This window comes from Alosa sapidissima, chromosome 12, assembly GCF_018492685.1.
Source record: "Alosa sapidissima isolate fAloSap1 chromosome 12, fAloSap1.pri, whole genome shotgun sequence".
Lineage (NCBI taxonomy): Eukaryota > Metazoa > Chordata > Actinopteri > Clupeiformes > Clupeidae > Alosa > Alosa sapidissima.
The window spans coordinates 4,401,636-4,472,732 of record NC_055968.1 but is presented as its reverse complement, the minus strand read 5'-3'; the positions used below and the strand labels follow the sequence as shown (position 1 = coordinate 4,472,732).

Sequence of the window (71,097 nt, the reverse complement as noted above, 5' to 3'; positions counted from 1 at the left end):
TGAATGTGAACACATTAATGTACACATTCCCTATATGAAGATATCCATACATGCATATGTGTAGTATAGATGTTTAATGGATCATTTTATACAGTAGCAGAAACAGACTTTTCTTCGTCGCTCATCTGTCCTGCCTACCTCTCCACATATTCTACCTTCTCCACATGGCATAAATACATTAAGGGAAGAAAAAGGCCTGGTTAAGAACATGACTGGACTTGCTGAATGTATATATCCACTGTTAAACCGAGGCCAGTTACAACAGTAAGCATGACATTATAGATGGCAACCCTTAATCTATAAATATCCCTTCAAAATCTATGGGATTAATGTTTAAGATAGGAAAGATAAGACCAGGTCCACAAATGATGTCATTCTCTGTGAGGCCCAACTATTTAAGGGAGGCTGATATTCAACAGGTTTTATTCAACAGAAGCCATCTTGCAACCTGCGTTCTAGTCTGTCTATTCTCATCTCTAGGTTGAACTGCTGACAGAAAGGATGCCATACTCTCAATATTCAGCTACACACTGAATCTCCCAGCTCAGGTGGGCAGTACAACACAAAGTGGAGTGTCATGACCCAGACCAGGAGAGAGAAAGAGAGAGAAAATGAGGAAGAAAAAGACAGGGAGACACAGGGAGAAAGACAGAGAAATGCAAAGAGCGGGAGAATGCTTGTAGAAGCTCCAACGTGTTGGAGATCCATTCCTTTACGCCTTTCTCCTTCCATTCAGAACAGCGTAAGCAAACATGTGAAACCACGCCAGAGCCCAGCTGTCTGTCAGCCCGTGCGGAGGCAGCCAACGGGTGCTCCGTGGCCAAGGAGCTGGGAGAGGCCGGCAGACAGCAGGCCAGGTACAGTAGGCCCCAGACAGGACAGAGGAAAGTGGAAACAGCCGCCACACAGCCAAATCAATTCAGTGAAAAATGGGTGACAGTTTCTCTGGGAGTGTGTGTGTGTGTGTGTGTGAGAGAGAGAGAGAGAGAGTCCTGAAGCTATCCTTGTCAGGCAGTCCAGGGCACATGGAGAACACAGCTATTAGTGTTCCAGTTCCCCTCTACTTCATGTCAGAAGATCCCAAACTACAAAACAGATGTGAGGACTGAGAGATGAATCTACAAATACCCCAAAACTACAAACATCAGTGACAAAAACAATACACCATGATGGCCCAGTGTGTCCAAGACAGCCTAGAAAATAAAACAATTTCCTCACTGATAGATCACATCTAGATTTTCATTGTTTATATGACTCTTTCGGCTGAAAATCCCCATGAAGGTTAGGTATTTATTGGTGCTGAGAGAACATGGCATATGCACAAAGAACCATCTGTGGGCACTAAGAGTTTAATGTGCAGCTTTTCCCCCAAGTTCTTAATGCAATGCAAACAGGCTTTAGGATTTGGCCTGACACATTTACAGCCTGATTTAAAAAGCCATGTTTCATCATGACTTGCGTAAAGGGAAATGTAGCATAGCTGCCGGCCATTTGTGGGGGCCAAACATTACTTGGCAAGGGAAAATGGTTACCTGATAAGGGGTGCTGAAATCCAGATCTGCTTTCGTGTAATGACCACTCATTTCCCATAAGATCCTAGACAGGGCCCAGGGGTCCGATGATACATATCTCTCACAACTCATTTTAAGTGGCTACTCAGACAATCAAAGAATGAGTGTCTGAAATACACCCTTTGGTATCGCGCGGTTGCACTACTAAGCAGCAGTGTTGAAGAGGAAAGAAAAGCTCCCTCAGGGTCTTCACCAACCACCTCAATTCTATGCAGACTTCAATCTCTTCCTCTAATGTACGTTCGTAAGATGATAGGATTGATATAAAAAACTCAGTATGAAAGGTATAGTAATTAATGAGGCAAGTGTAATATTGCAAAACAAACATTTTCAACAGGAGCAGTGTGAGTTAAAAAGGTGTGGTTGAGAGTCTAAAAGGATTTGGATTCAAGCTCCACTCCTGCATGTTTTTATAGATAGTATTTGATCCACGGACAGGCACATTACAATAACAGAGGGTGTCGGAGCGGCTTCTGTGTTGGGTGGATTTTGGTCATGTTTGACTGGACTGAGCTGCAGGTGTGGAGTCAGCTTTCCTTCTTTGGTCACAGTGATTAAAGTCAGGAGGGGGTGAGGAATGCCTCAGTCACTGTAGATCTGCTATAAGCAAAAAAGCCAAGCACCCTGCGGAAGTTGTTATACTGTACGTGCACTCACGACTAGCACTGAATCTAAATACACTATGTCTCATTTGTGAGATTTTCTGGGCATGTTGTACATAACTTACTGTGTTATTGTGTTGTCATATGTGGGGGAAATGGTTATCAGCTGTTAACCATGTTGGACCTTGCAGTCACAACTGAAAGCTCTGGGCCAGATCTGGGCCAGATCTGGGCTGGCTCAGGAGTGGATCTGCTCTAGATAACGGCCTTTTCCACCCCAGAGTCGTTCGGCATCTGGGAGTGGACACGGGGTGCTGAGCTGATCTCACCAGCCTATTGGAAAGTGATATGTTCACTGCATGTCCAGAATCTGCCATTCTGCCCTTATATGGATAACTTTCCCACCTCCAATGAAAAAGCTAGAACTCAAGATCAAGTCAAATTCATGTAAAATTCACACTCAAAAGACACAGAGTTCTACTTAAGTTTAGGCTACCTTAAGTATCTGCTTAACTACACTGACTGTTTATTAAGGAAACGGTGTATGCTGTATCTTTGGGCCTCTGCTTCCACTTACAGAGGAAAACCCTCAACCCTCAACCCACAATCAAAAAAGAGCCACAATAGCCCCAAATAACAGCAGTGATTCTATCTGTAATCTAACGGGGAAGCAGGCTTGGCAAAGGCACTTGTTCCTTTACAGCCCAGCAACACCAGTTTAGCACAGTCAGCCATGCAACTGTAGTTCAGTAATGATAGTCATCAGGAACTACTGCTGCCAGCAGTCTGAAGGTCTAAGCTTGAAAGATTCAGAAGGTACTAAATGCTGTTATCATGCTCATGACTATGGACATATCATAGCAATCTTCCTTTAAACTGCATCTTCTTGTTGAGTAGAATGATAAACACCCATTAATCAAATGTAACTAATAGTTGTTCTTCAAAACAGATCATAAGCTTAGCAACATATTACATGCTGAGAGATTTAGCTGCATTACAATTTGGCAAGAGTCCAAGGTTAACAATAAATGGTGAATGGCTGGAGTAATTACTTATGCCTGACAAGTCTTGTATACACTATTTTAATTCTTTGACAAAGAGCAGGAATCAAGGACTATGATTTATTAACCTGTTACACTGATTTATAAAGTGTGTATTTGTACGCATGATGAGCATGTACAGTGTGTGTGTGTCTGTGTGTGTGTGTGTGTGTGTGTGTGTGTGTGTGTGTGTGTGTGTGTGTGTCTGTGTGTGTGACAGAGAGAGCAAGAGAAAGAGAAAAGAGAAAAAAAGGAAAGGCAGAGAAGATGACCATGAAGTTTACATCTGTTTCACACATACTGTCCATTATAAGTGACTGAGCAAACACTCCTTGGTGTCCACCGAGGCTTTTAAAGATAGAGCACTTGATGCTTGAGTAACTGCGTTATACATTTGGGTGCGGGGGATTGAGACACAGGGCTGAGTCTTCGAGAACAAACCTTCCTAATGGTGCATTTTTTCCCCTGAGGTAAAGTGCATTTAGTGTCAACAGTATGTCTGGTTGAAATCCGCACACAGACAGTTACGCCCCACTGATTTATAGTCCCCCAGCAACTATTATCCATAGATGGGATCACAGCAAAGGGGGCTGGTCCCTGTCCTTCACCTAAGTGATGAGCCCACGATATGACAGAGCAACAAAGGCCATCTCCCCATGCCATCAAAAGACCCAAAAACCAGCGAAACAAACACAATCAATGATGTCTGGAGCTTATGGTTATATAAATAGATTATGTGGAAAGGGAAAATGGGAGTGGTCCACAACTGGTTTTTGGTTATATATAGCACCCTATAGGTCGAGATGTCATGCCATACAGATCCCCCAGCATAAAAATAAGGACAATGTGCAACTGTAAAGTCAAATCACATTTTGCGCATCCAGTGAAAAATGCCTATCCAAAATGAGACCCACCTGGACACCTGTCTCCTGCCCCAGCAAACGTGGAGAGGATGTTTACAGACCGTCACAGGTTAAGTGGAAGTGTGAGAGTGTCTGTTTGGGTTGTCCTGCCAGTGACTAAGGGATGTTTCATCTCACATGTACACGGTTTCTTTCCATCTCTTTGGTCAGAACTTAACTGACAGAGCTATAAGCAGGAAGAATAGTCAGCTTCTCTGTCCACTCTGCATGCGTGTGGCACAGAAGAGCGGATTAGGTAAAGCAACAAGCTCTCAGGGCGTTGAGCTAAGGGCCCTGTGTGATGCTATGACTTTATCACTGGGTTAACACTCACTGTATCAGTCAGACCATACCAGTTATGAGTACCAGCTGTTGAATAAATCACACACACTTCCAAAGACAGATTTCGAAGGTATGTCTATTGGTTGCAGTAAAACAATTTAATTAACACTATGAAAGGGTGAAATGAAAAAAACAGTTAAGTAGTTTTGTCCTTGATTATACATTGATTATTCACGACATAGGCCTATGACACAGACCTAATAACTCAAAGAAGATTAATGCAGAGTCAGCATTTATCATTATTCTTAAAATGCAAACTTGACAAATAATACCCCACGCTGTTAGTTAAAACAGTTGCCGTTGTGGTTAAGTGACTTTGTAAATCACAAGTGTTGTTCTACAGGCCCTAAGTCATGTAAACTTCACTGGTTTTCTTAAGAAAAGAAATAATAGTTCATTCAACAGACCTCCTGCGGCGACGCTGATCCCCCCCGATCAACTCATTTACTGAGCTATTGTCCTCCTACTGAGGTGCAAATCAATCTTTGTTGAGTTTTGATTTCAAACGACCAGCACGGGGTCATATTTCAGATAACACTTTGGAGCGATAGATAAGCACAGTTTACCTTTCTACATTAAAAACAACGTTCACAACAAAAACTGAAAAGATGATAAACTGAAACTAAAAAAAAGACATTGACAAAGACAAATTCTCCAAACTCTCTGCATGTCCTCTTGGAAGTCTCAAAATATGTATCAAGGCAAATAGACCTAAGGAAATAAATGTGGATCTGTATTGTAATCCAACAGCGATGCTGGCAAATGAGCCAGGCGCACAGAACTTGGTCTTAGGTCGTTTTCTTTCTTTAAACCAGAAATTATTTTCATTTCAGAGACGCGGTAGTTAGTGTTTAATAGCTGACATGCTTATAACAATTAAAATGGTAAGTCCTACCCGTTGTAAAAGGCATCCTGAAGACTATTTGCAGCAACGCGATGGCCCATACAAAGTTGAGATGACATCTCTGTGAATGCTGTTTCACTGTTGTCCGCATTTCATACATTCCTCTGATTCTCTTCTGATAACTTTTCGTATCTTCACATCCACTATAAATTCTTTCTCAACCCAAACCTTAAAATCTTCAATGAAAAATCACAGCAGTACTCTAGCAAAGTTCATACGTGCAAACTCTTCGCGCACTCTAGCGTGCCTAATACTTGAAGGCAAGTTCCCTTCGTAAGGCTCACCCTCTTTCTTTCTCACTCTCTTCCAGTTAAGATTTGACTACTTTCTTTCCCCTCGCTCTTGCTGCCTACCCTCCAAACACTACACACACACACACACACACACACACGTTCTAACACACACCCATTCACACTCTTCAACATCTCCGCACTGGAGTCGGACTAGGAGAATCTGATTTAAATGCATACGTGTCGCCACCTGGCGCTGGAAGTTGTATCTTTTGGGCTGAACTCAGAACGCAATAATATCAAACAGGCTGCCTGAGCGGTGACTGTAATTCTTAAAGTTTATCAAGGCCTAGCCTATTATAGTTTACTGCGATTTGTTCAGTTTACAGGAAAATTATAGCAGACGACTCCAAACCGTGAGTAGGATAGACTATCACGTCTACTAAAACAGGTTTAGATTAATTGAACTAGCTAACCTAACAAAGGCGCTGTAGGCTAATGGGTATATCTTACTTTCATGGAAATCATTGTTAGGCTTTGGGTTCCTATATAATTATAGCCTATATTATTTGTAGGCCTACTTCTGTTCTGAAACAATAGGCCTACTATGTAGTTAAATACACACACATACTAAATGAATGTCTAAATGTCTGAGGTGCAATGCAATGTTTTTGTTAATCTTTGAAAATGATTTACAAATATTCAGTATTATAAATCAGGAACTCATCCTCACTTCTCCAGTCTGCTCAAGTTTATGGATGCATTAGCTTTGCTGGTAATGACTAGCATACTTCATATCTGCCCTGCTGTGGTCCATATAGACAAGGAATAGGACAGAGAATGGTAGCAATTTACAAGATCTGAGTCCCGCATCCTGACCTGTTTATGTTCATTTGTGTCAGCCGGGGAGGCTGGGGAGGAAAGCTGAAGCTGCCGCCGTTTGAAGTGACGGGCTGCATTGCCTCACCAGACTCCAGGTTCATCTCTCATTTCCTGTCCACTTGTCGGCATGGTGACACATGCTAATGCTAGATTCCCCGATCAAAGCTGAGAAGGTCCCCAGCATGCTATTCTGATTATTAGGACCAGTTTGTGCTGTGTGTGTGCGTGTGTGTGTGCGTGCGTGCGTGTGTCCGTGCGTGCGTGTCTCTGTAGGGGTACATGTGTGTGAGTTTCTGAGTTTCTGTGTGTCTGTGTCTGTAAACTATTAACACGAATCGCATTTATGTGAAACTTGATTAAGCTTTTGAGAAAGCAAGAATGACTCTGTTCTGTCAATAACATTAGTTCAAGATTAGCTCAACAGATGACACTACTCTGGAGTCTGCATGGTGTCTGCTGTCTGACATGCTTTAGCCAATAAATACACATCACTGCCGAGAAGAGTCAGTTCAGAAACAATAAAAGCCCCAAAACTATTCATCTCCTGACGAAGCAGTTGCTTTGACCTGTTTCTCATTCATGGTCAGTGGCAGTAAGATATACAAGGGTATTTCCATGTTAAACTGGGGGAGGATGAGACTGTCTAAATAGACATCAGCTTTTCCTACAATTAGATAAGATGACAAGACATCTACCTCAGACCTGAACACTAACAATCCCTAAAATCCTATAATAACAGCAAAGTACATCAGAGAGCATTACCAATATTAGCTGATTACCAGGAGGGACAACAAGGAGATAGAAGACTAAAATGAGTCCTGATGAACTAAGATAATCGTTTTGTTTCAAGATCAGATTTTGGCTGTTTGCCTTGGAGGGCTCCCTCCTCAGCATATTCAAAGGGAGGCTCGATGCAGCTCCTACAATGTGATTACATCTAATATCAAACATTTGGAAGCCATTAGCCCAAGAACGGTAGAGAGGGGACCTGAAATATTTGTGACGCGGGCCTATTTTTCTTTCTGATGTCTATCTGCTTTTATTTTCCCAAAGCAAAATGAGATTATTGAAATTGCAACCATGCAGGGTAAAACACATCTAATTGTAATGAGAGGGAGATTGAGGTCTCATGCGACAAATGCTTTGAAGACATACCGTCCCCCCCACAGACCCACCCCCCGTGCAGGAGAATGAACACACTGTTCGGAGGGCCGGCTGAACCAGGGAGGTTATTGCCAGCCAGTAGGCTACGCCGCATGGGGGTGGGGTGGGGGAGCAACATCTGCACAAACAGCTTATTTAATAAGGCCTGCTACTAGCCCTTTAAACCCTCTTCTGGTTGTCTTTGATCAAGCCAGATTATCGGACCTGAGCGTTGCCCATCTCAGGGGGGAAGGTTTCCTTACTGTCTGATTTGCCTTGTCTCCTTACTGTCTGATTTGCTGCGGGTGAGACTGATTGAGATTCAGAAGTGACCTTGACTCCATCCTCAGCCCCACCCCCCGCAGGGGAGTGCAGATGAGGTCAGTTATGAGTGACAGGTTAGCACCGTTTTGTTTACACAGGACAGAGCAGCTCACCAGTGGAGGTGTTTTTCACCACTCTGGGTGTCTGGAGACTGGAAAGCAGAATGTCTGTGTGTGTGTGTGTGTGTGGGGGGGGGGGGGTGTTGGCAAAGAGGGAGGGAGAGGCCGCCTCTGGAGTCTGTGGGTGGTCCTCTCTTCTGTTAGCCAATCTGTCAGCCTTCAATAACAGTTGTGTTAGAATGGGGCGGGTGGGTGATCATGAGAAAGTGCTGTGATATCAGCAGATACCTGTCCCCTGAGCAAAGCTGTGAGCATTTGGAAAATGGTCAGATTCGTTTGAGTGAGTGAGTGTTTGAGTGCTTTCCTGTGTGCATCTGTATACTGTATGTGTGAATTCACTTATATATTTTTGTATACAATGTGACTGTTTATATATCTATTATGTATGGACATGAATTTGTCTGCAAGTCTGTGTATGTGTACCTTATGTAGCCTTGTTTGTGTACCTAAGTGTGTGTGTGTGTGTGTGTGTGTGTGTAGGATGGGGTGATTTGGGATGGCGAAGGAAAACTGGGATCTAGTAGGATCATGTTGCTGTGTTTGTTTTGCCTGGTTTAAATAGTTAGGAATGATAATTTAGATTCAATCACATTAGCCCCTTGCCCACATAACCTGTTGCCCATAGATGGATCTCGGTCCCCCACCGCAAACTAGCTCTTGTTTTTAAAACAAATACATGGATGGCAACATACTGTTGACCTTCCTCTGGAGAAATGAGGCAAATTGCTGGGTTGGTGGGCTAGCCGGTTGCTGCTTCCAGGAATCTGGACTACACATGACATGCACCGAATGTTGGAGCTCTTTATATCACCAATACAGCATGGAGTCTAGAGTAGATTGCCCTCATTTTCACATTTACAGTGTATAAACCTGGGCTTGGAGGGCCAATATTTTGGAAACTGGGCTAATATGCCATGCCCGGTGCAGCAAATAAACGGCAGGCTGTGGTACATTTATTTTCTTTGGGACGGCGGTCTAAAGTGGGAAATGGTGAGAGTTTGGGAAAACAGAGACATTCCTGTCCTTTGCTATGCACCCTGTTCCTCTTGCACTAATGGCTATTTATTTGTGCTGTCCCTGAACCCCTGTTTGAGCACAAGCAGAGGAAATGTGTTATTTCACGTTGAAGTAGCATGACATTGCTGCATCAAACATATAAGTATGACAGAAAAACAAATGGAAGAGACCCAACATAGACAAAGAGTTTTAGAAAGAGAGAGAGCTTCTAGATTTAGTTTTGACTCAAGGTCACTGCAACCTAACACGTTTTAATTTTGTTGTGTTGTTCTGTATGTCTAGATGATGTCTGTGCCCTTTGTGTGCTAAATTACCATTTCAGTACAGCATGTGAGGGCTTCAGGTATATCAAGAGGCCTTGTTGTTCAATACAGCAATGCTGGTCTATTTGCTTGTCGTACAGCTGTGGGCAACAGATGTGGGTAGTATATTAAAAGAGACAGAGCAAACATTTGACTGCTGTTGCTTTGAGGGCATGCACAACCCAAAGTGACTCTGTCTTGAGTCTGGCTGTCTGAGATGTGGAACAAGGTAAAGGAAACTGCACTCCACATTTCCAACAGACTTTCTTCATTACTATAGTAAAAATGTATCACTGAGGCCTTTGGCAGTGTCCAAGCAATCACAGTGATGGATCACCTCCAAACTACTGAACATATTAGAGAATTATGGCTAATATATCAACTTTGCACAACCTGTATACCGTTACTACATCTGGACAGAGGCAAGAGCAAACCACTATGGATTGTGGTCTAAGGAACCACTGTCCATAAACCTCATCGTATGTAACTAAACATCTTGTATTAAATATTGTACTTGATTTGAAAATGACACACAATGTCTTATGATAGTGTGCATCTTGAAGTCTCTCAACCTTTTATTACATGAAACGCTACAATCATGTACGAGGACACCTTTAAATGCCATCAGACATCCTGGCCTGTATCAGTTCATTGTATGTAGTCTTAACTCTTTACCAAAGTATTTTAACAGACTTGAGGAGATGGAGAAAGTAATTTCCCAGACTTTTATTTCATGTACTAATTTTGTATTGTTATGTGAAATTCGAAAGCACTTTATGTCCTGTTTTATGAAATAGTATTACATCATTTTTATTGCCTGTTCAAAAGTGTATTTATTTTCTTCAGGTCTCATTATAAGACTTTTGAAGGTGATTAATTTGTCAGCTGATGGACATGGCATTTCTCAAGGGCTCTGATTCTCTGTGCTGCTGTAAAAATATGGCCAAGCTGCCAAACATCAGGGGGAAAAGCCTTCTTTTAATAGCCCCACGGCTAAATGCATGTGAGTGCTATTACGAATACCTGACGTAATGATGGCCAATCAAAATAAAACCTGCAAACCATTATGGCTTGAACAGGGGAACACATTATGTGTCAGAGCATCAGATGAGAGAGCCCGGGCCATGGTGTATTCAGAGAATGAAAACGTCCCACCCTGTTATTCATTCCCTCATGCACAAAGGGGAACCATTTACAGTGACTGTGACACATCCTGATGCCAAAAGTTGTCCATTTGATAAGTGAGTTGACAGACAGGCCCAGTGCGGGGAGGATGGGGGTTTATTACGATGCAGTCATCATTGACTCAGATGAGTGGAATTGGTGAAGGGTATCTGTAATCCAGAGCATTCTGACAGAGAGCAAAACACAGAGAGAGAGAGAGAGAGAGAGAGAGAGAGAGAGAGAAATGGGGGGGGGCAATCCACAGGCCTACCTGATTTCCAAATCCTTCCACTATTAACTAAATTGCAGGCAATTCAGGTGAAATGGACGACTGGAATGAGAACCATGATGTCAGGCTGTCTGTAGCATTTATGGGACAAAGGAAATTCCTTATTTCTGTTTTTCATTTTATCCTTTTTTACTCTACTGAACTGAAATATTAATTTGCCTTTATTGCAGGTATGAATATTCAAAAATAGTCAAACTAAAGTAGTCATAAGCTTCAGCTTCAAGATCACCTCATAAAACCTTCTTTGATGGACCTCCATAAAGTGAATACATTTTTCTTTTCCCATTTGAGATTAAGGATTTGGTATCTCAACTGAATCTCCAAAACATTCCAATAAAAACAAGAGGGCAAAACTGATATATGTAATCCTGGCTGGCCTCTATAAGCTTGTAATTTAATTTTTGGAAGTCTCAACACTCCATTTTTCTGGATTGCATTCTTGGCCTGGCTTGTATGGAGGCGTTAGGACATCCAACGGCTCTCTGACAGACACTTCCTCATTTATTTCCACAATAAGGCCTGATCTGACTATTAATACTCCACCCAACCTCACTGCCTGACTCGTTTCCAAACGCTGCACTGGTGCTCACCACAGAGGTCTCAAAGCCAGCCAGTCTGGAGGATTGTGGTCAAGGCCTACGGGTTACTCTTTGTAGATGCACTCCTGCTAAGTATTTGTGGCACAGATCTGAGAGCAGAGGGATAGGCCTGATTATGCAGGTCCCCTGGTCTCCACGGCCTGCATAACCACATCCGTGCCCCGATTCTCTGAGCCGCTGGGCCAGGCCCTGCATTCCTGCAGTGATTGATATCTCTTCAGTGCTGTCTGAGACTGAGCTGATGCTCTCCCCACATACTTTAATGAATGATGAAAGGACATACATCCCTCCTCCGGCATGTACTGTAATGCATGTCTGCCATAGTTCCTACATGCACCACCAGGATGACGTGTTCTTTATGTTCATCTTCATCATTTTATGTTCATGTTCATCAAGTTACAGACATGATATTGATATACTATTGACTGATATTTACATTATGGTTGATTTCCTTCCCAAACAAACTACCTGTATTACATGTTTTTAAGTTATTATAATTGGAAAGAGGGTTTTCTTTAAGCCCCATTAAGTACATGGTTAGCAGTCCCTGATTTAATTAATATCTGCAAGAGCTCAATGTTAGTGCTTAGCCACAGTTAGCAGTATAATCAGATTTACTGTATTAAAGTAACAGTGCTTTATCATAGATAAGAGCTACAACTCGAGCACACGACAGAAAACAATTGGATTCCAGGGTGACCACAAACAATAATCCTACAACCTCAGAAATATCGATGTCAACTTCTGGGAGGGGGAACATCTATCTTGGTCCTGTGAGAGATCCAGAGAATGTTATTTGAAGGAAAGCTTAACTGGCTCTGGAAAATAATAAAACGTACCATTCATATCCTTTTGGAAGGTTCTTTTTTTATTTGTGTGTGTTGCATTAGTTTACTATTCTGTTTCGGCAGTGCATGATACTGTATTGATATGAGGCATTGAGTGATTGTGTTTTGGGGAGGAGATGATAGGTGACTGAATGGATGGTTTTCTCGTTGGAGGGGAAGACATAAGGTGTTTATGTGATCACAGTTGGGGCAGTGCGTCCAGTCTTCTCCGCCAGCTTAGAGACCTTCAGAGCAATGTCCACCAGAGGAGCCAGCATCACCTGAGAGAGGACACACACACGTTAAAGACGCAAAAAGCATTCTTTCCAGCCGCAGACCAGCATGACCACATATACTATCTATGGAGAATATTTTGGTACTATTATCTTGGTAACTAACTATATATACCAAAGTTTAAAGGGTATTCTGTACATTTTTAAACTTCCACATTCCAAGCACCAATGTTATAATCACTATTTTCCTGGCGTGAACTCGCATTCAGAGCATCTGCCAGTACTGCTGTTGTGGTCTCTGACATGTGGACCTGACATATTCAAGCACACATGTCAAACGATGGTACAGGAATGTATACAATCTGAGTGTTTTTAATTTAATTTGATTTCTCCTGTTCATATTGGCCCTTATATAAGGGTTTGTGTGTGTGTCTGTGTGTGTTTGCGGGTAAATGGAAGAGGTGGAGATGTTTAGACTGGCAGGGTTTCCGAGCTGCTGGTCTCTCCGGAGCACTTTTGCGAATGATTAGGAGAGACAATGCGGCAAACCTTTCGCTCCATCTGAGCAGAAACATTTACACACACTCACACACCCGCTGTGTGTCCAACACACTCCTGTCACACTCAATCACCGCCTCAGCTACTGGCCAATCCCTAACCTGTGCCTCCTGGTTGATCTTCTGCGGGTCCTTCTCGTAGCTGTCTATGTAGAGCCTGATAGTCGCTCCGGCACTGCCCGTCCCGCTGAGGCGGAAAATGATGCGTGAGCCGTCAGTGAAGATGATCCTCAGACCCTGGAAAAACAGGATGGGAAGAGGAGGAGGATGATGGGTAATCAGTGGACGCACGCTGGCCAAGCGCATGGAGAGGAACAAAAACATAAGGCTGCATGAAAGAGAGCCGACTCCAAAACATCCACTCGCTCACTCACTCACTCTCCCACTCCAACGCCGCGACTATGACCTCTTTCACTTCAGACACAAAAAACACCCCAAACCAAAGAAGCAACAGGGGACTTATTTTGGTAAAAAAAAAAAGAAAAGCACCACTAAATCACAATATCTCTTTCTCTGGCAAACCGGGAGAGTGGAAGTGAATGCAAATTGCATTATTTTGATAAATTATGTATATTTTATTTCTCCTTGTGGGCCACATTGTAAGCACAGCTGTGTTGTGGGTTGGTGTAAGGACAGCTTGTCCTCGGGGTGTGAATCAGGGGAATGAATCCTGCCAGGTCACTGATCTTGGAACACTGTAGTCCTGTTCAACACAGGATCTGGTTCCGCACACAGATCCTATAGCTTAGCCTTCAGTGTCCCGTCCAGCACAGAACTGGAGAGCAGCCGGCCGTATGAAGTGGACACAGACACGGGTCATAATGTGGATCATAAATGTAACAATTGAAACTCTAAATTTTGATTTAGAATGCAGACAACCATGAAAGTGGAATGGAACACACAGGTGTCCAGAGATAGGGGGTCAATATTTTGTATTTCTCATTCACATTTACACTTCAGGAACGTCTGATACCCAAAAGGGCCTCAGTGAGCGTTAACATACTTTGCATGTATACTGTGGAAAGAATTGTCATGATATAATATCTAATGTGAGCTATATATGCTGTAGATGACACTGTATAATATCCAGTTGTTCCTAGAAATGTACATGAATAGTACTCAGTAAAGGCCAACTATATCCATCACTAACCTGGTTCTTTGACACACTTCCATCCACTGGGTCTGTGTACATGAAGTTATCAGCTATCCCGACTTCATAAGTCTTGTCACCCGAGGAGAACTTCTGTCCAACAAAGGACTTTTCTGACATGGCAGCCTCCAGTTCTTTCATCATCTTAGCAGCACCTTCTGACTCCACCTCTTCATAGTCGTACCTGTAATGTCACAGTAGTATATGTAAACATAATGTATTGCGATATAAGAAAAATATTTAAGACTCTCTTCAAAAGACAGATGATAAGATAAGTGACACAAACTGCATCACAAGGGTTCATAAAATAGATCAGCAAAGGCAAACATTCTATGAATTTCTGAAGGATGAAGTAAATATGTATGTGTCATTTTGTAGTGTCTAATCATGCACACACACTTAAGTACATAAAATACAACAAGTAGTATCACATTTGGTCAGTAGGGGGCAGCGATGTTAGATCTTTGTGGAGCATTGACTAAAAACATTTACAGCATGGTGCCATGCTCTTTTGCCATGAAGAAATTAAGCAACAATTGTTCAAATTGGCAAAATAGCAGCCAAAGTCTGCAGTAAGTGATTATGGAGCCAGGGCATCTGTAGCAAACAGAAAACCAACAAGGCCTGCCAAGAATCTACCATATTTGGTTAAATCTTTGGTCTTTGGTCTTCACTTTTGACTTAGCATTCGCTGTCATTGTTTTTTAACAATCATTGGTGTGAAGAAAGAAAAATGCCCTATCATACGCCTCCACTGACACGCCTTTCTACCATTCCTCTGATCTAAAATACAAAGAAACTTTATCTATTCTCAAATCACCTTGTGAAGAAATTGCGCCCAAATTTATGCCAGTGGTCTTTCATGATGTCCTCCACACTCTGTTTGCGTGACGCTAAGATTGACAGCCAGGCAAGGACAGCCCACAGCCCGTCCTTCTCCCTGATATGATCAGAGCCTGTGAGGGAACACAGCAGCAGACTGAAGGCAAGTGCAACCATATCTCTTCCTCCTTCACTCTCTCCCAATCACTTAGCATCTTCTCTTTAGCACCTCTAGTTGTGTGGTGCACGCATTAAAGGAGAAATCCAGCGAGTTTTCACATAGAACTCAGTTTCTTGAGGTCACCAAGTACTGTCGGTACGAAAAAAGCCTAGAGACGAGTTGCTGCAGCGAGGCAGCTACAGTGCTACACTCTAGTGGCATGTCTGTGAGCTCCCATGTACATGCCCCCAGCTGAAGCTGCCTGGCTGCATTAGCAGCTGGCTGTAGTAACTCGAGGTAAAACTGATTTGTTTCGTACCGGTGACCTCGAGACACTGTGTAAAAACTCACCAGATTTCTTCTTTAAGGCTTTATAGGTAAATATTTTAGACATAGCATACTGGTGTAGCTCTTGGCTATTGTTCTCTTTTGACATAAACAAAAGACTGGTAGCTCTGATGAGCATGTGTGTTTTGGTGTGGTGTGGGTTGGAATGACACTGCAGATTAGAGGGGCACTATGTGAAGTGTTGAGTGGGTGTTGGGTCATGGTGGTGCCTGGGATTCTCACCAGTGCCGAAGCTCTCCTCTCCACACAGGGACAGCTTGCCGGCATCCATTAAGTTCCCAAAGAACTTCCAGCCAGTAGGGGTCTCATACAGCTCCATCTTCAGTGCTTTGGCCACACTGACACACACACACACACACACACACACACACACACACACACACACACACACACACACACACACACACACACACACACACACACACACACACACACACACACACACAAAGTAAATACATATAAACGTAAAAAGTAAATACATGTAAAATATCACTACATCGGGATTTATATTTTTCTGAATTACAATGCATGTAAATTCTCAAGCAAAGCAAGCAAGAACAAAAACACAGACAGCCCTCCAAACCTACAGAGGTTAACATGAGTCCAGAACATGTGGAATGGATGTCAGCCTGGGGCCTATCATTGCTATTTACACAGGCTTGTGTCAACATATAGTATGTGAACAGTAAAAAACACAACAGAAACAACATTTTCCTTAAACAAACAGAACTGCCATAATTCTCATAACTAGTGTGGTTCAAGCCAAGGTTCAAGCCATGTTTTCATCTTCTGACATTTTTACTTGAGTAAACATTTAACTGGTCAGAAAACATATGCTAACAAATTCACAGAATTAAGCTACACTAAACACTTGGTTCAGTGTGGTCTGTCCAAGTTCTGTGGTGCTGTTGGAGGTTCAGATCTAGCCTCAGAAACAGAGAGAGATTAGAGAAAGTCAAACTTCTATTGGCTCTGTGAGCCTGTACAAAAATACTTTAGATTTTCGCTACGTTGTGGAACAAAATATGTATTTTCTATAAAAGCAATACCTGCATAACAATTAATCATCAGTAATGACATTTTCTTAGAACTAGCAGTGATTTACAGAATGATCAACATATGATCTTGCAGCCCAAATACTGGGTATAGTCTTGCAGCCCTGACTGATAAGATAATGTATTTTTAACCAGGAATTGTAGTTTAAGAAGTACCAGTCATCTGTCTTTATCCATCTATCCATATATCCTTCTGGCTACTGGTTGTGGCCATGCTTACTTGTCCAGAGCTCCGCTGGTGGGCATGCTACGAGCCAGCCCCTTGACGCCCGTCTTCTTGAAGTAGGGGATGCAGGTGATGTTGGCCGCAATTGCAGCTACAGAATCAGAGGGGTTCACAAAGAAGCCGTGCTTACCCAGTACCATGTTACGGTCCTAAGAGGAAAACATAGCATAAAGTGACAACCAACCAAATACAGTATCTACCTACACAAATGAATAAACTATTACATGCTGTAGATATTTGTTTGGCTCTATATTCTCATTCATTAAAGCACATTTCTTAACTTTGCAATAAACTCTGACATATATTGTATATTTATATATAAAAGGTACCTGGGGCCTTAAACAAGCAGGCACATATAGAGTTTGGCTTGGCAACACTGGTGTCAGTTACACATTTCAATTAAGCATTAAAGGACCTTATGCATTTAGGATCTTATGAATAAACTACAGTGCTCTGAGTGCACTGCCTGCATGTTCCACGTTGGTTTTTATTCTTTCTATTATGCCTGATATAGGGATATTGAGACTTACACCATCACCATCAAAAGCTGCTCCAAAGTCATATTCGCCACCTTTCATGGCCTTGACAAGGTCAGCAGCATAGGTCAAATTGGGGTCAGGATGGTGACCCCCAAAATCTTCAGAGGGAACGCAGTACACAGCAGAGCTGGCAGGAGAGCCAAGCTCCTCACAGACAATTTTCTTCACATAAGGTCCAACCACTGACATTGGGCAAAGGAACGAGAGTGCAAAAGTGTCAGTTCAACAGCAATCATTCAATACATTATATACAACACAAATACCATACCATTTTCAAGGCTTTGTTATTATTTCTTTGGGAATCAAAGAAAAGATCTAAACAATGTTTTTAAACTATCTGAAGAGCAGTGTGAATCATATGTTCCCTCAGCTGTTTCTTTTTTTTTTCACCGTAAACTTCTACAGGAAGAACTCAATAAACTCTGTATTGTGAGGGAAACAATTATTGGGCAATTCATGAGGACATGTTATAACTGAGAAAGGAGCCACCAGCAATGTTATACTAGCCTGAGGCAATTTATTATCTGTAGGAAAAATACTTAACCCTTAAAACTGAGCATTGGTACATTTCCACAGCTTGTCATAGTTTTGTATCTGTTGTTGCATTCTGTGCATTATTTGGTGGATATGAATGGGGAGTGGTTACGTCTCACCTCCATGCATAGCATCCAGACGCACATTGATATGGTTGGATCCGGACAGCAGCTCCTTCAAGGCAGGGAAATCAAAGATCTCCCTCAGCATCTCAGCATAGGACTCCACTGAATCCACTATCTCCACTGTCACAAAACAAAAACAAACAAACCGGATATTATGGCTACAACCAAAATTAACATAACAAATCTGACAAAAAAATGTGTTATTGAAGAAATGCATTTGTGCATATATCAAGCTAAATGCCTTTGAACCTTTCCACTGAATCCACTATCTCCACTGTCACAAAACAAAAACAAACAAACCGGATATTATGGCTACAACCAAAATTAACATAACAAATCTGACAAAAAAATGTGTTATTGAAGAAATGCATTTGTGCATATATCAAGCTAAATGCCTTTGATCACAATCACATACATATCACCCCCAGGACCAGGAGTCACTCTACCTGTAAATGGCTTGAAGGTGTCCACCTCAAAGGTCTGTTTACCAATCTTGGACAGGTCCACTTTAAGTTCGGGACAGATGTGATACTCTGTGATACCTTTGCTGATCTCGTAAATCTTGTTTGTGATGCCTTCTGGAGCAGGCCCTGAAGCAAGAACAAGATGGTTACATGTGGTGTTCCTGACCTCCTGCATTCCACAACATGTCTACAGCAGTCTCATGTTTCCCTACAATGGTAATATATTGAATAGTGCCATTCAATAGCAATGAGTCCTAACAAATGAATCATTTATAGAAATTATTCATTTAGTATAATAGAATACCTTCCTGCAACAAGTAAGCAAACACTCAGTCAAGTACTTGTGTATGAGACTCAGCTAAGATAGTAAGGGTGCTTTGATTACACCACAGCAGGTAGATAAAAAAACAACTTACTCCACTGACTTACCTCCACTGGAAATGTTGTATTTGATACCAAAGTCTCCATTGGGACCACCAGGGTTATGGCTTGCTGTCAGAATGATCCCTCCAACAGCTTTGATCTTGCGGATCACACAGGACACAGCAGGGGTGGACATGATCCCATTCTGGCCAATGACTAGCCGGCCAATCTGCAAGAGGTTTGTAAGAGAGGCAGATCAGGCTACTATAGTACAGTAAAATGTCTATACACTGTAACGACCGGCTGTCAATCTCAGAGTGCCCATGCTATGTTTAACCCCGGGCACGCTGACGGCTGGCAGCCTGGCGAGAGTAGGCAGACCCCCAGAGGATATGCTACCTGCTGAGGACGTTCTTTCTCTTACTGTTCTGGGCCAGACACGGGCCACTGAGTGCTTATGCCTGTTCATTGTGCTTGGCTAATATATGAGATAACGAATCACTGGCATTTTTGTGAGACGTTACTATACGTTACTACGGTAAAATGCATTCCGCGATTAGAGTTCTCTAATAGTCAGAGACCTATCATAACAAGAAAAAAATGCTATTCTATCTTAAATACTGTGATTTCAGTATTTCAACTGGAGGTGGAAGGTACAGTTAATATCAGTCTACTAATGTGACAAAAGCAAATACACTATGCCCACATGAGATCTTTTATAGCACTTTCAATTAGCCTTTTCAAGACTATTTGTCTATGTTAACTTTGAAATGGCACAATACTGACTACAGATCAGGCTTGTGCAAAATTCCAGAATTGGATTGAAACTGGCTCTTAAATTCCAATTCAATTCTTGAATTTCACTTGCATTTCAATTGAGGTAGAAAACAGGAAGCAGAATTGCAATTCGAATTGTGCACAAGCCTGCTACAGATTGCACCAAAACAAGTCAAAACAAGATTTATCACTGCCTTTCAAGGACACATTGGGCTGATATATACTGTATGTAGTTCCTCATTTCATTAGGCCAAATAATGTGGACAAGTATATTCAAAAAGTACACAAGGGTTCTATCAACTTCTATCGAAGTTACAGGTTACTTTCCTTACCTGCCTTTAGGTGTTACAATTGCATGATGAAAATGGAAAGCAATCAGAAAATCGGAGTGAGTCACTTGGAGGAAGTGAACAAAACATTGAATGACATGGTGACTAAATGACTTGTTTCATTAAAAAAAATATTGCTTTGGCAATTGGTCTACCAAGCTAAATCTTATAGAACATTTTGTCTTTATCATCCTGCAGGGATGTGACATGCCCCAGTGTGTCTTGACTGCAACCATAGAGGGCGTATGCTGCAACGTGACAGCTAGCACGCTTCCTACTCTACACACGTCTCCTCGGTCACCGCGGCAACAGGATCTGTGTGCATTAGCTCGGCCATCACTGTTACTGTTGATTATGCAACATGTAGCCACATTGTTTCCCATTGCAAACAGAGACATTGTATCATTTTGACGAGGACGTTTGCAGCAGCGAGACGAAAGTAATAGGGATACAGTGCAACCTGGCTTGGTTGGAGAGGCTAAGCTGCCTTGCCATGCGAACACGAAATGTCAAAGGTACAACACTGAGCAAGGAACCTCTCTAGCATGCCTCATGTAAATATCAAAGAGGTCATCTGGCAGAACCCAATTTGAGACGATGCTTCTTAGGCTAGATAGAGTCTAGATTATGTGGCACAGTATATGGCTGAGATTGTGATCTTGTTACATCACATCATGGGAACATTAATATATTAATTTAGCTTGTTCTCATCCTACGATGCTACTTCATCAAATAAGCTATTTGGTTAAAGTTCTATTTATTTACGTTTTAGAGTAAGCCTCTTGGCCAATAAGACAATGTCAATTCAATAAACACGAAACAACACAGGTAGAGTAACTGGACACATTTTTAATGTGCAAGGGCTAGCCAACTTCCCGCTGACAAATAGCTGAGAGGCTAACTTTACTTTGGCCCACCGCGGAAGCCTCATGAGAGATCTCAAGTCATGGACTTGCAACGTGTCACAACAGAATACTTACCCCATTAGCTGCCGCAATCTGCACGATGAGTTGAATAGCATCTTTCATGAAGAATCTTCCATCTCCACCAACAACTACAGTGCTATCTTGCCTGGATGCAGGCTCGATGACAGATATAATGCTTTGAATGAAATTTTCTGCATAGTTCTGATTCTGTTGGAAGACGGTGACTCTTTTCCGAAGTCCACTGGTTCCGGGCTTCTGGTCGGCGTACGCCTTGGTTTTGACCACAGTGATTTTCACCATTTTCCCCCAAAGCTTGACCTGTGTGATCCTTGTCCACGGAGGGATCTTGACAGTGAAAACTTCCCCACGTACACACTGTAGTTCCCTCCTCTGCAGACACGCCTACGTCAACCCTTAAAGGGGCGGTGTTTTCTTTATCGTCAAAATGGGAATTTGATGATGAAAAAAGAGGAAAAGTATACTGTTTAGAAGTAATTTTTCCCACTCACACTACTGCTTTAAAAATCTAATTCGCAGAAATTATACATAGTTTACAATCTCAAAAGAGGGATTTCTGGTGTAATAGCATTTCACTTGTCAGGGTCTTCAGTCTTAAGTGAAACTCTTCTGAAATGTTGCAAAACATAAACACTTTTTGCATAATTTAAAGCAGAGTATCTAACAGCACTGAAAGGGTTAAGGCTGTAATGTGGTCTCACAGGCGAAGACCAATCATTGCTCCCACAGGGACCAACCATTGCTCCCACCCTATTGAAAAAGACAGGGCACTAGGGCAGCTTTGTTTAAACTCTCAGAAGTAGTGCAGAGTTTACTACCCTTGCTCTTGACCAACGCTTTGTTGTGATGACAAGGCATTTTTTATTGATATCGACATCAAGATAAGAGTTCCTGCATACTAATCTGACGTTACCCCAGTGGGTTTTCTTATTACAAACTAGAAAAACAGATCATGCCAGATGCTGTTGCTTTGCTTTGTATTGTGGGAGAGAAAGCCTGAGTGGGTCAGACAGTGGCTTAAGTACCCTGACTAAGACCATGTGACATTTAGAGGGCTGCTCTACAGTTACAGTAGAGAAGGTCATAGGGTAAAATAATGACCCTCGCGGTATATATAGAAGGTCAGTGCTGTTCCTGTCACTAAAGGCCAAGGGCGAATAAAGTTGAGACCTGTGTGCAACCCAATGGAATGCTTTTGGTTGCCAATGCCACAAACAACCTCAGCAAGAATAAAAGTCTATGCAGATGAGAAGGCTGGAAGCACATGGCTTCCCTGGATGGTAAAATTACCACAAGCAAAAAGCACAACACACTGTACCAGCAAAGACATATTGTATATTACAATGAATTAGACATGGATTCATTTGTTTAATGTGATAAATTACAAATGACAATCAAATCATGATGGGCACAATATAATGTTACATTACATTAGATTTCAAATTAAATCTCAGATGTATTTTTTACAAAGGAAGGAGTTCCTAAAAAAAGTCGAATGCATGGCATTTGAGTTAGATATGTGCACTTTTTGTTCATTATTAAGACAACTACATTGCGTTCCAAACATGTGATGCACACATAGATTATAATACAAACATTTCAAAAGGTTACAGGACAATTACATCAATTAAATGCACAGCAACTACCGGACTATAAGTACAAAAAAGGTATCAACAAATCGAGTGAACCCCTTCCTCTGGTAGAACATTAACTTTGCTGTGTGTGTACCTGATCAAAAGCCGCATCTCCACACATGAAACATCATGAATGATTCTAGTCATCGTTGGAAACCCTTATGATACGATGCTCTCCACACAGCTGTAAATCCACTCCTGTTTCTCGTTTAGAGGCATAACATGCTGGCAAACCTAAGAAAGAAAATGCAGCAACACATGATGCAGCTCACAGTCTCTCGGTGCCAGGGGTAATTTCATCACTTGTGACTGGTACATCTGGTATGGCCACTTTTGATGGCGGATGGTGACAAATTACACCACTGCTAGCGCCGGAACCGCAAGCATTTCCCTCTAAAACCTGCCCTCCACGTCACAACAACGCTCACTGTGTCATTGTCAATCAGAGGACACTGGGTTTTGAAACTCCAAACTCATAACTAATAACAATGAAACAAACTACCATTTACCATTACCATTTAAATTACCACTACATGTACCATTACCATGTAAATGTTTTTACTCCTATTCAAGTCAAAACCCTTCATCTATCTCTTCATATCTCTGTATATTTTCTATACAGTAAGTGGAGAGGACACAATACCATATATTCCATGTGTAATTGAGGTGTGTATGTGAGTGTGTTTGCTGAGACTTACTATTTTGGTTCTGGCAGGCACCTCCACAGCAAACACACTCAGTCCCCTGCTGTTGACACAGTTCCTACTCTGCTCGTTGTTCACTTGCACCACCACTCTCTGGTTGCTCTGGAAGAGAAAACAAGAAGAGTCTTATCTAGATGAAATCCAAATGCAGTATCATATCTTCAGGTTACTTCTGCTGAGTTATAGGTAAGGAAGTCCACAGCAGCAGACCAGCCATGGCCACTGTAAACTTACTTCCCCACAGAGTCAGCAGCAGGGCTAGAGTTGCCATGTGGACATGAACAACAGCAGCATGATAATTAACACCAACACTAAAACACTAACACTAATCACTGTTGGTACATAGATGGTAAGAACAGCTTGGTTTGAAATCCATGCCAAATGACTTCAACCACAAACTCAGCTTTGTTTTACCCACAGGGACTGCATTTCATTCTTGTTTAAAGCAGTATGCATCCTCTTAAAACATAAACAGCAATAACTTCCTGTGCTTAACTCTTGCTTAATCTTACTCTTGCTTAAATTTCAATAGTTCAACAGAATTTGCTCAAGATGTTTTTATTTATAGTTAAATCTCTTTCATGTAGTCAGTCAGAGCTGCTGACCGGCTTGAGCCTGTAAGGAGGTGAGCTGAGGTACCTTGTTAGCGATGACTGAGGAGATCCGGCTCTCCCCTCGGTATGTGTACACAGTGACGCCATCCTGACCCTTGATGGGCCTGGCCTCTCCTCTGTTGATGACTGAGCGCTGCAGCGCCGTGTTGAGTGTCCTGGCGGCTGACTCCAGATTCACTGCCTGCAGGATGGGCTTCACATCCTCACAGTGCACGTCGATTATGAAGGGACAGGCCTGATGGGAGAGGCAATACAACCACACACACAGGAACAACACAGTAACAGATGAGCAATGTACAACAAGAATAGCACTGCTGATGAAGTTGATGAAACAAGACTTGACCTGTTTGCACGGAAGCAGAGGTCCTATGATGCTATTCCACCAACAAGGGCATCTCTTGCTAAGCATGTGAAGTGTGCAACCTATCAAGCGGCCTGTATCTGGGGTCAGGCAAGTATATATCAAATGAATATGGAGAGTCCTGCCAACTGGGGTTGGAGGAAAGAAGGTGACATTTGGCAAGTAGTGTGAATGACACTCCCACCAATTGCTGAGAGCTGTCAACAATTGACTAAATGTGTCAAGATTGAATGCCTGGGAAGATGTAAATGCCACCGCATTAGTCTTGAGTGTACTCCGTTGTGTGCCTGCAAATGCAATGATTAAATTCATTTGTAATGCAGACGTTCTGATATGGCTAGCTACAGAGCAGAGGCATCACTAGACGTTACTGGAGCCCTGTCTATGTTTCCCACACATTTCCTGTTAGTCCTTTTAGTTATATTGAGGTAATATATATATATATATATATATATATATATATATATATATATATATATATATATATATATTTAACAGAGACGAACTGAGCTAGCATGCTAGTTGCACGTGTAAATCCTTACACCCCTAACCTTAAGAACGCTTCTAACCGCTGAGTTGGAAGCCTGGGATTTTAGCTCAGTGGTTAGAGCGTTCGACTCCCATGCCGGTGTGTGTTGAGGTGGCGGGTTCGAGGGTCATGAGCGGCGGACGAATTACGACCTCTGTTACATATATTTAAACAAACACATGCACTACCTTAGCCCTCCTGCCCCTGCTGAAGGTCAGTTTAAACTAGTGATCATTTCCCAATCCAGCCCTGTCTCTCTTTCCTGCTAATTTCCTGTAATATACAGTACATATATATTAAACTGAAAAAAGAACATGCACTTACTTAGCCCCCTGCCCCTGCTGAAGTAACCTAACCAACATATGTTTTATTAACAAAAAACAATTTAATTATGCTAAAATTAGTACTAAAATGTGCTATGTTTCCCATTAATTGCGTCTATCTTCACAATTTAACACATTCTTTGACATTCTATCGTAGAATTGGAAAGTCCAGACCATTTTACCTATATTTAGCTATCAAGATCATCAAAATGTGATTATCCAATCCTAATCCAAGTCAAAAACCAAGTATAATGGCTTTCAATGGTGGCCATCTTGGAAAATGGTGGCCATATTGGATTTTTTGCGTGGCTAATGTGCTTTTTGGATAAAGTGGATCCCAAAGAATATTTGTGCCAAGTTTGATGCTTGTATCACAAAGTGAACGATTATTTCACTAATCTGCCACACTATAACTAAAATACTCTAGCCTAATGAGATCAGGGCCATTCAGATGATCAACAGAGTCACTGGAAAGTTCATGTGTGCTTGAGCAGGATTGAGAAGCACTTGTCAGGGCCAATGTAATTTCCCCCTACTGGTTCTTCCAACTCAAGCCATGAGACACCAACAGGAAAGCAATATATTATATAGCACAATATATATAAAGCAAGACAAGCCGCCGACACAGACCCTGTTGATCATTACCATAGAGTGTGTGCTGTGTGCACCTCAGAGAGTTAGGAACAGTGGGTACCTGGGTTCCACCCTCTACCTTCACTAGACTACAGGTCAAAAATGCCAGAGTATAAGTCCTGTACAAGTCTGTGAGGGGTGTAGTGTGTAATAGGCTCCTCACCTCCACCATGTCCAGGGCCCTGTTGAAGCCCATGGCCTCCAGGGTGATCCACAGGTCCCGGGGGTCTCCTTCACGGTCATTGGCCTCCATCAGGTTGAGCTCCAGAAAGCCCTGCCTGGTCAGCATGTTCTTCTTGGTGTCAAAGTTTTCTGAGGTAAAAGGCGAATGAGGAGAGGAGTGCGGGAGAGAAAGAGGGCCGTGGAGATGAATGATAGAAGGTATGACAGCAAATGTACATTTCTTTATATGCAGTTCAGTACAAACAATGATCTATACAAATATGAACTGAATCTCAGAATGCACAATAACAATATCATGGTCCAATAAAACAGTACCAGGCTGTCAGTGAACAACAGACGGCACACCCAGACGGTTTCACCATCTTCACTGGAGATTTTAACCATGCTGATCTCAAAACTGTACTTCCAAAGCTACACCAGCATGTTGATTTTCCAACAAGAGGAGATAACATCCTGGACCTGGTCTACACTACACACAAAGGAGCATACAAAGCCACCCCCCTCCCCCACATTGGACTTTCAGACCATATCACTGTTATGCTAATGCCCGCATACAGACAAAGGGTAAAAGCGAACAAACCGGTTCGTAAGCAGGTAAAAGTGTGGCCTGAGGGAGCCTCCGATGCTCTTCAAGACTGCTTTGACACAACAGACTGGGAAATGTTTAAGCAGGCAGCCACTTACAACAACCGGACAGACATAGAGGAGTATACAGACTCTGTAACCTCTTACATCACCAAGTGCATCGATGATGTGACCCACACAAAAAACATCATCACTCGGGCTAACTGGAAGCCATGGCTGACAGGGGATGTCCTCAGGCTGCTGAGGGCCAGAGACAAAGCCTACAGAGCTGGGGATGAAGCTGGCATGAGAACAGCGAGAGCCAACCTGTCCCGTGGCATCAAGGAAGCAAAAAAGGAATACACTCACAAGATAACCACCCACTTCAAAGACAGCAGGAACGCACAAAGCCTATGGCAGGGCATTCAGGCCCTCACGGACTACAAGCCCGCGCCACAGAGCTGTGAGAGCAACATCCCTCTGCTCAACAACCTGAACCGCTTCTTTGCTCGCTTTGAAGCAGAAAACAGCACCTGCCCACAGAAGACACATCCCCCTCTACATGAGCAGCCCCTGTGCCTCTCTGCCGTCAGCGTGAAGAGGACACTTGCTGCTATCAACACCCGTAAGGCAACAGGTCCAGACAACATCCCAGGTCGTGCGCTGAAGAACTGCGCAGGGGAACTTAAGGATGTCTTCACAGACATCTTTAACACTTCCCTGAAGCAAGCCATCGTCCCATCATGTTTCAAAGCTGCCACCATCATACCTGTGCCGAAGAAAACTGCTCCGTCCTGCTTCAATGACTACCGCCCTGTGGCACTGACACCCATCATCATGAAGTGCTTCGAGCGGCTTGTCATGTCACATATCAAAGCCATTCTCCCCCCCACCCTGGACCCCTTCCAGTTTGCATACCGAGCCAAGCGGTCTACAGAGGATGCAATCTGCTCTGCCCTCCACCCAGCCCTCACCCACCTGGAAAAAAGAGACTCATATGTGAGATTGCTGTTTATAGACTTCAGTTCTGCATTCAACACCATAATACCACAACAACTCATCTGCAAACTTGACAAACTGGGACTCAGTACCTACCTCTGCAACTGGCTACTGGACTTCCTCTGTCAGAGGCCCCAAGTAGTACGTGTTGGCAACAATACCTCAAGCAGCATCACACTGAGCACAGGGGCCCCCCAAGGCTGCGTGCTCAGTCCGCTGCTCTTCACCCTGCTGACGCATGACTGCACTGCAACCTACAGCAACAATCACATAGTGAAATTTGCTGACGACACAACTCTGGTGGGTCTCATCACTAAGGGCGACGAGACTCAATACAGGTTGGAGGTCGACCATCTGACCACGTGGTGCAGGGACAACAACCTCCTGCTGAACGTCAGCAAGACCAAAGAGATTGTTGTTGACTTCCGGAGAGGTCACACCCAACACCTGCCACTGACCATCGACGGTGCTGTGGTGGAGAGAGCGAGCAGCACCAAATTCCTGGGGGTGCACATCAGCGAAGACCTCTCCTGGACCACCAACACTGCATCACTGGCGAAGAGAGCTCAGCGCCGCCTGTACTTCCTGCGGAAACTCAGGCGAGCAAGTGCTCCACCAGCCATCATGACCACATTCTACCGAGGCACCATTGAGAGCATCCTCTCCAGCTGTATCGCTGTGTGGGGCGGAAGCTGCACTGAATACAACAGGAAAGCCCTGCAGCGCATAGTGAACACAGCTGGAAGGATTATTGGTGCTTCACTCCCCTCCCTGAAGGACATTTACACCACCCACCTCACCCGCAAGGCGACCAAAATTGTGAGTGATGCAAGTCACCCCGCTCACAATCTGTTTGATCTACTGCCCTCTGGGAAGAGGTACAGAAGCCTGCGCTCCCGCACTACCAGACTCACCAACAGCTTCATACACCAAGCTGTAAGGATGCTGAACTCTCTCCCTCCTCTCCCCCCTCCACCCTCAGCTACATAACATCCTGGACATTGGACCCAAAATGGCCGCCTGCACTACTCCACTTGCACACTTGCACACTTGTACACTTTACAACTTGGTGTTGTTGTCCTGAAAACACAACACTTCTGCTGCTCTTACATAACTTGCACCACTATGCCACTTTCTTTCTTACTTAGGTCAAACAGAACTACCCAAGCCTTATTGGCCTGACTTTGCACTAGTATTTTATTGACTGTCTATGCACAATTTCAACCAAATTTTGCTGCTCTTATTTTTTCATTATTATATGTGCCCTCTTATTTACTTATTTACTTACTTTTTTGTTTACTTGAATGTTATGTTTGTCTGTGGACCTAAATTGGCAAAATATGTCTTGTCTCCACCGTGGGATAGTGAGAAACGTAATTTCGATCTCTTTGTATGTCTGGAACATGTGAAGAAATTGACAATAAAGCTGACTTTGACTTTGACTTTGACTTTGAACAGAGAGATCTCTAAGTTCATTTGTTCCACTTACAAATAACCCATACATTTTGTCACACTGATATACTAACTACACAATGTGCATATGCTTTGTTATTGTAATAACAGGAACAATGTTGTTAGTGGCACTGTAACAGTAATGTAATGTTTCATTTCCTTGTTTGGTCTGCAAAGGACAGGACACCCACCTTTGCAGACGGCCCAAGCGTCCTCATCACACTTCTCCCCACTGGTCCTCTCCTCAAACAGGTTATACTCCTCCAGGCTCAGCAAATCGTTCCCATCCAGGTCAATCACATCAAATATGGTGGACAGCGCCGCCCTGTGGTTCATAAGAGCACAATGACCGTTTATGCCTCATTAATACTCAATGTTAAATACAGAATGTGTTTGTTTTATCCTTCTATTTGGAATGTTTTCTGACAGCTTACAGATACAGATGAAACGGATGGATCTATGTTTGGATGAAAAGCGAGCATACATTTGGCTTTACAGAATCTGAAAGGCTGTGTCAAACGGACTCCTGAGTACATACATAAGTACGACTGGCCACGGCCGTGCTGTCAATAGCCCTATTTAAACATGTGTTGTGTTGTTGTGAGCTCAACACAAAAAGCTTGTCAATACCCATTAAGAGTGTTAATGGTTGGTGTATGGTAAAACCTGTGAGACTGCTCTTACTGATTCTTATCAATGAAATGAGGAAACGCTGAAATGTACATACATCAAGTATGGCAATTTGAAAGGAAGTTCTCTTACAAACTGTAAATCTAGCTTGAAGGAGTACACATACATGCCTTTGTGTAGCCAAAGAGCCAGAAATGAAAACCGGTCATTTCTTTACAAAACAGGATGTCAAATGTTTAATCCTACAGTACAGCTGGCTCTCAGGTCCGTTTACCTGAACTCTTTGGTGAGCTCCAGCTCCCCTGAGTCCTGGTTCCTGTAGACCAGCTCAGCGCCGGTCAGCTCGGGCTTCCTGCTGCGCACCAGCCTGCAGCCCGTGCTGAGGGGCAGGAGGATGTAGGTGCCCTCACTCAGCTCCCCCTTCCACACACACTTCTGTCTCACACACATACGGAAACGCTATGTCAGACCTGCCAACTCGGAAGAGATATTTTGAGTACACCTTTTTAGCTTATCTTGGTCTACATGTGTGCAGCCAAATATCGGCTCAACATATATAGCTCTGGAAAAAATGAAGAGACCACTGCACATTTTTCTGATGTTATCCTACGGTTGCTGAGTGACATTCAAATGTCTTGACGGCCATTTTCAAAATTAAGAGCCCACTGCAAATTTGAATAACATCAGAAAAATGTGCAGTGGTCTCTTCATTTTTTTCCAGAACTGTAAATATATTTTGGATAGTTGACTCATGTATTCTAGATTCAGGAGGAAGGGTTTTGAGCTAAGCTTGTACTTAATAAGAACTGAACCTTTACAGTGGTACCTTATAAAATGTGTAAATCTTTGCCTGGATTGTTTGCAATCCTGTTCTTTGAAAGATAACCTCATTGATCTGAAGGACAGACGCCATTAGTAGTTTTTTTCATTTTCTTGTGTTTACCGAACACTGTTTGACCCCCTTATCATGGTTTCTGCAGACTGATAAATGTGTACAGTATGTGGGTGTTATGGGGGGTGATTATTATTTACCACCTTTCATAGATCCACTAACAAGCATAATTCTGCAACCTAATGACTTCTAACTACCGTAACCGTTCCAGTAAGGTGAGATGGGAATGCATCATCCTCCTATAATTTTTATTCAAAACTGAATTTTCTTTATTTTCTTATATATATATATATATATATATATATATATATATATATATATATATATATATATATATATAACATAACATAACAAGGCACTTTGTATGAAAGATGCTAAATAAATAAACCGGTCTAAAAAATAATAATAATAAATAATAAATATGGATATGAGGATAACTAGGTTACAGTATCTGTTTATTTTCTTTAGGCTATTGATCATTGATATTGCATTGACGTTATTGTTTATTATTGCTATTTCCCTATGTCTTACCAACATTTTATGTTCACTGTTAATTTTCAACTATTGTATAGTTTTTATTTGTAAGTTGCTTTGGACAAAAGTGTCTGCCAAATGCCATAACCATAACCAAATGAGTCAACACAGACAATGATTCCAAAGATTCCATTGAATGATGCATTTAACTAGTAACAATAGTCTTGCATCAAACCATTCCGTTTAGGATCACAAAGGTGGCTAGGCAACCTCATGAACATAGCACAGGGTAAACTTGAAATTGTAGTTCATTCTTTCTTGAGCTTGTGTAGAAGTTGGCTGGTATTAGATTTTTTTTATCATTTGATGTTTGGACTTTGATTTGTGGCAATCTGATTTTAATGTGGTTCTGCTGGTTCTTAGCCTGCTGCCTGGCAGCACGGCAGGATGAAGTTTGATCGATTTAATCGTTTGAACGATTAAGAAACGCGTCAAAAAATACGGCCTGGAAGAACTAAAGAAAGAACTGGAGGCTTTGGGAGTTAACATTGATGAGGACGTGGATGAAACTAAAAAGAAAAACAAAAATACCAAAAAGGAACTACAAAAGCTCCTAATAAAGGAGCTGAAGCAGGTGGAACATAGCAAAACTGGACCGGACAACATGGTCTACGAAGAGGGATTCAGGCCCATGGAGATCCCCGAAGACGTCATATCTGTTCTAAATGATCTGGACATGTTCCTGGACAAACAGTTAGAAGAACAGGAAAAAAATGACCAGAGGGACAACGATGTGAAAGCCGTGCTTGACAGTCTCCTGGATAAAGTGGACTTGACTCTGGGTGAGTAGAAGACAACTGCTCACATTGGGTGTAAAAAGTAGCCTTTCATCACCAGAACTGACTTGAGCTCGGAGCAATAAGTGGCCTATGTAAAAAGTGAGCTCACATTTAAAACAAATGGTTCAGCAGTGAATTTAATGAAATGCTCTCCTATGTTTAGCTTCAGAAGGACTGAACAAAAAGGGAGAAAAGGAGAGAGTGTTGAGGCCAGAGGTTGGAGACAGGAAGGAGGAGGCCGAGCGGGCAGCCCGATTCTGGAGTGCCACAGAGAACCACAAAGGCTCCGTCCCCAGGAGGAGGTTTTGGGTGGCAAGACGCAGCAACAGACGGTTCACCGTGTGAACGATTGACAAGAACCGCCAATTAAACAAATACCAGACTTCTGGTGATCTTCACTGTTTGTCCTCGATTAATTTCATAAATATAATTCTGCAACCTAATGACTTGTAGGACCAGTAAGGACCTGATGGAAACGTATGATCCTATATTTTTTATTCACTTACTACCACCAGAGGGCAGCATATACATTACATACGCGTGGAAGTTCATTAAGCGTGCACACATTACATCATACACTATAGATGTATTAAATTTAGTCAGAATTCAGATTTTGTAATACATAAATTGAGAATAGTGACTGTCTGGGAGTGGATTCCTTCAGTACAGTAAGCGGGCATGCCCATTATTTTTTAATGATTTTAAAACCTAATTTAATATCTCTCGCAATGTTTTCATTCATTCATATTGGTCTGGGTGATTAATGATACCTTTTTGTGTTCTAACAAACTCAGAACACATATTTATTTTTGGCTTACGGCGACTTCAATGACCATTAAAAAAACAACCACCAAAGCTTGACATATGTGTGTATGGCAGGGTATTATTATGAAAAAGCAACTAGATGGCCCCCTATCAACAGCATGGAGATTGTAACCCCAGACCTAACTTCAACCAGACCTACCATGTTGAAACTAACCTCAGATCACTTGATCTGAATCTACACAATTGACATGTATATTCCATTTGAAAAAAAGGTAATTCTCAAAGAAGGCCATATTCTTAAACATGAGTTATTATACCCTAATCAGTCATTAACACACTAAATCTAAAACACTGAAGTGGACTTCTATCACACTCTCACTTCCTGGTTCTAGTTAATAATTTGAACATTTCTTTGACTCCATGACAGACTGACCTCTTTGTCCCGCAGCTCAGTAACACACACAACATTCGAGTCCTCTTTTCCTTCATTGGATGTAAGCACAAGCAGGGCAGTGTCCACAGACATCCAGGGAGATGGCTTGTCTACAACCAAAACATGAACATTTGTTATAGAAAATTAGGCCAGTATCTCATTACATTTGAATGTGGTTGCCACCTCCACTATAAAATCTCTGCTCTCTGAATCTAAAATTACTCTTCTGTAGGATCGGCTTGATTGTAGGATGATTCACATGTGTTCAGTAATGCTTAGGGTAGGGGCCTGGGGGTACTATGCTTACCCGGGGTTTGGCTGAGGTTGAGGGGTTGTATGGTCAGGTAGACAGTGGTGGTCTGGGAGATGTGCAGTCGATACTGCAGAGACACTATGGTTCCATCTTCCTCCAGGAAAAAACAGCCTTTCAGATGGCTATGATGCCACTCCTAGGGAGAGAGACATGAAACAGGTCATCATTATCTTGAAAATGATATACAGCTCATCAGCTCATGATCTGTATACAGCGCCACCATGGTAAACATTTGAAAAAAAAAAAATACATTTACCGGTATGTTAATGTTAAATGTTAAAAGACTTTAGAGAACATCTACTCTCATAGCAACACTTACAACTTACAAGTCTTACTGATCCTAGCACTCACCAGCCGTTTTAAACTGACAAGTAACTGTTACAAACAGCACTCACCGACGCACTTATTCTTACTGTACTCTAATGTTTTTTTAAACTGTCCTAAAATTGTGAGAATTGTTCAAAAACTTACTGTTTACCATGTTGTTAGTCGCTTTGGTTAAAAAGCGTCAGCCAAATGTAATGTAATGTAATGTAATGTAATATAACATATGCATTAAATATACCATTGACTGTATACAGTCAATGAAATATACATTTGAAAACTCCAATTCAAGAGCTTTATATAATAAATAGTACAGTTCGACATAAACAGAAATTGATTAAAGTTGTGTATACATTTTCACAGTGGCAAGGTGTAGAGAAAGGATCATTCAACATAAATTGTGATGGTGCGTTTTAAAAATCATGACCTTATTAGATTAATATTATAATAAAAACTAACCATTAGTATCAAACTAATCATAAATCGAGTCAAAATATTCATTAACATTTAATGATCCCCTATAAAAGAAAATGCTGTGCTCGGTTTAGCATCAGAACTGGAGTGGACATGAAACTTTCACAGCCACAGAGTGGCGCTATGGTGACATAGCTTAGATGAACACCAAACAGACACCATCTTCCACACCAACTTCCAAACAAAGGCACACAGACCCCAAGCCTTGCTTTCTCACTTAGACACTGATGCATGGACATGTATTCCATGAGGAATAAATGCCAATGTCCTGAGGATACTTTTCTTGTGATAAAAACATTGTGAAATATACCCAAAATACAAAACATATCATTACGTTGAAATACAAGCAACTATACATACTGTGATTTACAACTATATCCAGAAATTTCATCAAAATATTTTTGGTGTGTTATTGCCGTTATAAAGTTGTCTTCATGGCGCCGTTAAACCATGGATACATTATAGAAATCGGGGACTTCAGATGGAGAGGCAGGAAATACAATTGGAAAGGCTGCTCTTTCAAGCCCTTCGAGACCCATTCCATCCTCGAAATGCAATGACGGGCCACCAACAGCCTTCTACATCTTCTAAAGAGCAGTCAGTAAATCACCAAGTTAAACAAAGACCCCCCAAACTAAATGTATTTCCACACTGACACTTTCCCAAGTAAAGGCCATTTCCTCTTGCTGGTTTTATGTCACCTCGTGAAATGTACACAGGATCAAAAACCATCAAACCATAACACGAACCTCCGTGGTTTGTCCAGCCTGGATCGGAGTCTGGGACAAACCCCCCCAGGCTGCGTGTCCACTCTCTCCCCCCTTGCTGATGGAGGGTCCCTGGGAGAGAGGTCAGTCGGCCAGGGCTAATACCCAACCGTGTCACCCTCTCCAGCCCACTCTCTGATTTACAGGGGGGGTGAGGGGTGTGGGAATGGGGGGCGGCGTTGTGGGGAGTGCTGTGCCTCAACCCCACCAGCGAATCATTTCCCAATTACTAGCCCAAGGCCTGAGCTGCTGCTAACAGAACTTGCCGGCAGTAATCTCAGCACGCTCATACTTCATACACCCACGTCAGTGGCAGCCTTCTGCACTGTCTCCATGCGTCTGGCTTTTTCCATTGGCGCCATCCTTTCGTTGCGGGCGGCTATTATTTTTTGGGGAGCAGTAAAGCAAACCAGAGGAGGTTAAGTCAAAAGGAGTGCAAACAAAGCGCTGGGAATCGATGGACACACTCTACACTACATCGACCCGGTGTAAATTTGCCACGACGAAGCCCTGCAACAACAGCCCAGGTAACAGGCCTGTAGCAGTCACCAACAGCCTGGAGGTCTGTCTGTGGGTGCCCAGGAACTGCATGTCTATCTAATAGCTTTCTCTTTATGAGACACTGCAGAGGGGGGAAGGGGAAACTTCTTGCAGAATGTCTTTTCAAACACAAGTACAAAAAAGCATATGGTGTACCATTCAAATGATTTTGAATTTAAAAGGAAATGGAGACACATTGAAGACAGAATTAGCATTTTCCTTTCTCTTGTCACAAGTTGACAATTGTCATCAAAATCATTCTGTTGTCATCAGTATTACCTTATGGAACAAGCCTAATTGACTCCTAGTCATATATCTGAGGTACCTGTAAGGATTTCGGTTCCAACAGTTTGGCACTTCTGGTGCTGGCTGCTGCCATTGTGATGGCCATGGAGATTGAGGAACGGCGACTGCGAGCCGATGATGGCCGGGAAGTGGAGCGGCTGTCTGAATGAACACGCGCGCGCGCGCACACACACAGACACAGACACAGACACAGACACAGACACAGACACAGACACAGACACACACACACACACACACACACACACACACACACACACACACACACACACACACACACAGAGCAATTGACATATAGTATTAAAACACCTGGAAATACATCCATATAAGCTCTGATTAGGGCCAAAACACTTTAATTAGAGAGGTGGTACTAGAAGCAGCCTTTCATTCTACAGCCCCATTCCTCATATGCAACATTTTAATTAAACCCCAATCACATACCTTCGAATTCATTAACTTACACACAACTCATTTCTCTTCCCTAATTGAAACAAACTATTGATGCAATGCTAACAGAATAGACTGATGGAGAAAGCTGTACCACAATTTAATTAAATGTCCTTTTATATTTGTGTGTGGAACAAACAACCGAAAAGGAAAATATAATATCATATTTGTTCAAAGGGAACGCTTAATCTAGAGAGCAAAACTTGGGGACAGAAAATGCAAGCAATTTTGTTTGCAAATTGCAATTGCCAGACTGACAGCCTGTGCTCCCAAAACACCACAAACCAAATGTTTTCCTGTTTTCTTCAGGTGCACAATAGCATGTCTGAAGTCAGAGAGTACACGTGTGTTCCATAGATACTGCACAGACAGAAACACTAGCCTGTGGTTGTGGCGAAGAAATGAAGGGAAATAAATCAATAGCTCAAAGAGGTGGCATATAATGGGGTAATCCAGACACTAGCTGAAAGGTTATTTATTCTGGCGCAGGCCTGGTTAGCGGGGCTCTCCTGGAGATGATTTCCAAATCCCTTTGTCGCCTTGGGTCGTGTGGGACTCTTCCAATCAATAACATGAACACACAGAGAGAGAGCTCAGGACACAAACATGTCTGTCTGTGGTTCACTATTCCTTTTTACAAGCTTCTCTCTTACTCCATCTTTCCATCCTTTCACATTTTTTAAGAGTTATATCAAGTCTTTTTTTGCTCATCTCTTTGACTACTATCTCACCCTCTATTTCCATCTTTCCACAAGTTTTTTCAGTCTCCATTTTTTCACTTTCTATCAGCCGGTCTCTCACTTTGACCACTGTGTTTTTCCCTTCTCACTTTGACCACTGTGTTTTTCCCTTCCAACTGTTTTTTCTCTCCTCCCATTCACAGACTTCTGCCTTGCCCCTCTCTCTTCATTACATTACATACATTTCCATTCTGCTTGTCTTTCTCACTCTTCACTCAATTTCTCTTCCTCTGTCAAATTCACGCCCTATACAGAAGCAAATCACATAAATAATTCAAAATATACTGTACAACAGCAATATGTCTCCATCCCACTTGATCACTTGCTCTCTGTAGAGGTGCCCATTTAGTACTGTTCCCTTAAAGACACGGTTTCAAAATGCCCGCCACCACATATTCTACATATTCTAAGTATGATCTGTCAATAAAGAAATCAACTGTGTTTGTGTACTGTGTTATTTAAGCAGATATGCTGAATTTTATCTTCTTTAACCATGATGATATTAAATCCATTTTTGGCAGACATATATGAAAAGGTTTAATGCATTCACACAGTCCAAGAGCATCATACCTCTCCTGAGGAGGGCTGCATCAGGTTCACCTTTCTGGAGAGACTCTTGGTGTGGGGGGGTTGTGGTCTTGGGTGAGTTGTCGGACTGGTTGCCAAAGTTTTGCCTCTTGAGTTTGGCATCAGCCTCCAATTTCTCCTGGGCTGCTGCCTGACACTGCTCTGCTGTGGACTCCAACATTCTGCAGAACTGAGACAAAGGAGTTTGTAGACACTTCTATGAAAGACTAATCAGTTAAATGTATTTATGTAGTCTTTGTTCAGAGCATAGCATTATTGCAGCAATGAAAAACAGCGATTGTGTAAAACTTCTATGGTCCATGGTGTACGAAACATTAAGTATATGATGGCGTTATGTTACATGAGAAATGTGCAGATGGCCATCACTCAGCTCTTTATTGAGGCTGTATGAGTTTGCAGAATGTGGCATGCAGGCTTCTGCCGAGTCTAACCTCAGGATAATCAAGTTTCCCATCTTTGTTGATGTCAAATAATGAGAAAATCTCATTTACTTCTTCATCAGTCATCTTCTCACCACTCTAAAGGACAAAAAAAATAATATAAAGTAGTTGTGAAAAAAACATTGATGATATTGGTAACCATACACCTTACTGATATATGGTGTACACAGAGACCTTGAATAATAGTATAGTGCTGTTGCAGTGGGTACAAACCGTGGTGAGGACTTTGTGCAGTTCTTTGTGTGAGATGAACCCATCTCCATTAATGTCAAGTTTCGTAAATACTCTGAGAATTTCACCATGTTCTGTTGGCTTCTCCTTCTGCATTATGTCACAGAAATCATCAAAATTCAGCCTCTTGGTCCTAGGAGTCCAGTATTTATTCAGGAGCTTCTGTGAGGGATTATGTCCTGCCTGTTGAAGAACTATGGACACGAAATTAAACGCTTTACGTAATCAGTAGGCTAACAGACAACCATATCATAGGCCTACAAGTCAGTGGTATAATGATTTGTCATTTGACCTGAACGTCAAGTTATCTCCACTGTGTTTTAATCAGCGAACATTTAAGCATTAAACGAGGTTACTTCACAGCTAATAGACGTTTGGAGTTATTCCTTACCGTGGCATAACTGTTCTCTGGAAGTGATGTTTGATAAACTTGACTTGAAAACAGCCAGGTATGCTGCCCTGCAGTTTATATAGAAATTCTCCTCTTCGGTTCGATGTGATTTGAGCATTGTGCACGAAAAGATTTGAGCTCCCTCAGAAGAGGAAATGGATAATTAAATAGCCTCTGTGGAAATTACTAGTCTATTTTACTACAGATTGGGCTACATTCGATTATTTGAACAGCGCTGTAGCACAAACGTTAGCCTAACGTTAATAATGTTTCTCGCAAAGCATACTAGCATGTTAGCATAGCGAAATCTGTGTTCACTTAACATCAGAAAGCTATGAAGCTACCCATAGCAGCCAGAAATTAACCGTACGATATATCAACCGAAAAATGTGTGTATTTTCCTAAATTACACTTCTCTCATAAGTATGCACAGAACAAGCTGCCTGGCAGGATTGCTAGATTCACACACGTTGCTATCAAACGTTGCCATGTAAACAATTCAGAGTTGGTGTGCCATTGAAACACTCCGGACAAAACAAAACACAAAACAACGAAATGTGAAACAGTGGGGGGGAAAGCGCTGTGTTTTAATATGTGTTTTGAAACATACAATCCACTAATATTCAATCGTCTAATTGTTTATATTCATATCTGCATACATAAATAGTATTTGTAAAAAAATCATTACCTAACCGCAGCGGCCCTTTTATATAGCTTATGTTTCCAGAGGAAGTAAATACTCAGCACATCGCGCCAAATTCCAAATTCTTAACATTTTAAGCATAGGGTCATCTCACAATGTCGTAAGTAGCCTATAATAATGTCTTGTATTGACTTATGTGTGTCTAATCTGATTTATTTGGTAATGTAAAGTCGCTAACTAGCTAAAACATGTAAACATTCACCGAGGCATGCATGCATCCCCCCCCCCCCCCTCCCCCTAAGTTTGCTGAAGTTCACTTTTTCTTAGCTTTGTCAAAGTGAAATAACCTTTCGCCTGTATTCTGTCCTTATTGTAGAGCTAAAAGGGCTCTCCAACTAGAGGACAAGGAAAACGTATGTGACAAAGCGGTAAGTGTAAGATGTTGATGTGGTACCATAACCTACTTTCACTGAATCGTAGCAGCTCCACACTCGATGCATGTTGTCGCAGTTATTTCTCATCCTGTCTTCGAACATGTGACCCACTGAAGATTAGGCCTAATATGTGTCTAAAAATTATACTTTTGTAATACTATTTATAATTGTTAAGTGCATGCACGTCCATTTCTATTTCAAGAAACATTTTTCATTGTAAACTTGTTTGTACAGTGGTAGGGTATGTGTAATTATGATCTAATAACCAAGACTTTTACCATCCCCAAGACACCAATGAAGATGCCAGCTTTGGAGAGGACATTCTCTCCTTACACAGGTACTCGTGTGATGAGCCCTGCCACTGGGACTAAAGGTATCTACACCCATTTAGTCTTACTCACCACCTTACTGCCTAAAACACTTTATTTTTGAATCATTATGTGATTTTGCCCTTCATTTTGATTGAAATGAAGAGCAAAATCACATAATGAGTCAAAATATGTATGCCAACATCAAACACCACATATGCATCAGTAATAATAAGATTTGGATTATTTTCTGGGCTCTTATGAGTGTTTTAACAAAAAAAAGCCAATAGGTGGAATTTGCTTTTTTTTTTTTCAAATCAGAGGTCAACTTTGAAGGCCTGTACAGCCACAAAGCTACAAGATCCAACTTGCTATCATACCATTTTGTACTCCAGAGAAATGTAGCTTTCAGAAAAATATAGTGAGAATTTGCCCCCCCAAGTGGTAGTGATGACCCCCTGTGGCTCATGGACTAATAGGCCTAGGTACTCATTGTTTGCTTATTTTATTGATAGATGTTTGATGAATAGCCTACTGTAGTTGATTGGAAGTGGAGGGGCAAGTTTTCGAAGGTATTTTCAACTATAATATTAAGGTATATCATACTATGTGCATCTTTGCAGTGGCAAGCGCTTTCTTAATGATGTTGCGTGCCGAGACCATAGAGACAAGGAAGCACTCACACGTGGGTGCATACGTAAATTTGCATTCAGTTGGTCTACCACGCCTACTTCTGCTGTTTTACAGAAATAGCCGTGATTCCCCATTCCAAAAAGGATAACTTTACTTCATTGTTAGTCTATATCAAAAGCGGTTGTTCACTTTGTGTGAATGACGCTATTTTCCGCGTCTTTTTTATTCCAGCCATGGGCACTTTGGAGCAGAAACGAGAACGCCCACACATCCTGAATTACATACACCTGGCTTGACATAGTCGCTCCTACTCATCCTGGATTGGCATTAGTGAAACGAGTTGAGCTAGGATGACCAGACAACGCTATGTCAAACCTCGCTTTATCACTTATCTTGGATGTCTTAATTCTGCCTTTGTGAAATACCCCTCTGATTGTGTGCAGCCATTTTCTTTTATCATCCAGCCTCTTCCAGATTAAACCAGCTATGGCTGTGAATCTGCAGCTACTCACAAAACTTGGTTGTAAAGTTAAAGTGGCTGAACTTCATGAATAATTCCCCCAGGGTGTAACCACCATCAATAAGCCAAATTTGCATGGTGATTTTATGACATTTTCTGTTTCCTGAACAGGCAATTACCAAGCTAGAAGGAAGACCAGCAGTGCCCACAAAACACAAGCTGCACAACAGCATAAGTGAGAATCATTATTACAGTTGTACAGTGATTTACTTGTGGCAGTCAACTTTACACTGATAAGCTGTTTATAGTTTGTATTATTTAACATAAGGGTGTTGATACTTTTTTTTGCATTGGACATAGCCATGTAATGTGTTGTTTATGTAATTCTTAGAACTGAGAATCTTTCTTCTTTGGGTTAGATAGTAAAACAGGAATAAATTGCTGTTAGAGTCTATCTAAGTTCTTGCTGGATGGCACTGACATATAAACTGCAATAGAGTGCTGTACTTTGTTGACATTGCCAGTGTTCTCGAGTTAGTCATCATTGTGTGGCATTAATCTGGTGTTCTGCATGCTACTCCCCTCACACACTCACTGGTTTCATGGGCACCATGAAAGCCCTGTGCAGTTGCATGCTATGTTAAGCAACAATAAGAAGGATTCTACTGTCACCAGCGGATCTCTTCATCGTCACTTGTCTGATGGCCGTTGTGACAGATCCAAGTTTAATGACAGGACATGGCGCAGAGGGTCTCTCTCTTTGTCTCTATCATTAGACCAATCCTCAGTGATTTACACAGCACTAAAAATAGTTGGATAAGAATTGGCCTATTTCCTTCCCCAAAGCACACTAACTTGGTGTTCTTGCAATCCATCAAGACAAGCATTAGTTTTGAATTTTATAGTGCCGTAGTTAAGGAAGGAAGCTCTTTAAATATACATAAAAACATCAGAGGAGGCTGAAAGGAGAACTAGTGATACATTTCATATCATAGAGGAGCACAGTGCTCTGTCTCCACATGATGGCTTTCTCATTTATTTTGGCAGAGGACAGGGAGAGGTTTGGTGAGGTCAGATCAAAATGCTTACCTGCAAAATGTCTGAGTGTCAGAAATTTCTGGCTACACTCATTTTCCTTTTCGCAGTGTAAGAAACTATCTTGTCTGAACTATGACCAACAGGATAGCATTAGATGCGTACATAATGTTCGTGCATGACTATATTTTGCCAATTCTCAAATATTAGAATTTTGGATGTCCCCTGTTTTCTGCTAGACTGGAGAAGTTGCGTTCCAAGGTAAAGAAATCAGTACAGTCCATCCTGAAAGCTAGGCAGGATCTTGAAAGCCATTTGGTGAGTAAATCAGCAATAGCAGTCTGATACTGAATACATTTCACCTTGTAGCATGTAACAGCAGCATAGACTATTGTGAATAGCAAGGCTTTTGTGGTGAACCTTATATTAGAATGTCATGAGCTGAGTTCAAGAAAGCTGGATGGTTGGTCATTATGCATTCCTTAATGGTTGAACGTTTCGGTTTTCTGTTTTTGGGCTTAGCCATTAGAGGGCAGCAGCGAGTTAAGAAGACTCTTTCCAAGGAGACCTGGTGACCTGCTGACAGAACTAGAGAAGCACAGGGAGCTCGGTGAGTGCTTACATACACACACACACACACACACACACATACACACTTATATAACATATGTCAGATTATTTAAGTCACATGACATGACTCATGTTTGATACGTGCTTTTGATAAGGTAGTTTGGTATCATCAGAATAATGTTAGCATCAAAATGACAAATATATGTTTCTATTTTCAGTGGCCAAAGTTGAGTTGAGTTTTGCCATGGACATGGTGGATAGACAGAGTCGTTTAACAGGTGAGTGAATTAATCTTGCATTCATCTTGACACCAGACCAGAGTTTTCATGAAGAAAACATGCTCAGCTATAGAAAACACATCAAAATCGGTGTCCTTGTTTCAATCTCTCATCACCCTTACCACTACCGCCATGACCTGCATTCTCAACAGTTTAGTTGTGCTTATTGAACTCTATTACATTACGCAAAATATCAAAACATTATCCTCAGATAAAATTGTAGACTTAATAAACCAAGCACTCTGATGGCACAAAGTAAATAACATTTATTTTCAAAAGTCATCATTGTTTCTCTAATGACAGAGATAAGTTACCCTCCCCGCAGAATCATCTCTAATCACTCTAGAACTATCGCAACCTTTTCATAATCCAAAACAGGGAGGAAAAGAAAACTATTTGCTGTTCTGCTCACTTACAGGGGAAGATTGATTTCAGGTTCCTGAGAAATGTGGTGTAGTGGACAGGCTCTGACTCTTGATCATCTCTGTTGGGCCTCATATTTCCACATCTAAAAGCAATCAGCAATCTTTTATGGCCCCTGCGTTCAACACATCTGAAAGGGACTTTTTTTTCCCCCTGTTATATTCACTGTGCAAAACAACATTTAGTTTTCTTTACACAAGCAAGCGCTGGGGGCCCTTAAGACAGAATTAATGTGATTATTTGAGGCATACATAACGCCCGCAGCTATAGCTTCACTTGTGATTCGATCACATAATGGTGATTTGTGGAAACTGAATGGGGAGAATTGTCTGGTGGGGAAGGAAAAAAGTTCAGTGTTTTTAAGATAAGGTTGCCCGAAATTGTTTTAATTCGTCACGCCGGGGGAAACCTTCACGCATCCGTTTGCATGTGGCCCGACACTGGAGGAATGTCACATTTTTTATCACATGGTGGAGCATGAAATCTCTCACCCCGCATAAAGCAGGCCTTACAACAACAGGGCTGCAGCAGCAAGGGCTGAATGTGTCAGGGGGGCATACGTACAGGGTAAACAAACAGGCAGCAGGGACTGTACATGAGCCAAGAACTGCTGATGTCTGAGCTTGTGAGCTTCAGATATCATCAGATGACTTGGAGATGCTTTGCCAGAGTGTATAGAGGTTTATTGTAGAGAGAAGTATTTGCTTTAGCAAATGTTTGCATGGCTTCGGGTGTGCGTGTCTGTAGTGTTTAGTGTAGAAGAAGGTACCCTTAGCTTACCCTTTGCAGTCGTAATCAGTGTAATGCTAATTGCACAGATGTGCAGATGTTGGTAAAAAATGATGCCATTACTCTAGTGCTACAACCTATGTTCTGCTAAAATAATGTATGTGTGATATTTCCTCAGAAATAAGGAAAAATGGTCGGCCATATCTCAGAAATATGAGTGTTTGATTTGGCGTTCTATAAAAACACATTCTCATAAAAATATTCAGCCCCAAATAAGATATAACAAGTGCTACCCTCAAGTCTCTAATCTGCTGGCTAAACATGGCCCACCCATGTTGCACTGCTGTTGAGTTTTCACTTTAAAAGTGTGTTATTGGTCACATGAAAATGTCTGGAGGTCGTCCTAACTCAGACAAGCAACACAGCTGCACTTGGTGGCGCAGTGGCCTGGGGCATGTGTGACCGCAGCCTGTCGTGTCACCTGAGCCTGTCGGCGGTGAGGCCAGCTCTGGTGCCAGCGTGATGCTGGCGTGACCACGGCCGGCCTGACCCTGCCCAGTCAGCTGGGGGAAATGGAGAAGCAGGGTAATTAAGCTCAGGTATTCCAATCTGTATATATTTTAAACTCATGTATTTAAACTCTAAACCTGGGCTGTCAGTCAGTCTGGCTTTAAACTCTCAAACCTCATCATCCATCTCAGTCAGAGCGAAGCTGGACCAAAGACACGGCAGAGTCCTGGAGGAACTCCCAGCGTCCTGTCAAGCAGAAGTTTTTGGATACTTCATAAGGGGTCCTGTCCTCTTCAGCCATTCAAGATCCGCTCAGGGCCGTAAATACAGCAGGTTGCCGAAGCATGACAAATGCCTAGGATCATCTTTATGTGCTGATGAGCACAGAGTGGGAGAGAAAAGGGCTGCAATAACTCTGTGAGGGCGAGCCTCGCGCCGCTACAGGGTATTGATTATTTGTGTGCGGCGAGAGATTTGGAAAATTCAATTAAAGGAGTTGAGCAAAGGATTCATAAATTCTGTCTTTCTCCCGCAACCCCCCCCACGCCACAGACATTGTTACGTCCTAAATCAATGTTGCACTTCACAATATATTTTCTTAGGAGCATGGCAAATAAATAACATTTAAACAGTTCTGCTTACCGCTGAAACAAATTTGATCCTCTCGGCCGGTGTTTAGCTTCACGCAGTGGCCTGCCCTCCTGCCATGGGCCAGCGCAACAGATTTTTATGGCAGACTCTCCATAAGGGAAATCCTATATAATATGAATTTGGAGGTGACACAATGAGAGGGAAGGGGACGGATCAGCAGTATAAAAATTGATCAGGCCATTGGATGCCGGGCGTGGGGAGAGATTTGTATGGCAGCCGTAATAGACTGCATTAAAGGGAGATTCCTTCAAATGTAATAAAACCGATGGAATTTTCAGCATTGGGCCATGCGCGGGTCCAGGACCCCGGTTATGATGGTCACATCAATCCTGCTCCTCTGAAGGATGAATGGCAGCTGTTTTGGGGAGGGCTTTATGATTTTGATTAAAAACACAGGCCCAATTAAAGAGGTGCTGTATATTAGAGACAGCCAGGCTCTGGAACAGGAAGACATCCTGCCTCGTCGGCTCTCCCAAAGCTCCCCTCTGCTCTCTGATGCACCGTTACAACTCGCTGTCATTGGCTGTGCAATAACACCGGGGGATATTTGACAGGCTCTCAGATGTTAGTTAACTCAGGAGCATAATCAAAAGTTCTGCAGTTCAGCTAATTAGCTGCTCCATGAAACCCATTCAATAGCTCCCACATTAGGTTATGCACAAATGTCATTATTCTTCTCCCTTGTTTTCCTCAGGCTTCCCTCCCACAGGGAACTCCCATGAGTTTCTGAAGTCACTCCTACGATAAGGTAACTAAAACCTCTCATCAAATTCTGCCTTTTTTCTTCCTTTGTTTACTCATATGATATGACTTATGATTCATAAGAAATACCAGCAATACTATTAGGGTGAATGTTTTCCCTATTTGAGCAAAATAACAATAAGCTCACAGGTGGCTGTGTTTTTGTGAGATGCTACAGAGGCTGAAGGTTATAACCAAATAGAACACAATAACATAGATGCTGATGTTTTCATGTGATGCCTTAACAGAAACAAAGTGAATAGCAAACACAAAATAAATGTTAATATTTCATCTCCACACTTCAGCAAACAACATTACACATTTGCTGGTATTTTCTCCTGGGTTTGACATGGCAGGTCATTATAGTATTCCCTATCTGTTTAGTTTCCTTTGGTGTGTGTGTGTGTGTGTGTGTGTGTGTGTGTGTGTGTGTGTGTGTGTGTGTGTGTGTGTGTGTTCGTGCTTGCTTACTTTAGCGAGCCTCATTCTTCTGTCTCCTGTTGGCATGTGATCCACTCTCTTATCTCCTTAAATTCAGCTCAGCCACAAACCCCCCGTTGTGCAATATCGTTTAATGTCAGTGACATTAGAGACAAGCCTTCTTTTCCAACTTATTCTCTCTCTCTCTCTCTCTGTAAAAATATATAAGAGGCTGCCACTCATATTTGTCCATGTCAAAAACCACACCAGCAGAAAATACTCATATAAACCCGAGAGAAAGAGAGAGAGTTCTGTTTTCTGACAGTTTTTGTGCTGGCCGACATTTGCACATCTCTCTATCCCTGTCCGGATCTCTATTGAAAGTCAGCCTTCACTTCTGTTGTGTTTGACAAAATGTTGATTCTTCTGTAAACAGTAAGCAGCTCTCGCTGCGAAAATACTGTTCCTCAGACTGGCACTTGGGTCTGTCAGAGCTGACACTGAGTGAGCCCTCTCACACACACACACACACACACACACACACACACACACACACACACACACACACACCTCACACTCTTACAAGTAAAATTGGCTTACTTGAATACACACAGACACACATATGTATTTATGCATTTCACACTCACACATACACTGTCAGTGGAGTACATAGTTGGGGCGCACTCTTGTATGTTGCACCTACAGATAATCCTTGTCCACACACTCACACTCAAAGGCAGCCCACTGCTGCTCTTTATTTGGCCGAGGGTTAGCGCTCGTTCCCTGACCTCGCCACCGTGGCAACAGCTGGTGAGAACAGAAACCTCTTTCCTATTTTGTGTGCGGCGGTGGATCGTGTGGCTGCCACTTTATCACCCCTGGAGGCCACCTGAAGGACGCAGAGTCCAGGAGCACATTAACAAAGCAAATGTTTTCCTCCCCCAGCACCTGCGGCGCAGAGGTGAAGAGTGCTGCTGGCCACAGCAACGTCCACAGCACTGGCTTACCCAGCCCTCCTTTAAAGCTAGCGTATGTGTTACGCTACAACAACCTATATGTATTTGTCTGTTTCTCTGACATGGTTTAATCTATCTTCAAAATTTTATTTAGTTTTTAAATTCTTACATAACATTCACAGAATTCAAATGGTCCTCCTGATAAGGCTAAAATTATTGCCTTCAACTAATAATCCTACATTTTATATTTACATGCACATTTAACTTAAATAAAGGCCAAATGTAGAATGTACAAAGAAGTTATATTGTAGCTTAGTGTTATGTATACACAAATGTTTCACAAAATATCGCTACCCATATCCTCATATTCAGCACACAGGCACTGTTTCACACCCTATCTTCAAACATACTCAAATCTCTATTTCTAACCCTTAGTCACTTCATTCTTGCTCATTCTCTCACTTCAACCATACTACGCATCGCTGTGCAGTCCATCCAGTTCTCCTACATGTGTTTCCGTACACCTACCCATCACGACACACCTCCCACACACCTTGCAGAGTGGTGCTGGACAGACCACCACTAACTAACCTATTCCTTCACTTCCCTCTGATCCTTACAGATCCCAGCCTGTCTTCTATGGTCTACCTGACAACCCTACTTATTCTGTAGACTCCTCTTCTGGACCAAAGTCTTGCTTGGGCCATGTGAAAACAACAAATATTCACCACATCCTCTGAGCATCTGTGGTCCATTCACTACACCCTGTTTGTGAAGACCTGGAATAGTACTCACTTATAATCACAGGCCTGGTTGTATTCTCTTTTGTGATGTTCATGCCAGTCTGTGTGTTTGTTTGTGTGTGTGTGTGAAGAGGGAATGCTCTACTCCTCACAGATTGTAGAAGTTTAAGCACTACAGTCCTGTTTTTGTACATTCTGTGTTTTACTCCCATTAGCCACACTTTGGACAGACATTGTCTTCACAGCCATATTCCTGGCTGTGTGTGCTTGGTTGCCTGCAGGGCTAGTGTGGAACAGGCCGAACAACAGCGGCCCCTTTGTGACCTGATAACATTTATAGTTGTAATGGATTTTTTTAATGGCCGTCATTAAGTCCCAATGGAGATGGAGGCGAGGTGGGGAGAGAGATGGCTTGTGCCTCTTTCCTGTGCTGTTTCAGCTTTATGGTGTTATGCTCTCATGTCAGCTTCCATCATTTTTGTTTTACAGCCTGGGTCTACACTTTTGTTCAAATGTACAGCTCTGTGCGAGGACTCCTTTTGTATTGACTTGTTACAATTACCTGTTTTATGATATTAAATTAAAGGATTGTAGGCTGTTGTATGTGTGATTATTGCTGATGACATAATTGAAATTGAGATGATTAGTTGATCTACTGGCTTTGTGAAGTTTTACAAGTTACAGGGACATTTATTTGAAATGATCTGTATTAATCTTAACAGTAATTCAAGAAACCAATAAGTCAATTTGTACAAAATGCCTTTAATGAAGAGCTCTGATAGAAAACATTCTTGGATCCACAGTGTAAAAAATGGTCTTATCATTTTCAATAACCCTCATACACTTCAAAATCATGTTAATACATACAGAAAACCTTGGCAAACACCCATACACAAACACACACACTTTTAGTCTCTGAACCAATATCCATTAATAGGGGAGAAGCCTTCAAGCAGGATTTTCTGCTATAAATGGCACGAACATTTTGGACCCCAAGAAACCCTTCAACCTAAAACAATACTAACTCCAAAACCATGTGAACATACAGTATACAAACATTTATGACCTCAGGTGAGTACATTCCCTGATGGTGCTCTCCCACGCCTCAGTTGCTTTTCTTGCCACTCCTTCTAGCTGGAGTCTCGCTGAGCTGCAGCAGGTTGAAATAGACCAGAATACCCAGGAAGTGGCAGAAGGAAAAGAATGACACGAGCACAGGAAATAGATCAGGAAAGCGCGCAGGAGGCTCCAGCGCCACACTCCCCACACTCAGACCGGCCATTAGCACCATGGACACTACAAACTGGAATGACACATATGATGAAGAAATATTATTAACGCTTCACCATATCAATAAATGCAGTACAACAATAAGTCCATCAATACAATCCAACTCAATTAGATGTTGACAATTTTTTTTTTTTTTAAAGGAGACAATCACTTGCTGTGCAATGAGGTCAGTTTATTTTAATCTAAAATGACAATCACACATACACAAATAAAATAATACACACCATCAAATGTAATTAATTTAACTAGTTTTCAGTGCGTCTTCATCAGATATATATGGAGAGAAATACACCTTAAATGTTTTATCATTGTAGTCAAAATCATCCCGGCATACAGTATAATAAGGAGGGATGGCCTGTCCTGTCACTCTAGACATAGAACGTCCACAGCTGATTCTCTCCCCCGCTGTGCATTGAGGGGAAACCCTTTCAGCACTATGCTCCAATTGCCCATGTGTACATAAACACATAAGTAACAGCAGTCAGCAGGAGAGCCTGCAGATCCATTGTGACTCACCCTGGCTCAATGCATTACTAGGCCAGCTGGAGACATCTGTACGTTTGTTAATGTCTCTTTCAACATTATGGGTCTGCGTGCAACTGGCAAGAAATGCTATTCTTGCTGTGAGCAAATTCATTTATAATGTGTGGAGAATTTCACAGAATGTTCCGGAAGTAATTATTGCCAGCCCAAACCAGAGGCCGAGCGACTGAGTCAGCTGAATCGCTCCCTTTCTTGGAGAGCGAGACATCATGATCTGCCCTCACAGTTATCACAAGATCTACAACCGCAGACATGCAGAGCTGCCCGGACAGAGCCGACAGGGCACACACATGGAAAAACCAACAAGAGCCGCCTCACACGTCTGTGTGTCTCTTGTCCAAAGTGAGAGGCTATCATTCATCACCACATCTCCATCACAAGATCCTCCCTGCTTCCCCAATGGCCCCTCGACAGAACCTGGCATTCAGCTCCTTGGCTGCGCAGAGCCATATAGGAGCGGAGAAGCACGGGGCTGGGAGAGGAGATAGCGCTGGTGCTAGCTAGAGGCTCATCCCTGACACCCGATGCCCACCCCTGGGCCCCCTTATTTATGTCTGTTGAGTAAATAAATATATCTAGGCAAACCTGTGTTAATGGTGCGCTCTATATAAAGCCAAGCAGACGTCTCATGCAGACATCCTCGCGCACACCGGCTCCCCCCTGAGCTGAGCTTTTCAGCAGCTGTGGGGTGTTCACTACCGGCCCGAGCTGTGCTGGACGGAAACCTGGTCAGCGAATCTGCACAGCTGACCCGCCATAGAGTAATAGAAATATACTGAAATAAACCAAACGCAGTGACACCAAGGGCTACTGCTACTTGATCCACAAGCTCCAGTTTCTTCACTGATGGAATAGTACTGCTTGGCACAAGCCAATACACCAGGGCCATGGGTTCAGCTCTCGGGGGGGGGGGGAGCATATGTTTAAAAGCTGTGACAGTACTGTCATTCGGATAACTACATATGACTAAGTGTGTGCTGATATGATCAAACACGCTTCTTCATACCCCCAGTGTTGCTTCCATATGACAATTGTGATAAGGGAGCAACTTGACCTTCAGAGACATGAGAGTGGCTTTAAATCCCGTAGGAGTGGCCTGTGTCTCCAGCCCTACCTTCCACTTGGTGATGCGTCCGAGGTTGAGCCTGGGCAGGCAGGGCAGCACGGTGCTGAGGAGGGTGTGGTAGGGCTGCAGCCGGAGCTGCTCGTCTGTGGACCGCTGCAGGGCCGACAGCAGGGACACGCTGAAGTAGAGGAAGGCCAGGGAGGTGACCGCGTAGGGGAGCAGCAGGCCATCCTTCAACAGCAGAGGGAGCATGCTGCAAACACACACACAGACACACACACACACACACATTAGATCCGGACTAGTCTATCAAATACATTCACCATGTTCATGAGATTCAAAAATATACAGAAATACAGAATGTTTCTATGTACCTGTAAAAATAACTTCTCTTCACCTTCACTTGTATAATCATGGACTTCAATTATGTTCCACAACATAGATATATATTTGTTTACATGAGTCAATATAATTGAGTACAAATAACACATTCTTCTAGTAAATGCACATGGGGAACTGGGGATGAGGTTCCAGCCAATCACTGGAGAAAGAGACATAAGTATGATCTCTGTCAACACTATGCACATTCATATGCACACAGACAATGGCAAGTAATATTAAGGCAATTGCTGAAGTAAACTATTTCTTGGCCCCTGATATTTTTCTACTTTCACAAAAAGAAGAGTAGATAGTATATTTCATATGAACCTGGCACTTTAGTTTCCTTTTTGTTAGACGCACTTTAGTGGTTCTAGAGTTGAAGATAAATATGTCATGCATTTGAGGAGAGAGAACTTTATTTGTCCTTCATTGGAAAATAGAACTGTTTTCTCACATTTGCACCACTGTTATTGTTTTTTAGAGCAGCAAAAATCACATCCTGGTGCTAAGGCAATAAGCTGTTGTCTTGGGACAAACCAAGACAATACCAAACTCTCTATAGATACTCAAGGCATACAAAAACTCGGCTTCAAATGTGTAATTGGATCATCGTCCCTAACAAATGGACGTGTGTCCAACAATAGGGGAAAATGAAAATGCTGTCGCTGGCAATTGTCCTAAACTGTACTCAAAGAAATGGCAAGAATGAATCTACAGAATGACTGGGCTGTGCCTATACAAAGCGTGCTTAGTGCTAAGTGGTATGTGGGCTATGTCTCATAATTCAGCAATATCCTCACATTAAACCACGCGCACAACTATTAGTCCTGCCTGCCAGAGGAATTTGACGACAGCTGGTTGAACTTTAGATGGCTTTGCTTCCTCTTGGCCTTCACGGCTCAACATTCGCCATTACTATGCCAACATCTAGGCTAGTTCATAAAACACATCAGTCCTGTTTCAACAGTGTTTGTCCATTATACCAAAAGGTGCTGGTGACATCTAATAGTACTCACCTATCTAGACCAGTTAACCATCTCATATGTATTTTGTTACAACACAGTCCTCACCTGAAGGTAGATACTTGTAGAAAATAGATGGCCACTAAGGGGATATCACCGAGGAGAAGGCACACTGGCCTACAACAGAAATACAAGACAGAAAACAGTTTATAAGAAAATAATACATTAAGATTAAGACTCAAATGGCAAAAAAACAAAGGAGATTATTTCATGGAGATCAGGTTTCGGTACTGAACAGCCATGTCCCTGTTGGCTACATAATTTTGCACAATGACAGGCGTACACACACATACACAAACTAACCGAATGACACACAGCGGTGTAAAACACATGCATGTGATCATGTTGATGGGTGGGGGAGGTGCTGACACCATTTCGGGAAGCGTGTACTGAGCTGGTAATTACAGGCCTCCTCTCTAGTGATCCTGTTACAGCCATTCCACTAGCCCCTCGCCACTGATCCTCAGCAAACAACACCCTTGGCCCCTCAACCCCCTCACCGCCCAGTGCCCACTAATCCTGGAACAAGCATTACTGATTGATTTGGGCGACAGGTGCAAGATATAACTCAACAGTTAATAAAGCAACAATCTGGATAATCTAGATTAATAGATCAAGGAAATCTATGAGCAAATCAAGGTGGCACAATGCAGCAAGCCTTACAGCTGCAATACGCATGTGTGTATATGTCTGTTCATACCACGCTGCAGTGAGATTAATTAGACCCATTACAATCCCCCCCATAAGGTTCCCATAAACTAAGTAACTGGGGCCCCCCAGCGTGGAAAGCACCCTAAGGAGCTAGCAGGCCTTGAGGTGGTGATGTGCACTGCTTTCCTTGGACTACTGGAAAGCGCAGACAGTGGCGGAACCGAGGCGGACGCAGGTCAACTGCAGCTTTCAGCAGCTCCACTCAGACAGCAGGGAGCAGTCCTGTTTGGAAAGACATTTCACAACTCCTCTTCCTGGGCGGCGCGCTCGGAGCGGCGCGGAATAATAGGCTCACGTGTGATGAATGAGACGAAGCCAGGTGACGAAAATACACAGACTCACAGGGCGGGCAGCAGAATCGATTTCTCATGGACTTGATAGGAGAAGAGGAAGAAGGCCAGAGATGAGTTCACCTGCAGGGCAACAACAGACAGACTGAAAAGTCAACACCTCTGCATAGCAGTGCTAAAATGACAGCTTTTTAGCTAAAGCATCAACTACGTTGGCATAAAAGACAGAGAGATTCCTTACTAAGGCGAGTTTGAACTGCCACAGGGTCGGCTTGCTGAAAAGTTTTATTGACGAGGGCAGGACAGCCAAGAGTGTGAGCACAAAACTGAAATCAGAAGAAGGAGATGGGATGTATATTAAATACATATGCATCATTACAGAAGGATTTACTACGCATACAAACTGACCCAGAGAAATATGATCGACTGGGCCATCGGTGCCAAACTGCAGTAACCTAAGCCTCTCTGCAAAACCAGATCGTGCGGCTGCTTGCTCTTTTTATACACAGCCTCGGTCAACACGTAGGACCCCTGCTATGCAGGAAATGCAGCAAATACAAGCCCCAGGCTCACAGGACCCTTCAAATTGGTTTAACCCTTGAGTCGGTTCTCCACTGAGGGCGGGCAGGCCGAGGGACGCTAGAAGTGCTGACTAGAGAGAGAACGGGCTGGACAGCAGGCAATCCACACGAGAGGCCATTTTGGGATCTTAATTAGTCCTGAATGGCCCTCCAGGGACCAGAGGCTCTTAACACTTGTGAGGATGAAATCTAACTCATGTCTTTGACTCATGTTTTGGAGTTTCTGTGTTGATGTGTAAGAGTGAGCAACAAAGCTCCTACATATGTCTACATCCCACTCTAATGGCACTACTCCCTACAGATGATGACACATTACAGAGTTCTGTCCAGCATTGTGTCCATTTGTTTAAGTCTTAAATGTCCACTGGTCAACAAAATGTATAAAATTCAGAGGATTAACAGTCTTGAGGCAACATCTCTATTGTGGAACTCTAAATATAGCCCAGTTGGTCATCTGAGCATCACACTTTATGAACAAGGCGTCTGACAATACCTGTCAACACAGCTAAGTGTGGAAGTCACTCTATGCCAACATACAAGGTTGCAATATCCAACACGCATGGTCAAAACAACTATCTACAGCATTAGGGGTGATGGCCTAAGCCTACAGCACAGGGACTACAGGGTCCACACCTTTTTCTAAAGATAACCAGCTCACTCTCCGTTATATGCAGAGACAATTACAGTTTTGTATAGAGGATATGAATGTGTTGGATAGGGTTAGACGGAGTGAGTGAGTGAGTGAGTGAGTGAGTGAGGGGGGGGGAGGAAAATAGATCCAGGCTGCATGGAGATATGGAGTGTGTCTTAAGGGAAGTGGGGATTACCTCAGAGAGAGCTGAGTCTCCATGGTCATCAGGGTCTTGATCTTTATCAGAACATTCAAGCTGCACCAAGCGTTTGCTACTTTATCCTGTGAACACACACATTTAAAAACATGACATGCAAAGGTAATGCTATATGCTATGTCATGGTCAACTTTATTTGTATAGTGCATTTGAAAATCTGAGTTATACAAAAGTGTTTCCTAGTTTGATAAAATTAAACAAAAATTAAATTAAATGAAAGGAAAAGAAAAACAACTGACAGGAATAAAAGTGTAAAAAAGTGCTCTACAAATCAATTGGGGCAGCCGTGGCCTACTGGTTAGCGCTTCTGGAGGGTTGCCAGTTCGAACCCCGACCAGTAGGCACGGCTGAAGTGCCCTTGAGCAAGGCACCTAACCCCTCACTGCTCCCCGAGCGCCGCTGTTGTTGCAGGCAGCTCACTGCGCCGGGATTAGTGTGTTCTTCACCTCACTGTGTGCTCACTGTGTGCTGAGTGTGTTTCACTAATTCACGGATTGGGATAAATGCAGAGACCAAATTTCCCTCACGGGATCAAAAGAGTATACTTACTTAAATTGTAAGGTAAAATATAACCTAAAGTTGATTATCATGTGAAATGTGCTCTCCATATACAAACATGACCTGACAAAGTAAGGATTATTATATTATTTTAAAGAGCTTATTTAACATACTTCTTAGGCACACAGCATTGTTATATTGATTAGGAGAAAAGAATGTGCTTTCCCGGTAGATTGAAAATGTATGGCATGTCTCTCAAATTTAGATGCATATACAAATATGGTCTGCTGCTTTAAACAGCATTGGCCTCTGAACGGAAAGCAAATAAGTGGCATTGCTCTAAGTAATCATTTCCCAACTGAAAGTGCAATAAAAATTCCACCAGCATTCCTTGGAGCACTTGTACCCGCAGAGGGCAGGGGGAAATGTCCCTCCGACTGTAAATTTTCCTGTCACAGACATGCGATGTCAAAAAAAGCCATCTACTTATTTGTAAACTTGCAGACACAGGGTTAAATGTATGAGCTTAAGCTGATTATCTCATTTCATTTCTGCATGCCTGGCAGTTTCAAAATGACCTCTGCATATGGTTGCAGTTTCCTCAATGTGCTGAGTTCAAGTCATATGATTATGGAAAGAGATCCAAAATGGCCACCTGCGGAGCTGTATGAGGCAGAGTTGCTATGTCATTCCTGTAGAAACCGAGGCTCTTCAGTAATAGTGCAGCAGAGGGATTACTTGAGTTATTTAAGCTGCTGCTCCAGTCCTCTAAGGGGCTACCACAGTGCTTACTCTTAAAAAACACAGCTGTTCCTTTGAAACACAGCTGAGAGTGAGTGTGTGTGTGTGTGTGTGTGTGTGTGTGTGTGTGTGTGTGTGTGTGTGTGTGTGTGTGTGTGTCTGGTTATACCAGGCCAATGAGTGTGTGGGAAAGTGGAATGTATGGACATTTAGACCAACGGCATGGTTTGTTTAGACCAACTGCATGTACACTGATATTACTGTTGAATGTTTTATGTGAGCAGACATTAAGCCGTGTGTGTGTGTGTGTGTGTGTGTGTGTGTGTGTGTGTGCACTGCCACACACTGAGGCTTCCAGTTCAGTAGGAGGATGCCCCAGCACCACTGCTATCAGCCTCCCATGTGCCTTGCCAACTAAGCCTGCTCCAAATGACCTCCGGAATGTTCCTTGCGACACCAGGTCCAGCCGCATCGGCAAATGTCACCTCACCTAGGCATCTCCCTCGGCCCGTGCATTTGTTGCCATTTTTGTGTGCGGGAATCCGAGCCGCCAGTATGCCGCGCTGAGTGTAAACTAACTCCCGGCGTTTGTCCCGAACCAATGCTTACTCCCGCACTTTCACAATTAGTTCAGCAGCGCCGGCACCACAGCCGCCCTCTCCACCATCTCCTCTTCACATGTGGGCTGGCAGATCAGGGTTGCTCACACCCTGTGTATTATGTTAATGCCATGCCACAAGAAAATGCACACTGCTGCCCACACACACACTAGTCATATTCAGCAGGGTATTTTCAATTACTTCTCACATCTCCACACCTTAAGTGACACCTTCGGTGTGGAAGTGTTTCAAAGGGTGCCTGTGGAAAGCTTGGCTACTGTCCAGTGCGGTACCCAGTATTATTTTACTGACTGCTGTGGACAATACACACACACACACACACACACACACACACACACACTCTGTTGCTGCTTTTCTTCACACCATGTTCTCTTCTCCCTTTCCACAGCTGCTGTGTGCCCGCCGTCTCACATGCGAGTTTGAATGCGGAGTGCGTACACGGATGTATGTGTCAGTTTGGAATGGGGGTAGCGGGGTGGTTCTCTGCCAACTGTGTTTGGGGTGAGGATCTAGGGTGCGTGGCAGCGAGCTGCCAATCACTCCGGGCCCTGGGTGACGTGCTCGGGAGAAACGACGTGCTGAAAAGCGTCCAGCTGTAAATTAGAGGCGGATTCATCCTCCCTGCACGCTCGAAGGCCGCTGATCCACTGAAAAGTGATCCGCCGACCTTCGGTGGATTTATTCCTGTTTTCTTTGATCCCGCTCTCGTGTTAGTTTGAGGCAGGTTCAGTGTGGGAGCAGCAGTGCTAGAGAGACAGAGGGGATCTGAGAGTGTTAAGAGTGGATGTGAGTTATTACACTTGCTGTGACAGACCTAGGAGTGTAAATGTACGTAAGCACAACAGGGGCGTAGTTTCTCAAGCTCTGTGCTGAAGAGATTTTCCAATGGTTTTGTACCACACAGGTGTGATATGCATGCTAAAACTCCCTCAAACTAGGTGTGTGCACCCTACCCCAAAATTATCTTTATTTAAACAGGTTAAAAGTATTGTTTTACAACAAACGAGTTTATATAGACATTACTTTCATCCGTGTGTGTGAGTGTGTGAGTGTGAGTGTGAGTGTGAGTGTGTGTGTACAGTATGCATTTACACTCCCTCAACATGTGTGTGCTGAGAGAGTTTGTCTTAAAAATATATGTGTAACGGTAGCCAGCTGCACTTTGGTGGCCATCAAGGACAGCAGTGTATTGCAGTGCAGCACTGCAGAGAGAGTGGAAAAGAAACCTGGCTGGTGTGTGGTCCCCAACTCACCTCAAACAGCCCACGAGCCACTGGGAACAGGCGGTGGACCACCTGCAGGACCTGCCGGGAGTCCAACAGGAAGGGTAGCCAACAGAGGGCAAAGGTCACCAGCACGGTCACAGCAACCTTCACCAGGAGGAGCAGCCTAGGGAGCAGCAGAGAGAGTTTAGCAGGCTCGACCAAAACCACCAGACAAATGCGCTGACAGAACAGGAATTGGAGTGATGCACAGCTGAGGGGAACATGGACTGTTTCCTCAGCACTACTCTTCTCTGACCAGGAAGTTTAAAAAATCTATATAGCACTGAGCTCATCTTACACCATCATTGGGATTAACAATAAACCCAAGTTGCCCTACATGTAACCACACAGGTTCTATGAATACCAACGAACGGTCCTTAAATGGACAAAAAAAGCTGTGTTGCGTTTCGATAGCTGACCGGCTCAGTTGCAACAGAGCCGATGCCAGAGATGCACATGCGGGCATAGCACAGGGCCTTCAGCATGGCAACAGTGTCATCTGGACATTGCTGCCCCCCGAGCTCTCTAATCCACTGATACATTTGCCACCAAATGTCCTTGGTACACCGTTACTAAATCAACAAATGCAAGAGCGCAAAGAGCAGAGTTCAATCCCATCATCCTGTTGGTAACATCACACTCTTGAGACCGTACATGAAATAATGCCTGTGGGAGAAAGGGATGCTCCCAGCTAGCTGATGTCATTTTAAAACCAGTGCTACTGCTTATAGCGGTGTTTAAGAGGGGAGAGCTGAGTGTGGAAAAAGTAATGGCATAGTACATTTAGTAAAGCAGTTACAGAGGCAATTCTGCCTTCACCTCCCCTGCTCGAGTACCTTTCGCAGAACTTTTCAGTTCTCACGGGACATCTCTTAAATTTACAGCCTTGGGACCATTTCTACACCAATGAAATTAAATCATATCAGATAACATTCACTCAAAACTCCTCATATCAGTAGATGTCACAGCTCCCAGTAGAATACAATGTGGAATGTTAATTAATCTCTAACCAAAATACAGTATACAGCAGAAGTGAGTAAAACCCTATACAATATCAATTAAAGCTGCAGTTGGCAAGTCTGACAAGACTGATGGGACTTTCGCCAAAATGTTGAATGCTTACAACTCTCATGCCCCTCCCCCACTACCACCGAGCACCCTCTCATCGAGTTTGTGCTCGTCAGTGTGCACCAGACTGCACCATTGATTGACATGGTCAGATCTCACACAGCCCTCCTCTGATTGGACCAGAAGAACCGGGAGCTGTGGATTTTTGCAAAACAAATAACAGGCTCTAGATGGAGGTAGAAGTGTGGGTTTTTTCTAAAACTGGCTGAGTTATGTTGTTCTGTCGGAGCATAGTGTTGGTTTCAGTGAATATGATCAAAAAAAATTTACCAACTGCAGCTTTAAATGGCAAAAGATTCTAAACTATACCCCTTGTTAATGACTGCGTTATGTCTGAGGTGACAAGTAGACTAGAGTAGAAACCTCTATGGACGACGTCCGAGGGAAAAAACTTGTTTGTTCTTCAGCACAAAACTTAATTAAAGTTTACTTAAGAACCTTAAAAGAAGCTGTATGAATAGTGGAAGCACACTCTTTGGTCAGATGAGTTTGGTCAGTTTGCTTCGGTATGAAAGGTGTTCCCCAACGTTATAGATGGTACCATGAATGTGGATATAACAAAATACTTGCTGTCAAGATGACTCCCAGTCTCCAGAGGCTTAACAGAAAGAATATTCTATCATGTTAATGATCCAAAGACTAGCAGACTAGCTAAGTCTGTGTCCTGACTTGAATCCAAACACCTATACCATTCGTGAATCCTAATTTTGAACTATAAGCATCTCTTATTGATGATTAAATGTAAACCCATGTAGAGGACACAGTCTCTCTGTATTCTCTCATATGAGCTGAGTGGACAGGTCAATCTTTCTTACCCTCTGCCTGTTTAAGGGCTAAATGTAAACCCATGTAGAGGACACAGTCTCGCTCTGTTCTCTCATATGAGTGGACAGTAGACGGGTCATGCTCTCTTACCCTCTGCCTGTCAGACCATGCTTCACGCATTTCCCCAGCAGGTAGCAAAAGAAGGGCAGTGAGTGGTACAGCTCCATTTGCTTGTAGTTGAGAGCCAGAGTAAAGGCCAGCGAGCCCAGCATATCCCAGCCCAGACCCAGACCAATCACGCCCCATAAGGCCAGGCCCAGACTCACACCATTATATCTGGCAGTCTGTCAAGGATGGACCAGCACTACATTGACACGTACACAGGATTTCTTATCGGTTATACAGCAACTTATTTTTTAGGGTGATGTCTGGTCAACAAGAAGTAGCAATGAAACAGCAAGTGCTTACCAAAAGAATGGGAAGTTAATGTGTGTATAACCAATCAAAATAGTAAAAGGTGAATATTTCTGATGTGTTTTCATTCAGTCTGTTAGTAAAATGCATATGCCTCAAAAAAGGATACTGGAAATGGCCATAGTCGATCAGTGTAAGGCCTGGATAGAGCAGGATACAGAAGATTGTGGTGACCTTGATACAAGGAAAATGTGGGAGCTTTATTCACATAATCATACTTTCCGTATAATATTTCTACTTATTGTGTTATGCAAAGATGGCAATGGGATGTTAGGAGTAGTGGCAGTGATTCTGAAATTATGACTAAGAAGGAGTGACTGCAAGAGTTTATATGGGTAAGGCTATGTAAGCTTCACAGGGACAATGGTGTACAATAAACACTTCAATCATGCCAGCAGAACCATCTGAAACATGAGAATACAACAAATACAAATATATTAAAAGAAAACTTTTCCTATTTTAAATCACAATCCAAACTATGTGGTACAGTCCTTACCTTCTTTTTGGTGGTCCCTTCAACAAGATACAAGCAGTATACCACAACTGCGGGAATGTATATCAAGATGTCTGCCACTAGAACTGACAACACAGAGCAACTTGTGTAAATTATTATATAGATAAAACAGTCATTGTGGACATGACCTCATTTGACATAATAGACACGATACAAATTGCAATTTCATGTACATAATCTACACATTCCATTTTGTTGACAAACAAAATCAACTTCCATTGGGATTGTTACACGTTAATTGTACCATATGAAGCACTTTATCAATGTTCCTCACCAGTGGCTCTCATGAACAGTTTGTGAGCTGGACTCTCATACCCTCTGGATGTATGCAACTCCACCCATTCGGGGTTTATGAGTTTTGCTCTGGGGGGGGAAGACAAAACACAACTGTTTTCATATGTGATCATGAAAGTATGACACACTGCTGCCTAATGGCTATGGCTCTCATGTTGAATGGACTTGTATACTGGAGGAGGGGAGGGGTTCAAATCAGGGAGCAGGAGGCATAGGACTGACTCACACATAAGCACACAGGACACTGTGGTAGGCTGTCAAGGGGGGGTAATCCAAACCCCAATAGTTTAGGTCATTCTCTGTGGTGTTGAAGTACCTAAATTGAGGAACATTAATTAGTCGACCATGACCACCACCATAGCAACGTACCGTAGGCCTACAATTCAAGAGCATAACACTTAGGTAAGCCTCCACCTTGCAGATGCCAGTTGTTAATAAACATTGACCAACCACTCATGAACAGGAAGATTGTACGTCACTTCTTGCCAGTGTCTTTGGGCTTCATAGTCCCCGAACATCGGCGGCTTGCCTGCTCCTGAACATAGGGGACAGAATGTTAGAGAGCTATCCTAACTGTAGTTCTGTCACAGCCCAGTAAGCTCGCCATTTCACAACTAACTATTAATATCGCCGTATATTCAACCGATGCCTGTGTGTTATCGGCTACAGATTTATTTACAACTAGGCAATAATTAATAATAAAATAATACTTCTCACTTTTCTCATGCAAAGTGAAAAGGCTACCGCGAGTTTAGCTAACCTGAGTATGAATTGAACGAGACTGCCCATCTCGCCGTGAGTGCGAGCAAAACACTGAGGGACACAAGACTCCAGTTCTCCATGTTCGGCAGCCAACAGTATGTTTCTATATAGCTACTACCTTAATCTCGAGTTCATAGCTAGTTTTAACGTTTATTTCTGTGATCCAGCTTTTTTAATCACACGTCAGTGCCACCATAGAGTGCCACAGACTTCACAGCGCTTCTTCGGCGCACACTGATGACGTAATAGTTGTACTCTCCACCCCCTCATTCATGTATATTGATTTCCTCTTGCTTGATACTTTGTAGCAGTGGTACACTGTATCCATTGATGCAAAGAATGGTTAACATGTTTGAAGACCATCTTAATGTAAATAAAGAATATTCCTTTGAAGTATGCAGTGTATGTTTTTATTTTTGTCCACAATTTGTAAATGCTGAACAAGACATTGCATCAAGGCAAAATTACATGAAAAAAATATTATTTTTAGATAATGCCTAAGGCCTATCTAACTTTCTTATGACTAAATGTATAAGCCCACCAGATGAGAAATGAAAATGGTCCAGCTTGCATTTGTATCAGGATGCTACAAAATGTTTCTATTTCCACACAGATTGGGTGTAAACTATCATCCAAAAAATGCTACCCCCATCCAACAGCCACAATACGTGCAATAGCCTACATCAGAAACTTTACAAGTTAATCTTCCACACCACACAGTATGCAGTTAAACAACTCCAATGATTGGCCTATTTGTCAGGCATCAAAAGCAAAAGGGTCACATCTCATATCTATTTCCATGGGTCAAAAGTTGTGGGGACAGAATACTCTTTTGTAGCTAGTCCATTTAATATTTATAAATAATAATAACTCTGGACAACTGCTGATTTGCAATGACACTTTCATTACAATGGCAAGCCTATTAGTCATGGGTGTCCATTAGTTATTAATGCCCCACAGCATGCCAGCTTTACTTTGTCATTTATTGCTCCATCTCTGTGCCTTTTAAATATTCACTAACTGCTGTATCTACATTTACTGGCGATGATCAGCTCCAGGAGATGGAAGAGCCTGTCATTCCTCTCATGATAAGGGCCAGCATGTCTTTGTTGTTCTGTAGCCTGTAACTTCAGTCTGCACCTTTGTGATGTTGCAGCAAAATCAGTGGAGATGGTGAAAAGAATGTGCCTGCTACCTTGATATTGAAGGCTATGTTTTTGAGTGATTTTTTCATCCATTTTAGTTTGTCTTAAACATGGGACTTAAATTAAATTGTAAATTAGCATGTTGCTGGCAAACCATTTTAGACAAGTTTAGACGAGTTTTTATTTATTAATTAGATTAGATTGGCCTATAGGCTCCCAGCAATGTGTAGGATTAGGACAAATCATCATGTATGTCTGATGAAAGCAGCTAAAATTACTTTAGCCACTAACTTGGGGAGGGGAAGTGGTTGGAAGGTTGCAACAGCGAAAGGGGGTGGGGTGGGGTTATTAAATCAAGGATATTAAGGTGTTTTTAACTAGGGAATACAAGTAACATCTACAGCCTGCTCTGCAGTCATGGCTATCCTCATCTCGCGCATGTTCAAACCATTAACGTGAATGACAATAAACGAATCTAGAAAAATGGATTCAGACTCTGAAGGTAGGTCTGGGGCTACTTAGAATTCTTCACACATGTTGAAAAGTAAACATCCTTTGTAATGTTGGCATACCTTTTAGTCTTCTTTAAACGCTAAGAAACGCTATTTGGGAACCTACCCATGGTCTTCAACTCTGATTGACCGACGTCCTCTGGGGGTTGTGGGAAAAAGCCATTTTTGCTGTCTGAGCATGCCCACCTGCGCTGGCAAAGAGCAGGTGTTCCCGCAGAGGTCAGTTCTCTGTCGAGGCTCCGGGCTTTTCAGTCAAACCCGAAATGTTGTTGATCTGCACATTTTACTTTGTCACAGTTAACGGGGAGTAGGCTACAGCTATGTTCAAGTTCAAAAATATTTCATCAACATGTGCTTAAACAATGACTAGCCGAAGTGGGTTCAATTTGTTTTCGGAGTTGGTTTTAATTTGAAATAAAAAACATTATTAAAATGAAAGTTAAGAGATTTTGTCAAATGAATAGGCCTTAGCTTATTTTTGTTGATACTATACCTGATCCAGTGTTATCCACCGATTACTAAATTGATGCAGCACTTTGAGTGGGCCTAATGTTATTTTGCAGAGATCGCATTGAGCACATGAAAACGGCAACATCTTGGGACCTATCGTCGCCGCGCAGCCTTTATTCAACTACACGCGGACACGCATGACGTCAGGTAGGCTATATGAAAAGCCAGGCTCTATTATAACCTTGCCCTTGTTAAAGAGTCGACTCTATCCCAGCAGGCCTTAAAATAGACCATTCATTTAAAGCAATTGTATCCCAAGATTTGTCGGTGTTCCTACTCCATGATAAATAAGACCACTAGCGCTCTTGAAGGCCATTCCAACTGACATGTCTTGGGCTACCTCTGTGCTTCTTTTTACCTGTTTATCGAAGGCTATTTGAATGGCTTTTCTAAATTAAGTGTCAATAAACGCCATCTAGCGAAATAGCAGAGATATTGCTATCACGTAATCATGCCTTGAGTATGAAAGTGTTGAGAGCAGCCTGCTTGTTGTGTAGTAAATCCTTGCACCAAAGTCGAAATCAGGAATGGAAAGAAAATCGTTAGAACATCCTTAGAATAAATTCATTAGTACATATTACATTATTATACTATCCTATCTCAATAATAGGCCTATTTGTTATTTCATGTGTTGTCTTAAGTTGTTCTTTTTATTAAAGGCCTCCGAAAGAGACTTGCGACGCCATCAGCGAATTAGAAATCTCAAATCCCTTTCAAAAATAGCTCAAACACTGATGTGCTTAACATGTACGGCATAACTAATATTAGCCTGCTTTTTTACATGGATCATATTTATTATATATATTATTTTTTATATTATTTTTTTATAGTAGCCTATGTGGCTCTTCTACAAACTATCCAGTTCGCAGCACGCGGTGTCAAAGATCAACTCTAATATTTTGGGAATCATTATGTCCTATGTTACCCTGATATTGTTCGATAATCGCTTTAAAATGAGGTCTATCCTCACACTGCCAATAAATCACGGGCGGAATGTACTTCAACTCCAGTGTGACGGCGGGCATTACAGCAATGCGCATAGAAATGCTTGTCTCATTTTAAGAAATAAATAGGCAGTTGTGGAATGAGCCCTCTGTTATCCAGTGTCATTGAGAAGCACATAATCAGCAGCTTCTTGAGTATGAAAGTGAATTCAAGAAGCAGGCCTTTCTCTTTTCCCATGGGTATCAGTTAAATATAGCTCTAGTCTAACCCCTGTGCCACACACCATCCACCATTTGCTGTTTGTGTTGAGCTGATTAGCCAGACACAACTGTGAAACGAAGTGTTACTTTTATAGAAGCAACATGCAAACGTTTTTAGATCGCCTTGCTTTCTCTTGTAAATAGACACCATAGTGTCTCGCTATTTACAGGGTTACCTCCAGGGTAGATCATCAATTGACCTTTAGCTCCAAAGCTCCTGGTATGTAAGAATATCATTAAATCAATATCATAAACAGAATGTGAATAGGAAACTAAACGTAGGCCTAGACATGTACATTAAATTGTCACCTTGAACCCTTATGCAAAACAAAACTTGTTTTGAGTGGCTAATTAAGGGAGTTGGTTTCGTTAGGATGAGGAAATGCAGGCGAATTGGCTTATTAGGACTACACAAACTATACTCCTTCTGTGTCATGCTGATCACTCATTATTATAGTAGCTCGATAACTATACTATTACTTAACAGATCTATACAAAATGACTAGCCACATGGGCCTGTGTAATTTCCATGCAAATAGTTGTCGGTGAGAATATCTGTGTTGATTAAGTATATGACATTAAAAACATTTTATTTCATAGTAAAATGTCTCTGTTTTGTCATATAACCGCATATGAAACCCATCGGCTTATATTGATTAAAGCTTAGCAGTAGCCTACCCTGCATTTGTACTAATCATTTCATTGATCAGACCCAGTGAAGAAAATTCAGTTTATTATTGGATCTATTGGATTTCATTTTTGTTAAATTAATTTTGTCTAACTGTATAGATATGCTATTATTTTCAACATAAGTATATCTGAAAATTATTCAAATTTCACAAAAGGGTACTGACTCTAATTGTGGTTCGTTTACATATTTATTAACAAAAGAATGCAGTTTACAACACAATAGAGCTACATAGATACATATATTTAAATTTTATAAACGACTATTCGTTCTATTTTATAAGAACATTTGTATATTTTGTTGTAAAAACAAAACAAAATGTCATAATTAAAGGAAAAAACTCGCACTGAGTTTTCAATAAAAAAATAACATAAAAATAAAATAAGACAGCCTTTTTAGCGACTTTCATACAGTCCAAACTATGAAACAAAACAGGAAAATCCAAACATATTAAGTGATTTCTTTGTACAAATATTTACAAATATTACCTGTACAGATAGCATTCCTTTTCTTTTCTTTTCTCTTTTAAAATCTTTACATGGCTACATTTTGGCATACAGTGTCCAGTGGAGCCTCTTTCGTGCTGTAGGCTACAGTCTTCCCCCCAAAAACCGTGTGTACAAAAAATATTATTTTTTATTATTAGGCCCATCATTGGGACGGCCATTTGGAAACAGCTGCCGATGATACTGTAGGCAGAAACTGTCCAGAAATAATATTTGAAGGGACGCTGAGTATAGGGGCGATAGATGTCCGGGTGAGAGACAGAGATTGTGCCCCCAGTAAAGACTGCGCGGTTACAGGAGGCCGCAGGAAAGTCTGTGCATTGGACGAAGTGCTGGATACCCCGATGATATTCTCTATACTAAAAGATGGTCTGCTGGAAGGTTCAGACTTGATCATGGACGCAGTGCTCAGGCTGTTGAGTTGAAGCTGTAGGCTTGGACTAAGCTGTGAGTTAAAGGCTTTGCGATTTAACTCAGCGGATGGCAGTAAGGGGACGGCGGGGGGAAGCATCGGACCCATTGGGGATATGCACGGGTACTGCAAAGCCGCCGGGTGCGTGTAGGCTGCCGGGTGAAATCCATAGTGACGACCGTAAGGATTCCCAATGCTATACGCCCCAAAACTCTGCATCATGAGTGCGGTCTGGTCCCTGAGAATGTCTGGCTGGACCCTCTTGAATCGTTTCCTCCTTCTAAGAAAGCTACCGTTGTCAAACATGTCTTCTGACGCGGGGTCCAGTGTCCAGTAGTTGCCTTTTCCAGGGTTGCCTGGTTCCCGCGGGATCTTGACAAAGCAGTCGTTGAGGGACAAGTTGTGTCTTATTGAGTTTTGCCATGCAGGAAACTTCTCCCTGTAGTAAGGAAAGCGATTGCTGATGAACTCACAGATGCCGCTGAGCGTCAACTTCTTTTGTGGACTTTGCAGGATGGCCATGGTGATGAGTGCAATGTAGGAGTAGGGAGGCTTCACCAGGCTGTTCTTCGGCTTGCTTTGGATAGCACCGGGGGAGCTGTCCTGTCCGTCCCCCTTCTCTCCCTCTCCGGAGCTTTCGCAGGGACTGCCGCTGCGCTCTTTCACGTCGATCTCTTCCATCTCGTCCCCTCGGTCTTGGATCCCCTGGCTTTCGCAATCACTGTCCCGCTCCATTCCCTCGTCGTCTTCTCCAACCACGTCAATATCCACATCGTCGGCTGTAAGCACCGTCTGACCGGACATATCGCTGGCACTGTTGCCTCCAGACAGGGTCATCACCGCTTACTTTACCCAAGAACAACCCAAGGTAAGAGTAGGGTCCGGTGCGGTCAGATCGGATGTCAACCAATTCTAAATGCAGGTCACTTCGGCCTGCCAGTGAAACTTACACTTTAGAAAATATTTCTCCACTCGACTGGCATCTGAAGTTTAAACACACTCATGCGTGTTTCACGCCAGATCTCCTACTAGCCGTATTTCCTAGAAACTAGGTGTGATTTCTGAGTGCGAAGTCAAGATGACACGTGCTTTTAAAGCCGGTTTTAAGGACTGTCTGATAGATTACTTTTCACTTAAAGATATACTATCAGCACTGTCACGTGACGTCGTGACGTCAGGAGCCCTCCTGTTAAACCATGCAATCTGAAGTTGTTTCATGGATTTGTCAACAAAGGGACAACAGTAATACTGCTTGCCACTACTTTCTGGCTTCGTTCGTCCGTCATAGACCATTTAACGGCAGTAGAGAAGGAGAGAGAAAAAGAAAATTGCCCAGCGTGATTGAAATCTCCAGCTCCGATGTGCATTAACGCAGCTGCGCTCTAAACCCAATTTTTACTTTGCTTAAACAAATTGTGTTGAAAGCTGCTGAACGAAAACGTCGACAGCTAAGTTAATTGAATCTCTTTTAGTTATTATTGTGTGCTCGTCTTTATATTGCATGAAATGCATTGATATTTTAAGTAGAAACGGCGGTTTCATAAAAGACAACTCGTACCAACAGCTTAGAGAAGATGTCACTGTGACTTAAAATATACATCAAATTTCTGTTAACTTATGCAAAATGAGTATTTTATTTATCACTCTAGCTTATAGTGCATGGATTTGCTATGTGTGAGAACAGTGCAGCAACAATGAGAAAAACTAAAAATAAAGACTCTTAACTGGTTGTGCGGAGGTGTTAACGACCTAATCATTGCATGTGTTAGCATTTGAAAAAGTAGGAAATGAGGGAGCGGGCGAATGCATAGAGACTATTCAAAGCCGCGAAGGTGAGCCTCGCATGTGGGATGTTTCTCAAGAAAAGGATGTAGAAACGGAATACAGAACTCTTTAACATTTCCTGAGTTGAGTGAGAAAATGTTGCTCAATGTCATTGTACCGGAGGGGGGCTGAAAGAACTCGTTTGACACGGATTAGCATGATTAATGGAAAAATAACCAACCTAATGCGTTGAAAGGATAACGTTTCCTCTTTTTTTAAAAAAGGCCTAACATCTATTCCACACATGTCTTCGGTGTAGAATTTCTTTAGGTGGACGAGGAAATCACAGCGCTGTAATTCGTTAGGCTACCCCTTTGCCACAACCAATATAACTCTATTGATTTGCGTCAAATAGGCCTAGCTTACCTCCTCCTGTCGTAATGAAAATATCTTTAATTGACAATAGAATCAATTATTTTCACCACCCCTCTGTCAGAGCTTACAAAACTGTGTAAATAACTTTAAGGTAGGAACAGAGAAGTGGCGCTCTCTGTTCCTCTGCTTTCCAAACGTGTAGCCTCGGCTTCCGTGAAGTGGAGAAGCGGCAGTCGGCAAACCTTGGCAGGGTTTCATGCATGCCATTATAAGCGAAGATCACCACACACACACACACACGCGCGCACACGCTCGCACGGACGGACGGACGGACCGGCATATGGACAAACAAGCGTTTGTTTATCTCTGAAAGAATTGTCTAATTAAATAGACACTTGTCACACGTTTACACCAATGCATAATTCCACTGTGTTTCTGTTTTAGCCTGTATATAGTCAAATTAAATAGGCAGCACAAATATTGCTGCTACTACTATTAGGCTACTAATACAACTGATAATAATAGTAATTATTATTATAATGGTAATATTAAGAGGCTAATAATGTCAGTTTACTGTATAATTTTAAGAATTTGCAATAGCCTATAATAATGGTATGACTGGTGTGCTGTTTCTGCGTCTGCATCATCAGTGATTGTTTGACCTCTAATCTGAAATCTATTGTATTTGAGCAGCCTCTTCATTGACATAGTCCGTTACGCAGTCTATCCTTTCATTCTCCAGAGGTACATGTGGGAGTGCTGTTTCACTGAAAAGGCTTAACCACAGCACATAGAAGCGGATTAATGAAATCATATAGTTTATAATGCTGTTTGGCGGCGCAGGGAGGTCTCACCCGATTAAACGTGTATTGCGCTACATGCACTCAAGCAGGCACCCGGTGACCTGTAAGATCTCATGTCCATCAATACAGGCTACTTAGCAAATGAAATCAGCCACTTTCCTTTGACTGTGCGTTCGGAAATAACATTGTTTACTCACTCACACATTACTCACACATTAAACACATATTTAATATTAGGGAGGCTATTATCTCTCATTTTGTCGATGCTGGTGTCCTGTTGCCTTATTTAGAGTTTTTTGCTCATTGGGGTGGTGAATGTTTAAATTTATTTGGCATAATCCCACATCTTCAGTGCAACATTGACAGCTAATTAGATGGTGTATCCCGAAGAGTTAGCAGACATAATCACCTTCACTTGGGTCGACATCATGTAGACTCGTGCACCTCTTAGTGATGTTTAGAGAAAGACTGTCTGACATTGTTTTAACATCATGCAGACCAGACTTTGTGATCGCACCACTGGGCTCTGAAAGACAGCTTGGGGGATATTACAGAAAAAGATCAAATTCGTCCTCCCTGTGATCTTTTGAAGCTCCATAAATCCGGTTTTATACTTGCGCAGTTTGTTAATGAAATGTACATTTAAGCACACATGCACGGCTTAGCCCGACAAAACCTTTTAGAATAATAAGCTAACTCTTTCCACCATGAGCCTATTAGAGGAGGCAGCCCGAGCAGGTGACGGTGCGGATACAGCCGCTGCATGTGATTACCAAGCAAGGTCAGAAGCAAATAGCTCACAAATAGCAAAGCGGGATCGAATTTATGCCTAATTAAATCGCTGAAATAAAAAGAGATGGGGGAAATTGAAAGGTGTAATAGAGGGAACATTTCCATTCGAGGGAAGGCAGAGCGGGGAGCGGTGGGGATGACACACAGGGAGGATGTTGCACTTGAACCAAATGAGCAGTGCGCACACATCCGTGCAGCGCATGCATCCTAAAGGGTGCGCGTTTCTTTGGGGACATATTTGAGTAGCTATTCTTACGTGTTGTGGTTTCCATTACACAATATTAGATACCCCAATGCATCTTATGAGCACGTGTGAGTTAACATGGAGGGGTATTAGCTGGGTATAGGCAAACAGTAGAGGACGGGTGCACCTTACACGCCAGGCTCCTAATCGCCTCAGAGAGAGCACGCCTCTCCATCTCAACCCTTTCGTTTAGCGAATAACCTAAAATGTCGAAATGCGGATCAACCATTAAGCATTTTGGCTTTGGCTTTGGGTTAAGTCTCGATTACATGTCATGGGTAGGCCTGTGGTCTGGCTTTCATATTTGGGTCTGTTTTGTCAGTTGTACATCCAACATCTCCGCA

At 42.4% G+C, this 71,097-nt stretch overlaps 6 protein-coding genes across 8 annotated transcripts in view; 1 reads left to right on the top strand and 5 right to left on the bottom strand.

Annotated features, from left to right (window-relative positions):
- Positions 1-5,720, bottom strand: part of ror1 (receptor tyrosine kinase-like orphan receptor 1) — a 113,019-nt gene extending 107,299 nt beyond the window's left edge. The window contains exon 1 of the mRNA XM_042058045.1: positions 5,353-5,720. Within this exon, the coding sequence (XP_041913979.1) occupies positions 5,353-5,461 (109 nt within the window). The 5' untranslated portion in view covers positions 5,462-5,720. The remainder of the gene's footprint in view (positions 1-5,352) is intronic.
- A 6,557-nt stretch (positions 5,721-12,277) lies between these two features.
- Positions 12,278-21,229, bottom strand: pgm1 (phosphoglucomutase 1). The gene is made up of 11 exons (XM_042056294.1): positions 20,920-21,229; positions 18,900-19,062; positions 18,453-18,596; positions 18,001-18,126; positions 17,339-17,529; positions 16,803-16,957; positions 15,750-15,865; positions 15,018-15,153; positions 14,198-14,381; positions 13,150-13,284; positions 12,278-12,538 (listed from the first exon to the last, which is right to left on the bottom strand). Exons 1-11 carry the CDS (start codon positions 21,163-21,165, stop codon positions 12,449-12,451), a joined length of 1,686 nt encoding a protein of 561 aa, XP_041912228.1. The 5' UTR covers positions 21,166-21,229; the 3' UTR covers positions 12,278-12,448.
- Positions 21,162-38,943, bottom strand: efcab7 (EF-hand calcium binding domain 7). 2 transcript variants are annotated; one of them, XR_006021022.1, is made up of 14 exons: positions 38,471-38,943; positions 38,062-38,273; positions 37,840-37,926; positions 37,391-37,577; positions 35,656-35,777; positions 33,220-33,361; positions 32,913-33,022; positions 29,784-29,944; positions 29,071-29,204; positions 25,845-25,993; positions 23,861-24,070; positions 23,216-23,323; positions 22,612-22,751; positions 21,162-21,297 (listed from the first exon to the last, which is right to left on the bottom strand). XR_006021022.1 is itself a non-coding variant. In XM_042056293.1 (13 exons), the coding sequence occupies exons 1-13, from the start codon at positions 38,586-38,588 to the stop codon at positions 22,677-22,679; spliced, it is 1,815 nt and encodes a 604-aa protein (XP_041912227.1). In that variant the 5' UTR covers positions 38,589-38,943; the 3' UTR covers positions 22,232-22,676. The 2 variants fall into 2 exon arrangements, 1 of the variants encoding a protein (XP_041912227.1); XM_042056293.1 differs by lacking the exon at positions 21,162-21,297 and having other exon boundaries at positions 22,232-22,751.
- An 86-nt stretch (positions 38,944-39,029) lies between these two features.
- LOC121677535 (integrin subunit beta 3 binding protein) lies at positions 39,030-48,594 on the top strand. Of its 2 annotated transcripts, XR_006021023.1 has the most exons (10): positions 39,030-39,273; positions 39,490-39,541; positions 39,836-39,920; positions 41,120-41,183; positions 42,223-42,301; positions 42,506-42,593; positions 42,772-42,831; positions 45,839-45,892; positions 47,251-47,334; positions 47,884-48,594. XR_006021023.1 is itself a non-coding variant. In XM_042056296.1 (9 exons), the coding sequence occupies exons 1-8, from the start codon at positions 39,269-39,271 to the stop codon at positions 45,889-45,891; spliced, it is 486 nt and encodes a 161-aa protein (XP_041912230.1). In that variant the 5' UTR covers positions 39,030-39,268; the 3' UTR covers position 45,892; positions 47,884-48,594. The 2 variants fall into 2 exon arrangements, 1 of the variants encoding a protein (XP_041912230.1); XM_042056296.1 differs by lacking the exon at positions 47,251-47,334.
- A 152-nt stretch (positions 48,595-48,746) lies between these two features.
- Positions 48,747-62,041, bottom strand: alg6 (ALG6 alpha-1,3-glucosyltransferase). Its single transcript, XM_042056295.1, has 14 exons — positions 61,796-62,041; positions 61,486-61,570; positions 61,262-61,351; positions 61,016-61,104; positions 60,724-60,806; positions 60,337-60,401; positions 59,904-60,089; positions 57,849-57,984; positions 54,716-54,801; positions 53,549-53,633; positions 53,360-53,430; positions 52,355-52,423; positions 50,952-51,156; positions 48,747-49,307 (listed from the first exon to the last, which is right to left on the bottom strand). Exons 1-14 carry the CDS (start codon positions 61,875-61,877, stop codon positions 49,110-49,112), a joined length of 1,530 nt encoding a protein of 509 aa, XP_041912229.1. The 5' UTR covers positions 61,878-62,041; the 3' UTR covers positions 48,747-49,109.
- Positions 62,042-66,123: 4,082 nt separating this feature from the next.
- Positions 66,124-67,874, bottom strand: foxd3 (forkhead box D3). The gene has a single exon (XM_042056733.1). The coding sequence runs from the start codon at positions 67,610-67,612 to the stop codon at positions 66,509-66,511; it is 1,104 nt and encodes a 367-aa protein (XP_041912667.1). The 5' UTR covers positions 67,613-67,874; the 3' UTR covers positions 66,124-66,508.
- Between the last annotated feature and the right edge of the window lie 3,223 nt (positions 67,875-71,097).

Bases quoted from the DNA above. Each gene is read 5' to 3' on its own strand.
- pgm1 (XM_042056294.1), bottom strand. From the start codon at position 21,165: ATGGTGAAAATCACTGTGGTCAAAACCAAGGCGTACGCCGACCAGAAG. The intron at 15,866-16,802 runs GTAAGCATGGCC...TGTGTGTGTCAG, and splicing joins ACCAGCGGAGCTCTGGACAA to TGTGGCCAAAGCACTGAAGA. The intron at 15,154-15,749 runs GTGAGAATCCCA...GTTCCCTCACAG, and splicing joins AGAGGAGAGCTTCGGCACTG to GCTCTGATCATATCAGGGAG.
- efcab7 (XM_042056293.1), bottom strand. From the start codon at position 38,588: ATGCTCAAATCACATCGAACCGAAGAGGAGAATTTCTATATAAACTGC. The intron at 33,362-35,655 runs GTACCTCAGATA...CTCTCTCCCTAG, and splicing joins TGGAACCGAAATCCTTACAG to GAGTGGCATCATAGCCATCT. The intron at 25,994-29,070 runs GTGGGTGTCCTG...CTTTTACCTCAG, and splicing joins CGCTTGGGCCGTCTGCAAAG to AAAACTTTGACACCAAGAAG.
- LOC121677535 (XM_042056296.1), top strand. The intron at 39,542-39,835 runs GTAAGTGTAAGA...ACCATCCCCAAG, and splicing joins AAAACGTATGTGACAAAGCG to ACACCAATGAAGATGCCAGC. The intron at 42,832-45,838 runs GTGAGTGAATTA...TGTTTTCCTCAG, and splicing joins TAGACAGAGTCGTTTAACAG to GCTTCCCTCCCACAGGGAAC.
- alg6 (XM_042056295.1), bottom strand. From the start codon at position 61,877: ATGGAGAACTGGAGTCTTGTGTCCCTCAGTGTTTTGCTCGCACTCACG. The intron at 54,802-57,848 runs GTGAGTTGGGGA...GTGTGTTCACAG, and splicing joins TGGCTCGTGGGCTGTTTGAG to GATAAAGTAGCAAACGCTTG. The intron at 49,308-50,951 runs GTAGGGCTGGAG...GTGTCATTCCAG, and splicing joins GACGCATCACCAAGTGGAAG to TTTGTAGTGTCCATGGTGCT.
- foxd3 (XM_042056733.1), bottom strand. From the start codon at position 67,612: ATGACCCTGTCTGGAGGCAACAGTGCCAGCGATATGTCCGGTCAGACG.